We start from the raw sequence: 72,089 nt of genomic DNA, 5'->3' as shown, positions 1-72,089 counted from the left end.
TAAAACCTGGCCTCCTAAAGCACCGTGGCAGCACTGCACCCACACCAACACCATGCCCAATCCCAGCTCTTCCTTGTACCAGATGAACATCCCTCCTTCCTCCCAGTGGAGCGACTCCATGCAGATGCTGCAGTCTCCGGTGTGGTCCACTGCCAGTGACTGCTCACCCTCCACTGGCATCTCCTCTGGTTTTTCCTTCACCCAGCAGCAGCAGCAGCAGCTCAAACCCGCCAGCAAGGGCTTCAAATCGTTCCCCAGCAAACACGAGCACAGGCCCTCCTACCTTCACCAGTACTGAACTGTGACAGAGGCCCTGCCTCCAGTCATTAGGCCACGCCCGCTGAATTGGAATATCTCTGGCTCCGGTTGCACTCCGGCTCAGAGGCATAATTGCGTACAAACACTGGCTCGCCATTTTTGTATGTATATTTTTCCATGTCAGACACGCCCAATTTGGAAAAAGATGTATTTTGAAGTTTTTCGAACTGCCATCTTTTAACTACAAAAAGATGCATGTGTCATCCTTGCCGCTGTTTCTTTGTTGAACCGATGTACCGCCTGCACGGGACGTGCACAACCACCATCCGCCTGCTTCTGCAGCTCAGTGTGTGTGCACGTGTTTGTATGTGTGTAAGCGAGTAAGCGAGGGCAGGGCTTGGAAGGCTCTCACTTTGCCCGTAATAAAATATACTGTCTACATAGCTGTAACTGCCAAATCTCATGCAAGATGACAGAGTACAGCTCCCATCTGCTGTTTTCATACCTTGTAAACGAGCAAAGTTGAAATATAAATATTCTTTTTATTAAGAGGCTTTGAGCAGGCTCAGCATAAATATAGTAAGTTACTGCAGAGGTGTCATTTGAGAGAAATAACACTACTTTAAAAAAAAAAAAAAAAAAGAGCAGAGTTGAAATTATAGCCAGTAACTATGTGCCATGTTGGTATTGATAGCACTTGCAGAACATTATTTCCAACCAAAGCGTTGTTCGGAACGATGACTGGTGCTGTGGGGAAGTTGTGTGACGCGAACGCAGTAAAAGTTCTTCCCGGGTTAGACGGTTGGATGATGGGCAGTTTGTTTTTAAGATCGACACTAACAAACTATTGTTCTGTAATAAAACTATTTTTCTTGTACAATTATGACAGTATTAACCTTATTTTTGTACTTTCGTACATGATACCGTTGACTGTTAGTGGTTTTATTGGCTGTGGCAAAAAAAAAAAAATATAATTTCACCTCCCAATATGTGAAAAGCACATTTTCTTTTCTTCCCTACATCATCTGTCTGTAAAAGGTTACCAAAAATGCCATGCTAAACACTAAAACATTGTGTGAGGAGGCTGTTTTAGTCCATTTCTATGGCAACGGGCTGCATTTAAAAGTCCGGGAATGTTTTTTTTTTTATTATTATTTTTGTGGATGCCAATGTTGCCTGTATTTAAGAAATGACATTTTCAGAAAACTAACATACTTAACATGTTTACAGAGAATTGTTTGCTGTATATACATATAAATATATATCTTTTTATAGTTAATGTGCTTTGCACAATCAAAATATAGGGTTTGTTGCTTTTCATCTGTGTTCTCTCCCTAACTGGTGCAGCTTTTTTTTTTTTTAAAGAGGTGACCTTTGACTGTAACCGGTAGCTTCTCGGCTGTGTCAAATGGTTTATTAGTGGATTCTATAGAAGAAAAATATATAATAAACACATTGCCCTGATAGAAGAAATGAAGGGGGACTGCTTGGCTTATGGTGCTTATTGTTCTTTTGAGCTGGCAACTGACTCTTTCCAAGTGTACCAGCAATGCAAAAAATAAAAAGACTAGCAATTCAAATGGTTCTTTGTAGTTTCTGTAGTTAGTTTCCTGAAGCAGACGAACAGCAACGATCACAAATAGTCTTCAACTACTGATAAAACCTGCAGCAACAACTTTCAAAGTCACAAAATATTTTAATGGATTTTGACTGAAAGATTTCAAAATTAGCCAACAGTGTTCCTGCCACTGCAACTGGAGAAAGTAAAACAAAAAGCATCTAAAAGACTGTAGAACATCCTGAAAAGAACCCTTCATTTATTTTTAAACAAACAGCCGATGAGTGAATAGGGACGGGCCGTCTTGTCCTTTGGTGTCAGTTCACAGCTGCTGAGGAGGCGCCTGCAGAGCTGACCTGCAAATACCAACAAGTTCACCCATCAGCAACATTTACCAAGAGTCCTGCAGATGTTATATGATGACAGTGAAGTCATACGTCACGTTTATCAGAGGCAAGGTGTCTGGACTGGCATCAGCGATGGTCGCCAGATACACAATGTTTCTGTGCAAAATCTGCTGGTACCTAGAAGACAGCCAGAAACAAATCACTGGTTGAAACGTGACATCTACTGCAGAAACGCCTCTGAAACCTCTGACCTTTATGAAATTATATCAGTGTTTCAGTACAATATATAATTTAATGTAAAGAATCAACATGACATAATACAGAACAGATTTTGTTTAGAAATGTTTGCAAACTACATTGACTTGTGGTGGGTAATTCACAATCTAATTTTTAGTTTGAATAATTTGAAAATAATTTAAAGCTTTTGCTTAACCCCCTACAACCCGCCTCATTTTGGCTTGTCAGTATCTCACAAAAAGTGAAATTTCCCAATCCATACAGGCTTAAACATTAAAAATGAGCAAAATTTTCACTGTTGATGGACCTTTAAGATTGTGTGTCTATATAAATTTGTTTTGTCAACAGCCACACCAGGCGGTGTCACGTCTGGATGGGTGATGTCATCTGCACAAACGGTTTGACAACATTTTAAGCTAAGGTGACACTAGGGGTGACCCTGAACCAAGTCACCTGTTTAACGTTTCAGGGGAAAGGCCAAGGTCAAAAGGTCATGAACTTTGACATTTCACAGGAATTATACTACATCTGTATCATCAGCAGACAAGGTAACAGAAATATTAGCATCTGAAAGACTGAGCCATCAATGTAAGATTTAAAAACAAAATTATATTACACACACAGTGGCATAACAAGACTACACAGCAAGTCAGCGGCTACACAATTTCATCACTAAATGATGCTGGGTAAAATATACAGTGGCTTGGAAAAGCATTTGTCCAATTGATACTTCACACATTTTAATTTGTTTATGCCATTTCAAATACAAAAAGTAAATCAGGCTTCTCAATATAAAAATTTCTAAAATGATCTTCCTTAAACTCAAAGTAAAGCTTTACGAACTAATAATTAATTAAAAATACAAAAGCCAAGATGATGGGTTGCATAAGTAATGGGCTCCTTTGGTATAATATCTGTAAATCAGTTTTATTGTCAGTTTCCTTCATACACGTCAGGGGATGGATACATGAACATTTCCAAGTCACTGAATATGTCTTGGACTTTATTTACATCAATTATGAAGAAATACAAACAGTATGGCACTCTATGGTAAATCTGTATGGAGTAGACAGTTCTCAAAAACTGAGTGACTGTGCAAGAAGAAGAGTGAGGAAAGCCACCAAGAAACCCAGACAACCCAGAAGAAGTTATAGGCTTCTGTGACTGGGGAAATTGTGCATAGCGTGTGTTTTGAATTTTGTATCCCCAGTTATGGGCATTTTCACAGTATCGTAGAGCGTTGGGGTTGCACCGAAATTGGCCTTATTTTTCCAGTATCTAAACGTATTAGGTAAAAATGTCATATATGGATAAGTACATGATAGAATGAAGTACCTGTAAATAATAATAAAAAAAAACTATTTGTTTATCTTGAAAATATATCAAACAGTTGAATTTTGGACAGAAATGACTTTCCCATTTGAAAAATTCACAGTTTTCCAAGACAGAATATTCACCACAAAAATATTCACTGGTAAAATACATTAGAATATGTACTTTTACTAAATGATGCAATAGTGGTTATATCCAGGATTTTTTCCGCACAGGGTATAATTGAATCCGCATGAGTAAGTTTCCGTCCAAAATGGCCACTCTGACTTTTCCATCTGTTGCTCTAATAAGAAATACATCTTTGTGAATCAGATACACTTTTAATAAAGTGCATATATGTTTGTCACCTTAGGGCAAAATATATCTGAACTATCTTCTGAAACTAATTGAGAAGCGTGTGAACATCATTCCGTCCAAAAGTGTCCACTCCGAAATACAGGTTTAAGTCCTCGGTATGTTAACACTGTAAATATTTCTGCTAAGGCAAGGAAATAAAAAATATCCACTCACTTCATAATAGGAAAATTATTGGCTGCTAATTTTTAATAAGGCCCACAAGGAATGTGTCTAAAATATTTTGTCCACTCCAAAACCATTTGTTACAAATCTTAAAGTATCCTGTATCATCAATCTTTCCTGATTTTATTGATTTATTTCTCTAATATATCAAGACACTTGATATTATACACTTTTGAACTATTTCTGACAGTCTTGACATTGTTTTAATTTTTTGCAGCCTATTGACTTAATATAATTATCCGAACCCCAACAAAAGATGCACAAATTGCTGGAATACAGTACAAGAGTTATCACTTTGGGCCATGTATTAATATTTTCTTGAAACTATGGATTAATACTTATAATAAAAACATAATTTGTTGTTATTCATACAAAAGAATAACATTTAGCTCTCATATTTGTCCCTTATGGGTAGAAAATTTTGGCACCAGAGGAAAATATTTCACTAAGACTCCAATTTTTAGTGAAAATTTCAGCTTCTACATCAACATTAGTCATCCAGTAAATTATATAAATAATCCAGGTAAGTTTTACTAAGAAACCTGAACTTATTTTAACTTGGAAATATGGCTATTACTGAGAGTGGTAATTTTCTTGTATTTTTTGTCCTTTTGGACATGTATACTTTGAAAGACCAGAACTTGAGAGAAAATAAAGTTACTGCCAAAATTTAAAAAGTTTCTGCAACCATCAAGGTTAGCGATATAAACTAATTACTAAAAACAGCAAATTGAAAACATCAATTTTTGACCTCTTTGGGACTGAATGCTCTACGATATTGTGAAAATGCCCTTATACAGCTTCATGATGAAGTGGAGCAGAGAAGGATTCTCTTTCACCAAAACATCAAATATAGGTTTGCATCCCAGATATACCTTCTGGCAAATTGTAGCTGAACTTTCAGCTCTTCTTTTTAAGAAAACCCTCCTCTGTACCACTTCATCATGAAGCTGTACAACCCCTGGCAATAATTATGGAATCCCCCCCTCGGAGGATGTTCATTCAGTTGTTTAATTTTGTAGAAAAAAAAGCAGATCACAGACATGACACAAAACTAGTCATTTCAAACGGCAACTATCTGGCTTTAAGAAACACTATAAGAAATCAAGAAAAATAATTGTGGCAGTCAGTAATGGTTACTTTTTTAGACCAAGCAGAGGGGAAAAAAATATGGACTCACTCAATTCTGAGGAATAAATTATGGAATCACCCTGTAAATTTTCATCCCCAAAACTAACACCTGCATCAAATCAGATCTGCTTGTTAGTCTGCATCTAAAAAGGAGTCAACATCTGGGAGGAAACTGGAGTCAACGTCTGTGACCGAACTGTAAGAAACCGCCTAAAGGAAATGGGATTTACATACAGAAAAGCTAAACGAAAGCCATCATTAACACCTAAACAGAAAAAAACGAGGTTACAATGGGCTAAGGAAAAGCAATCGTGGACTGTGGATGACTGGATCAAAGTCATATTCAGTGATGAATCTTGAATCTGCATTGGGCAAGGTGATGATGTTGGAACTTTTGTTTGGTGCCGTTCCAATGAGATTTATAAAGATGACTGCCTGAAGAGAACATGTAAATTTCCTCAGTCATTGATATGGGGCTGCATGTCAAGTAAAGGCACTGGGGAGATGGCTGTCATTACATCATCAATAAATGCACAAGTTTACGTTGATATTTTGGACACTGTTCTTATCCCATCAACTGAAAGGACGTTTGGGGATGATGAAATCATTTTTCAAGATAATGCATCTAGCCATAGAGCGAAAACTGTGAAAACATTCCTTGCAAAAAGACACATAGGGTCAATGTCATGGCCTGCAAATAGTCCAGATCTTAATCCAATTGAAAATCTTTGGTGGAAGTTGAAGAAAATGGTCCATGACAAGGCTCCAACCTGCAAAGCTGATCTGGCAACAGCAATCAGAGAAAGTTGGAGCCAGATTGATGAAGAGTACTGTTTGTCACTCATTAAGTCCATGCCTCAGAGACTGCAAGCTGTTATAAAAGCCAGAGGTGGTGCAACAAAATACTAGTGATGTGTTGGCGCGTTCTTTTGTTTTTCATGATTCCATAATTTTTTATAATTGCTTCTGGGTTGTCCAGGTGTCTTGGTGTCTTTCTTCACTCTTCTCCTTCTTGCACAGTCACTCAGTTTTTGAGAACTGTCTACTCCACACAGATTTACCATAGAGTGCCATACTGTTTGTATTTCTTCATAACTGATGCAAATAAAGTCTAAGACATATCCAGTGACTTGGAAGTGTTCATGTATCCATCCCCTGACTTGTCTGAAGAAAACTGGCTATTTACAGCTATTATACCAAAGGGGCCCATTACCTATGCAACTCATCGTCTTGGCTTTTATATTTTTAATTAATTTATATCAAGTTGTAGAGATTTGATGTGACTTTGAGTTTAAGGAAGATAATTTTAGAAAGTTTTATACTGAGAGTGTTCCTCATTTACTCTATAATGTAAACATTTTAAATAGGGCTGCAATTAATGAGCATTTATTGATAAATATATTAGGTATTTGATCCATAAAATATCAGAAAAATGGTGTAAAATATCAATCATTGTTTGCCAAAGCCCAAGATAATGGCCTCAATAAGGTGAGTACTTTATTACTAAACAAGCAACTTAAAAGGTAGGTATGTAGCTGTTTGTTAGTTAGGTACAGTTGCATGTGCAGTTGTAAAGGCCGCATAAATATTGTTTTGCCAACAAGAATAAATGTGGGTAAACATTTCTGTGGTCATTCCAGTACACCAGAGGATCCTCCGATCTTTGCAAGGGAGGATCAGTCATGTATCTCTGAACTTTAATCATGGCATCCAATGTATAATTCCTGTGAGCTCTTGTGTTTTTTCACAAGCTGGAGAAGTTGTCAGCAAAAAAAGAAATCGACTGAGTCCAAAAACAGTGGAAAAACTCTTATTCCTCAATAAAAACCTCTGAATTCCCATCCCCAAATTTCATGACAGTCTGTTACACAAGCACAACCCACTTTCCCTGCATCTATTTTGTGTCCTAAATAACAATCTCTGAAGTCCCATCCCCAAAATTCATGACTGTCTTGAGTTACACAAGCACAGCCCACCTTCCCTGCACATACTTTGTTTCCTAAATCACACCTTCTCTCAATCCCAGATACTAGTCAACATATGTCTACTGAATCAGCTGAACATATTTTGACAGTGTTGTCTAGTATTTCACCAGTAGATGTCACTGAAATTAAACTTTGAATGAATGAACCCATGTTCAATACAATTGGCAAAGCGGTTCAATACTGCTTTATTGCTTCATTTGAGCATCACTAGTGTATTTTCATTCATGTACACTGCCACACTTTAATGGAACAGACTCCCTTTATCAATTAGAATGGTCCCATCTAAGCAAATGTTCAAAAACAAGTTAAAGAACATCTTATTGGTGGTAATCAAGATATAGTATGTGTGTATTTTTAATTTTTTGTGTTTCAGTAATTCTGGTCTAACTTCCAGCTAATGAATTATTATTTAAACTAGCGCACTGCCTGTGGGGATCCACAGGCTCTAGGTTGGGTAGTGTTTATAAAATAGGTAGCTGAGATTTTTCAAAGGTGGTAATAAATAAAACAAAGCTTGTACAATGAGTTGGAATGGCATGCGAGTCCAGAATGTTTTCAGAAACTTAGACCTCAATAATTTTTAAAAGAGGAACTCAACCCGTTTATTTCCTGTTAATTATGTAATTTTTAATATATTAATTTACTGTCTTAATGCATTTATAAATTGTTTAGGCTGTTGTTATCATATACCCACTCTTATTATCATTATTATCATCAGTATTATTATTATATTTTATTTCTACTTCTATTTTGTCATTTGATTTTGAAATGGACCACAATGGAAATAAGCCTTTTCACTTTCTTGTGTTATCCATGTATATTTAACACTGTACCCCGCCTCACGCTCTATGATTGTTGGGACAGGCTCCAGCTCCTCGCAACCCTTAACTGGAGTAAGCGCTTGAAGATGAGTGAGTGGGATTATGTACTTACACTGAACTTACTCAATAAAATCATGCAAGCACGCGTTTAATGTAAAGATGATTTACTGCCCCTTGCTGGATGTCTTGTTAGTCCAGAATGAAGCTAGCAACGTTAGCTAATATCTGTAGTGTCTCCAAAATTATTAGTCCTGTCAACGTTCTGTTTTGGTACCATTCATCCTTGAACCAAAATACATAAGCATATCAAACGGAAAATGTCAGCTGTCCCCAGTCACACGCATTCACAGCTTTTTGTTTTTTTGTTTGTTTGTTGTTGTTGTTTTTTCTGCATTCTGCCGTACAAGCAGGTACTTTTAATGTTTACACACAGAGATGGTGACAGAAGATATCAAAAGCAATACTCTTCGCACTCATGGTAACAACATGACACTTAACTAAACTGGCTAAACCAATTGAACAACAAAAACACAATAAATCAATAATAGTAACAATGTTAAACCATCATAAACAACAATAACAACGTTTAAACCCCCAAACCCTGAACTCCCTTGGTGCATTGCAGCACAATGTCCATTTACTGGTTAGTTAACATTGCTAATTTCTCCAAAATATTTGTCCTATCAACCTTCCGTTTTCATAGCATTCATCCTTGACCCAAAATACATAAGCAGGCCAAACAACAAATGTCAGCTCTTCCCGGTTTCTCCGTGATAAAAGCCAAACACATGCACACAAACAGGATAACTGGTTATTTTTTGTGTTTTAAACCAGTCTGTTAATGGTAAATTAATCTAATGTTAGTCTGCTGCTCATTTTACCGAACTACAATGGAAATAAGTGCTATTTTAGACTGCTTTTTTATGCTAACCTCAAATATTTTATTACATGAAATTTGTTTTATTTGTATATTTTATTGATAAATAAAAATCAAATCACTTCTTAAGATGTCACAATCTTATAGTCATAAAAATTCCTGCCACCCCTGTGGCAGTGACATGAACTCTGAGTGCTCTAGTTTAACATAAACTCTTTTAACAAGATTTTATTACTCGTTATAGCAGAATGTATGATTTAAAAACAAAGTCCAACTTACTGAACGCACTCCACTGCTCTTCCTTTCTGCATGTACTCAGTGATACATCTCACTAATTGGTCATTTTCATCCAGCAGCTGCGACAATTTAACAGCAACAAAAAAAGTTAATGATTTATGTGATCTTATATATGGTCAAGAACAAACAGTTAGCATGTGTGTTAGCCTGGCAAAGTGCTAACGTGACAACTCGGACTACTGTATCGGGAATATGAGCCGTTTATCTGATTGCTCTAAATTAATTAATTGCTCCTAACTCACCCTCTGGATTGTTTCTTGATTAATTTTTGCTTTTCCGCGCAGCCGTTTGGGGACAAAAACAATCGACATTTTGGCTTGTTTTTTGATTAAGCGAGCCAGCAGATTTTATGTGATATATCGCCCTCTTGCGGACTGGAGGGCCCGTCGGGCACCCCTCCAGTTTTCTCAATTACTACTAATAAAGACAAAGTAAAAAAAATGAATTCAAATGAAATTAAATTGATTTATAACACCAAAATGTGGTATTTAGTTTTATTATTATGACCAACCAAAAGTAATCCATGTCTGGGATTATAAGATTAACCCATCAAATCATCTTTTCAAGTCTGCTGCTGCTGAAAATTAAATAAAAATCCCACCTGCCATTTATTTTTCTTCAGTAAAGGTAATGTCTTTTTATTTAATGTTTTACCTCTTCTGTTTGTTCCTGTTTGTCCTGAGTTTAAACGAAGTACAGAATGATTCTTACAATTACCTAAATCATTGCAGTTTTACTCGACTTGTTTTTTTCTCCGCAATTGTGCTACTTTTAAATGGCTAAATCAAGTTTTCAGCAACTGTGTGGATAATTATTTTAACTAAAAACACTAATATACTTACGTCACTGATATTTTCACCACTCTTTGAACATAAGCACTTTTATTAATTTTGGTAATGTCTTAAATGTGAAAACATGGAAATATGTTTGTTTGAGTGGATTGTTTTATTGGGCCCGTTTCTTCTCCAGACAGACGTGCCAACAAAAGCAAACACTATAAAATTAACTTCTGGTAATCACGCTGTAAATCATCTAATGAGCTACAGAAGAAGCGCAGCAGACAGTAACCATATAAAATTTTATGAACCAATTAAGTAATGTTATAGGCTGGGGTAAAAAAAAAAAAAAAATCCTTTAATAATGCTCGAACTTGAGCCGATAACAGAATATTAATATCAGTTTTATGTATTGGATATGAAGTGTCACACTTACATGGTTTCTGGTCCAGTTACACCATTTACCATGTTTGCAGACTGCACACATCCATGCAAGTATTTTGGCACATTTTACCTTCCGCAAAACGACCCACAGGCAGAACAGTGAGTCAGTGGTTAGCACTGTTGCCCCATAGGAAGAAGGTTGTAGGATTGCTTCCCTGCTTGGTTCTATGTATGTTTGTATAGGTTCCCACCAGCTTCCTCCCACTACAAGGGTGATTCTTAGACTACGGGCACTTATGTCCTTTGATCATATTGTATGAAAAACAGAAAAAAAGGGGAAATTTCACACTTTTACAGTTATCTTTACAATGAAAGTGTGTAAGAAATTTGTTCTAGTAGTCTATGATGACTTTTTCACCTTTTTTCAGCATCATTATATGCAAATATTGCCGTTTTGTGCTTGTCCCACACCCAGACTTTTGATCTTCAATGATAAAAATGAATGGTAAAGAAACGTTTTTTCTAATGTTTTAAAATATCTCTGAATAAAATATCAGTCAAATAATCAAAACATAATTGGGATATTCAATGTCATACAACTGTTGTGATTTTTTTAAACAAAACGTAGTTGTCCCACACTATTGCCGTAATTTCCACCACAGCACTGTAATGTCCCTTTAAACAGTTTGTATGAAAGATTGTTTGGGTAGTTTCTATGGAGATAAACAGTAACATCAGAGCACATGTATATAGCGCCAAATCACAACAAACAGTTGCCCCAAGGCGCTTTATATTGTAAGGCAATGGTGTGGTGGAAATTACATTTACAAGGCCAATAGTGCCCGTAGTTAAAGAATCACCCACAAATACATGCAAATTGGTACAGTTAGTACAGTTTTGTTTTATGCTTTTTACTCTTTTAATTCATGTTATTAGTAATTGGAGCAGGCCGCAGCCTCAACTTCACCTAAATTCTGGGTCTTTTAGTGAAGCTTAGGGCTAGCGGCCGGTGATCACCTTAGTATTTCTTCTGTTTTTCTTGTTGATTAATGCTGGCAAATTATACAGTATTTTTTGTCTTTCTGATGCCTGATTCTGTTTTTTCTGTTTAAGGTGCAGCTCCATAGTTGTTTTTGTGTTGGCGACCCTCCTGTCCTGTGCACCAACAGCAATTCTTGTATATTCGTCCGTGAATTGTTCTGTGAATTATTTCTGTAATTTATGTTTGTAGCATGGCCCAAGCAGAGGGGGTCACCCCTTTGAGTCTGGTCTGCTTGAGGTTTCTTCCTCAGAGGGAGTTTTTCCTTACCACTGTTGCTCTGGGGGTTGGTAAGGTTAGACCTTACCTGTGTGAAGCGCCTTGAGGCAACTCTGTTGTGATTTGGTGCTATATAAAGGAAAATAAATTGAAATTAGGCAAACTGGAAACTTGAAATTGACCGTAGGCGAGAGTGGGAATGTGATGGAATGGTGTCCTGGCAGGTTGGGCCCTGTTTCTCGCCCTGTAACTGCTGGGATGGGCTCCCATGCAACCCTTAAATGGAATAAACGGGTATGGAAAAACGAATGAGTGAAAACAACCCATAGAAATTACCTCAGGTAACACTAATCTCATGTCAACACAATCGTGTGTTCGGATTTACCAGGTATCGGAAACCCATGACAAAATGAATATATTTGGTCCCACTCCAATTAAATGTTCATGCAACTTGCTCAATTCTAACAGGTAGGTTTTGCCTTCTTGCTCTCGGCTGAGATGGTCGCATTTTTCTCTTCTCCCTCCCTCCTTATCTTACCTGCTTCTGTGGCGTGTTGTCTGTGAGGCTGCCAGCTTTGCTCTTCTGGAAACAGCAAAAATGGATCTGTTAAAGTGGTCTCTGAACGCAATTGATACTATTTTTTCTACAAGACACTCGGGAGCGGAGGACCCGACCTGTCGTGCCGGGACACGTGATGGGTTACGTGATGGACAGTTGGAGGAAATGGCAGGTCATGTGCCTTTACACGCTGTCTGTGGAGGACGTCGAAGATGTGTATATATTTGGCATGGTGGTGACCGGGTTCCTGCTGTGTGGAGCAGGCATAGCGCTGGTTTACCGGAAAATTAAGAAAGTGGAAGCGGCAATAATTGGCCCGTCCAGGCTGTCCCACGATTGATTCGATTGGAAGGGCAGTGTCAGCTCAGTCGGCGGGTGTTAACCGCGCGTTGGAAACCATCTCTGGTAGGATGGCTACACTGGAAAACCGCATTGATCGTCAGTAATGACCACATCTCCTCTCCTAATTCAGATGTATTGGAAGCCACTCTGTCTCAGACTGTGGAATCTTTCAGGTGTCTGCTAATCTGGATTTTCATTCGGCTTCCCAAAACACAGCTGCACTTCAAGGCCGCTGTGATAAAAACCTCCTGGAGAAGAACAACGCTCATGCCTCACTCCCCCTGGTCTTCTCCCACCCTCAGCTTCTCCAGCTCTGACGTTGACTGTGGACTGTTCAGGGCTGGGCCCTTCTTCCCTCCAGAACGGACGAACAAGGCCGTTGATGGCACCTAAAAGCGGCCTCCGGGTGTTCTGATAACTGGACTCTTACAAATCTCGGTCGTTGTCTCTCGTCCTGTTGTGTGTGATCATGGTGCTGATGGATTTTTCCTGCATTGCTGCTGCATGATTCAATGCAGCAACAATGAAGGTTTTTCTTTCCCAAGTTTTACCTTGTGTGTGTTTTTTATGTGTTCATGTACCGGGCCGGCTTGTGTGTGTCGTCTGTCGTCATGAGGCCAGTCATGGTTTGCTCAGCCCTGCTGTTGACCTAAGGTAGGACATACATCTGGAGCTGCTCCCTGGGCACCTAAAGGCGACTTCTGCTCCTAACTGGCAATTAGGATGGGTTAAATGCAGTAAACACATTTCATTGTGCAGGGAACATGTTCCTTTGTACATATGACAAAATTCTTTTGAATCCTTTGAATCCTAGAGTTAATGAAACGCTGAGTTAGTGTTAAATGTCAGTGTGACAATGTTAATGAATGCTACTTAAATATTTAGTGTAACAATTCTGCAGAGTAAAATAGACACTGCAGAGTTAATCTGATCCCACTCCAAATAGTGTTAAATTAACTATCAGTGTCAGATCAAACTGATCAGCTTTAATTGAGATTAACCAACATGAGGATGGTGTCTATTTAAATCTAGACAGAACTGATTTAGCATTTATTTGGAATGGAACCAAATGTACTGCAGAATTATTTTGTGGTTTTCTAAAAACATTCTCCAGGAGGAGAGTTGACAAGCCTTTATAACAAAATTTTTTTTTTTTGTGGAAACCATATACTGTAGTGCTGGGATTAAAAGACATTCGTCTTTCCAAGACATAATACAAAGGGAACAGGATGAGGATCACTAAAATGGCAATGCGAAGGACATCTGGATAAATAATTAAAAACAAGACACAGATATGATACAACTCTTTATCTCAAGTAAAAACTTCATTTTGCTGATATTCTCAAGAAAACAATATCTGGGTCACAATTCCAGTGAACAGGAGTAACAAACATATGAAAACTTGTCAGTTCTGAGTATCTCTAGAATATCCTTGTTGTTTGTTTGGTGTCTGAAATAAAATTTTGCTGGTCAATGTGTTGGTATAAAAGGAAGCTTCCCGCAGCCATCTGTGCAGGATGCAGCTAAACAGCGCATTCTGAACTGGGATGTACTCATGTTCGCATTGACCGCTGCTGAACAGGTAGGAATTGTAGTGCCATCAGGTAAGCTAGAAGCTAGCCTTTCAGTTAAAGGGAGAGCCGGAAAACAAAGTATTCCTAAAGTACTCATAAATCAAAGCCAAATGCCTCCCTGAAACACTGGTAACCACATTATGTTAAAAAACAAACAAAAAACAACAAAAAAACCAAAGTACATTTACATTAATGCATAACATGCACAAATGTGTCAAACTCAAAGCTAACGCTATTTAAATCATCAATGCATTTACATTTCCAACTTTTAGTAAGTGGCCAAATTAATTTTTCAGTTAAAATATGAGCTTAAAGAGACAAAGCAAAAAAAATAAATAAATAAAATAAAATAAAATTGACAACACAAACAAAATAAGAATGAATGGAACAAAACTTTAGAACTATAATGCTAAGAGCTACCAAACAGCACGGCATTCAGTTATTGATCCAAAAGAGGGGAAAATAAAGACTAAATAAATTTGAGGCTTAAGTTCAACACGAGAATGACCTTATACGGGATGTACTATCAATGTGAAAAAACAAACATGAAAGTACTTTTTATTTAGCAAGCAGACTAAAAACAAACAAACAAACAAACCAAAAACCATTATATAACACTAGAGCTGATGCAGATTATGACCAAAACATTGGTCTCATTAAATTTAAGGAGAAGAAATCGCCAAACGTGCAGCTACAACCATAAAGTATAAACATTATTAATCCAATGTGGGGTAAAACTCATTTTACACTTTTAGAAACAAATATCTGGTGAGATGATGTACAATCATTACAATATTCAACTCAGATTGTTTATTTTAGTTGCCTTTTGTCTCACTGTCAGAATAAATGAAGCACGTACAAAAACACTGAAACATAAAAAAAAAAAAAATTTAAAATAAAAAATACAGACTATCCAGTTGCCATCAGGTCTGAGCAGGAAAACCATCAAGTGGTGCAACAGGCAATGCAGCGAATCGCGGTGCCAAAATCCAACACCATGAACAATATATCAAAAAATAAAGCTACTGGTCACATGACCTGTGACCTGAATGCTCACAGTATCAGTGGGCTTTCTGCAAACAGCTTTCACTATCAAAGTTCAGGAAGAAATGAACTCTACTGAAGCAAAAATACAGAATTACTCCAGAGGAAGGTACAAACACAAGGTCCTGTCTGTCACAAAAAGAAAAACAAAACAAAACAAAAAACTTAAAGCGCAAAGAAGCTGCACTCAGTCAGCTCTGGTGCTGGTGACGAAGACCGCCTGTTCGTTCTATCAAACGTTGAGACTGAAGAATCGATGAAGGGCTACATTTCCTTAACATTCTGCCGCTGATGTTACTATGCAGACACCCTGTTTTCCTTCTGGAAGAGAAAAGACCACAGGTGTTAGAGGACAGCACGCCAATCATGCGTCTTCATCCACACAAGTGACGTCTGAGTGAGTTGAAGGATTTACCCTGTACTCAAAATCAGAGAACTCACGGCCTCCTCGGCCTCCTTTGAAGCCGCCTCTGTAACCAGGTGGGGTGCTCCGGGGAGGTCCGAAGAATCCTCGGCTTGACTGTCGGCCCCGGCCCCCGCGGGGCCCCATGCTGCCACCGTGGCCACGGAAGCCACCTCTTCCTCTGCCGTGCCTCACAGGGATGCCGAACGTCTCTGCGTTCATCCGTCTTTCTTCAGCCCACGTTGGCCTTCGATCTCTGACGTAGACAAATACCAAATAGTAATTACATTTGGAAATACACCAAGAACTCACAAATAGAGAAAATTATGTGGGAAAAAATAAACTAATCAGCACCATCTTGTGTGCAGAGTGAAAAATTGTGAGATGTTTAAACAGCAGTCAGACTGAGGTACCTCATATCATCACAGGACAGGTTATCAAAGAAGGATTTGGTCTTGTCGTAGTAACACGTGTTTATCACGGCGTCCTCGTCCTCAGTGGTCCTGTCGTTGGCCTGGTGATCACTGTCGGCAGCTTCAGCTCCGTTCAAAGGCTTTTCAGTCTTGTCATCTGTTATTTTAGAAAACGCTTTGTAAAACATGTCATAGTACAAGACACAACCGCCAGCAGCCAGTTTGCTCTGTGCGAGCCTGATCCCGTCAGATCCCGGAAGCTAAGCAGTGTGGAGTCTGGTTAGTACTTGGATGGAAGACCTATTGTAGCATGTGTGTTTCTCCAGATTAAACTGAAGTTGTGTCAAGAAGGGCATCCTTTGTATAACTTGTGCCAAATACCAATGTGGATCTGGTGTATCTGCTGTGGCAACCCCAAGACATAACAGCTCACTTGCCACTCGTACATTTAGAAACCTGGCTGAACCAAATACCAGTTTTTTTGTTTCTTTAGAGGTATACAGAATAAAGGCCGTACAATGAAGGTCATAGCACCATAAGCTAATGGATTAGCAAAAGTTAATGTCTTCTGAAAAACAGAAAACATCAACCTGATTTGTTGGAAAGTTGTTTAGAAATATGCCATGTCTGAAACAGTTTTGAGCATGTGTGACAAAGCATGATCAAAGGGTGTATCTCAATTCTACCCCTTACCCCTTCTCCTCAATTCTCTTTTTGGAGCGAGGCGGAGGGGTAGGCAGAGGGCTACAAACCCCTCCAAATGGAGTGAATCTGGATGCACACTCCGTTTGGAGGGGTAGGAGGAGCTTACTGCTGTCTCCAAAGAAACAAACATGGTGCCGAAAGAGACGTACAAATGTCTACTTTCATTACAAATTACGCTGTTTAGAAAGTTATAACTTGCCAAAAAAACTTTACAGGCAGTTGTCTATGACAGCAACGTGTATGCTGCTGGATGCATGTTACGTATATTGTTGTTCTGAAGAATACTGTAACTCTGCTCGTATGCTGAGGCATTATAATACATATACACACAAATACTATGGTAAGACATTTATTTCTCACAACGGAGAAAATCATGATAAAGGATAAGCACGTTAATTTGTATGTTCATAAATCTTTGCATAATATCAATCCCCGATGTTGTATTTCAAGGTCTGTAACGTGTGTGTATTTAGTAAACAAACAGGGAGCCCTGAGCACACTCGGCTCCTAATAAGCTTTCAGGCAGAAAGTGAGGAGAAGTTTCATCAATGGGAATAAGATGGAAAATATGTACACACACATGTATATGTGTAACACATAACCTGACGTCCTAATAGACTGATATTATTTGTCAAGGAAATTTCTAAAGAAAATAGGACTGGATGCAAAAAATGGGAGAATCTGAAAAAGGAAATAAGTTTAACAGAACTAGATGCAGCCCATAACATACATACAGGTGCTGGTCATATAAATAGAATATCATGAAAAAGTTGATTTATTTCAGTAATTCCATTCAAAAAGTGAAACTTGTATAATGTATACATTCATTGCACATAGACTGATATATTTCAAGTGTTTATTTTAATTACTAATCAATCAGTTAATGATTAATCAAACAATATTAATTACTATTAATTATTATTAGTATTATTAACAATAATTACTTACTAATTAATTAATTATTAATACTATTAATTGTTATAAATTACAAATTAATTAAATTAATTAACATGACTGCGATGTGTCGAAGAAATCTGCGACTTCTATTTCAGGCTACTGCAACAAGTTGCATTTCGGTTGTCATGTTAACAAACAGTGAAGACGGCAGTTTGACACGGGCAGTTTTTTTTTCCTCTTAAGGTGGAGGGGTGTCTCAATTCATAGGGTTAGAGGCATACCCCTTCACCTTACCCCTTGTTTTAAAGGGGTAGGGCCAAGGGGAAGGGGTACAAAGAGAATTGAGATTATCTCCACTCCTCAGGTATCCTCTCACTTTCCAAGGTTTTATGAAACAATCTGTTTAGAAACTCCACTGCCATCTCTCCTAAACATTTCCAAGCCTCCACTGGAATGTCATCTGGACCAATTGCCTTTCCACTCTTCATAGTTGCCCCCAATTCATCCTTACTAATTTCTTGCACTTCCTGATTTACTCTCGTCATCCAGCCTTTTCTCTCTCATTTTCTTCATTTATCATCTCCTTAAAATATTCCATCTACCTCAACACACTCTCCTCGCTTGTCAGCACATATGCATCTTTTACCACCCTAACCTGCAGCACATCCTTCCCAGCTCTGTCCATTTGTCTGACCAATCGGTACAAGTCTTTCTCCCTCCTTACTATTCAACTTCTTGTACAGCTTGCAATATGCCTTTTCCTTAGCTTTTGCCACTTCTCTTTTTGCCTTAGGCCACATCTCCTTGTTGTCCTGTCTACTTTCTTCATCTGCCCGACTATCCAAACTTCTCCTTATGCTTTCCTGGACATCTTCGTTCCACCATCTGATCCTTTGTTGAGCTCTCACGCTCTTATTCTTTACCTCTAAAGTCATCCTAAGAACAACCATCCTATGCTGTCTAATGACACTCTCTCCTGCCACCACCTTACAGCCTCCAATTTCTTTTAGCTTGCTTCTCCTATAAAGAACGTAGTCCACCTGTGTGCACCTTCCTCCACTCTTATAGGTCACCCTGTGCTCCTCCCTTTTCTTAAAGTAGGTATTCGCCACAGCCATTTCCATCCTTTTTGCAAAATCAGGTCGTCTGCAAATGATTTAGCACCAGGTTCTCCACAAACATGAGTTGCGTGGGAGGAGAGGGGCGGCCGCATATCCGGCCACGCCCCAGTCCAGTCACGAGCAGCTCTGCTCACCGGGCCCCCCCGTTCAGTCATAATCCCACAGATGGTATCTGTCCTTGATACCACATCTACCCATAATTTCCTCCTCACTTCTGTTCACTTCACCAACATGACCACTGAAGTCTGCTCCTACCACCACTCTTTCATGCTTGGGCACATTCTCCACCACCTCATTTAACTCACTTCAGAAATCTTTTCTCCTTCAACTCGTGACCTACCATGCACTAATGATATTCATCATCAACTAGGGTTGAAACAAGTTGAGTAACTCAAATAATTTGATTACAAAAATGTTTGAGGCAAATTCTGTGCCTCGAAGCTCCTTTTAACGTTGTAGTACATATGCCAGGCCTGTGCGTGGCGCTGAAACTTCCCCAGAAAAAACAGAAGACTAGACCAGTGATTCTCAACCGGGGTGCCGCGGCACCCTAGGGTGCCGTGATCGATCGTCAGGGGTGCCGTGGGCAATTATCAAATATCACCATTATCGGGTGTATGTGCTGTAATAGTGTGGTAGATGGTGTAATGCTCTTTTATTCCAGTAGATGGCAGCAAAGCGCACAGTAGCGCTGAGCCATGTGCCGACAAGGAGGCGTAATCGCCATTTTAATTCCGGGCAAGTTAGTGATTTGTGTGCATAGAAATTCACTTAGTCTCGTCAAGAAACAGGTGGAATATGCCGGAAAGCTGTGCATGTTGGCAAAGTCACAAACGGAGGAACAAGGGAGACAATATTTCCTTCCATAAGTAAGTGGGTTTGGTTATTGTTGTCACTTTGACCGTGATATTTGGATGATAAACAGCTGTATGTCTCCTGCCGTACCTGTGTCGCCCGATGACACGGATCATTAATTTCACTTATGTCTAGTTGATATTTTCCACTGCTAGACCAATGTCTAGTTAAAATTCTTGTCGTTAGTGACTAAAAATTGTTCGACAAGACTGGGGAGTTTTTTTTTTTTTTTTGCACCTTAAAATAATGAGACTAATGACCCGCGCTGTGCTGCCACACACACAGAGATGTGCACACACACACCGCTGACTTCATGAATGAAACTCGGTCAATAAAGGATAATTGTGAAAAAATATAATATATATAAATGTATTGTAATGGTTTTAGAAGCCGCGCTGCGTTGAACACAGCAGCAGCTCAGCCGAGCAGCGTATCTTATCAGCGCAGATCCGTGTAACTTTCAACACTAATATTTGAGAATGTGTGTGTGTCAGAGTAAGTTTAATACTTTCCTGACATAAATTTAATGTAATTTAATTTTACTGGCTCGATATCCAGGACAAAATGGCATTTTAACACGTATTTTGCGAGCATTTTTCTGAGTGTGTTCAGTCGCGAATCTCCATTGAAAATGCATTAACATCCGGGTACTTCGTCAATATTTTGCCCGGTTAGGAGACGTCATGTCGCTGTCCATGAAGCGACGTTTTCGTTTAGTGTGCAGCAATGGGACTGCGCTCTCTAGTTCTTATATACAGCTCCATGACTATAGTATACTATGTTACGTCATATCTGTACCGCACGTGTTGCTAACGTGCTAACGCACCGTGTAGAGACAGTCGAGTTAGTGGTGCGTGACACGTGACACATGACAGTGGTGTGCCGCAGGATTTTGTAAATATAAAAAGGGTGCCGCGGCTCAAAAAGGTTGAAAATCACTGGACTAGACAATGCGCATAAGCCATGTAAGAGCTAATCTGTAGCACCAGAAGCTACAGCTTTTCAACACCCCACACACCCACACACACAGTAAAATAAAATCTTTTAAGAGAAAGAGGGTCCATGCTTATCATCTGAAATAGACTGCGTATTTAAAGCAAAAGTGACTCCAAATATGACTAAATAAAGTACTTTTATTTATTTTCAGTAATGCAAGCTGTTCTCAATACGGTACATGAAAAGCAAGCACTCGCCTTTGCAGACGTACAGTGGGACTCACTGCTGCCACATCAGGGCTCGTAACATCAGATCTTTAAGTTCAGAGTCCGTTGTATGTGAACCCCCCCCCAAAAAATATAAGGATCCTGTGGTCGCAAGCCCAACGCTTTAACCACTAATCAAATCAAATCAGTTTTATTTATATAGCGCCAAATCACAACAAACAGTTGCCCCAAGGCGCTTTATATTGTAAGGCAAGGCCATACAATAATTACGGAAAAACCCCAACGGTCAAAACAACCCCCTGTGAGCAAGCACTTGGTGACAGTGGGAAGGAAAAACTCCCTTTTAACAGGAAGAAACCTCCAGCAGAACCAGGCTCAGGGAGGGGCAGTCTTCTGCTGGGACTGGTTGGGGCTGAGGGAGAGAACCAGGAAAAAGACATGCTGTGGAGGGGAGCAGAGATCAATCACTAATGATTAAATGCAGAGTGGTGCATACAGAGCAAAAAGAGAAAGAAACACTCCGTGCATCATGGGAACCCCCCAGCAGTCCAAGTCTATAGCAACATAACTAAGGGATGGTTCAGGGTCACCTGATCCAGCCCTAACTATAAGCTTTAGCAAAAAGGAAAGTTTTAAGCCTAATCTTAAAAGTAGAGAAGGTGTCTGTCTCCCTGATCTGAATTGGGAGCTGGTTCCACAGGAGAGGAGCCTGAAAGCTGAAGGCTCTGCCTCCCATTCTACTCTTACAAACCCTAGGAACTACAAGTAAGCCTGCAGTCTGAGAGCGAAGCGCTCTATTGGGGTGGTATGGTACTATGAGGTCCCTAAGATGGGACCTGATTATTCAAAACCTTATAAGTAAGAAGAAGAATTTTAAATTCTATTCTAGAATTAACAGGAAGCCAATGAAGAGAGGCCAATATGGGTGAGATATGCTCTCTCCTTCTAGTCCCTGTCAGTACTCTAGCTGCAGAATTTTGAATTAACTGAATGCTTTTCAGGGAACTTTTAGGACAACCTGATAATAATGAATTACAATAGTCCAGCCTAGAGGAAATAAATGCATTAATTAGTTTTTCAGCATCACTCTGAGACAAGACCTTTCTAATTTTAGAGATATTGTGCAAATGCAAAAAAGCAGTCCTACATATTTGTTTAATATGCGCATTGAATGACATATCCTGATCAAAAATGACTCCAAGATTTCTCACAGTATTACTAGAGGTCAGGGTAATGCCATCCAGAGTAAGGATCTGGTTAGACACCATGTTTCTAAGATTTGTGGGGCCAAGTACAATAACTTCAGTTTTATCTGAGTTTAAAAGCAGGAAATTAGAGGTCATCCATGTCTTTATGTCTCTAAGACAATCCTGCAGTTTAGCTAATTGGTGTGTGTCCTCTGGCTTCATGGATAGATAAAGCTGGGTATCATCTGCGTAACAATGAAAATTTAAGCAATGCTGTCTAATAATACTGCCTAAGGGAAACATGTATAAAGTGAATAAAATTGGTCCTAGCATAGAACCTTGTGGAACTCCATAATTAACCTTAGTCTGTGAAGAAGATTCCCCATTTACATGAACAAATTGTAATCTATTAGATAAATATGATTCAAACCACCGCAGTGCAGTGCCTTTAATACCTATGGCATGCTCTAATCTCTGTAATAAAATTTTAATGGTCAACAGTATCAAAAGCAGCACTGAGGTCTAACAGGACAAGCACAGAGATGAGTCCACTGTCTGAGGCCATAAGAAGATCATTTGTAACCTTCACTAATGCTGTTTCTGTACTATGATGAATTCTAAAACCTGACTGAAACTCTTCAAATAGACCATTCCTCTGCAGATGATCAGTTAGCTGTTTTACAACTACCCTTTCAAGAATTTCTGAGAGAAAAGGAAGGTTGGAGATTGGCCTATAATTAGCTAAGATAGCTGGGTCAAGTGATGGCTTTTTAAGTAATGGTTTAATTACTGCCACCTTAAAAGCCTGTGGTACATAGCCAACTAATAAAGATAGATTGATCATATTTAAGATCGAAGCATTAATTAATGGTAGGGCTTCCTTGAGCAGCCTGGTAGGATTGGGGTCTAATAGACATGTTGATGGTTTGGAGGAAGTAACTAATGAAAATAACTCAGAACAATCGGAGAGAAAGAGTCTAACCAAATACCGGCATCACTGAAAGCAGCCAAAGATAACGATATGTCTTTGGGATGGTTATGACTAATTTTTTCTCTAATAGTTAAAATTTTATTAGCAAAGAAAGTCATGAAGTCATTACTAGTTAAAGTTAAAGGAATACTCGGCTCAATAGAGCTCTGACTCTGTCAGCCTGGCTACAGTGCTGAAAAGAAACCTGGGGTTGTTCTTATTTTCTTCAATTAGTGATGAGTAGTAAGATGTCCTAGACCAGGGGTGGCCAAGTTCGGTCCTCGAGAGCCACATTCCTGACACTCTTAGTTGTCTCCCTGCTCTAACATACCTGAATCCAATGAAAGGCTCATTAAAAGTCTGCTAACAAGTCTTTCATTGGATTCAGGTATGTTGGAGCAGGGAGACAACTAAGAGTGTCAGGAATGTGGCTCTCGAGGACCGAACTTGGCCACCCCTGCACTAAACCATTACCTTCCCTCTCCATCCCTTGTTTATTGTTTCACCATTCTAAAGAGACAGTGAGATGGAGGGAGGGAGGGAGAGAGTCATTCATGTACTGTTTTGAGAATGGAGCGCATTTCCGAAAATAAATAAAAGTACTTAATGTAGTCATTTGGAGTCAGTTTGGGTAAATCATCGCACCCCGCCCAAAGGCTAGTTTTTCACAGGCTGTGCTCACGTTCACGTGCAGCCTGACTGATTGAGGATTACACCAACTGCCTGCGCTTATGGTCCGGTGCCAGGGGAGTGCTGAGTTCCTAACACTGGGAAAGATCCAAAACTTGTAAAGATGTGAAAAAATAAATAATTACCCAGGAAAAACAGAAAGGGATACACTAAATTTGACAATCTCCGTGGTGGTGCAGCAACATTGTGCCACTGCTTAGGGAGAGCCCTGGACTATTGATGCTGTTTAAAAACGCAATAGTACTTTTTAATCCGATTACTCGATTATTAGCCAGAATAATCAATAGCATACTTGATTACTAAAATAATTGATAGCTGCAGCCCTATCATCAACCCTTCAATTTCCACCTTCACACTTATCACCCTGTTGGACACTCACTTAACCTCCAACACTCAACATTCAAAGTCCTGGTTCTCATTTCCACCCTTCTAGTTTCCTCTTCTCCCACTGTCTGTGGACACGTTCTTCTCCTCCTCTTCTTCTTCGCTCAGCAATAGTCCAATTTCTGCCAGCACCCTGTTGGGAAATGGCACCGGTGGCAGTCGTTGTTAATCCAGGCCTTGACCGATCCGGTATGGAAATTCGATTTGCCATCTGCATGAATGGGGTGGCTTGTTTTATGCCAGATGCCCTTCCTGACACAACCCTACTCATTTATCTGGGCTTGGGGCCGGCACTCGGAATGTACTGGCTGCACACCTCATGTGGCTGAATTCTGGTGATGAAAACTACTGAATTGTTTGCAGCCACTTCCACAGCTCACACAGATAAGAAAATAAAAAATCTGAGCTATTATAAAAGCTAAAAATAAATTATTAACTAGACTAAATTCAGGAAAGGTTTTAACTTGATCAACTCTGAGGTGATACCTTTCAGTTTGAGCTTGATCTGGAGCTCCTTGTCGATTTCATCTTTGTGAAACTGAGCGTTGGCAGTCTCAAAGTCAAAGTCTTCTTCAAACTTCATGGTGCCTTCCCTGCGCATGTTTAATTTGCCTCGGCTGCGGCTTCCTCTTCCACGGCCACGACGGCCAGAATGAGCACCTGCTGGGAAAGAAGAAAAACAAAAGATGACAATATATATAAACCACCAAGCTCTCACCACTGTGAACATGTTCAAACCTCAGTGAAATATTTTCCAAGTTGCTGACTTTCATTTCAATGTGTTTACAGATTCTGCAGCAGATTGTTCAACTATTGTTTCAAAACGGAGCCAAAGTGGCCAAATCCAGTCAAAACCCTAATCCAAAAGTGTACAAACAAACAATGTCGAACAATTTATACCACTAGATAAAGCACCAGCATCTTGGACCAAAACACCAACTTCCTTGTGGTCACTCCTCCATCACTACTCATCAAGGAGAAGGAATGCCAGTCATTTTGGAGCCCTTCAGGAGTTTGAAGGGCTCCCAATCTGGAAAAAGACAGATTCTAGTCCAAACATGTCACTGCTCAGGGATTTCTTTTACCTTCCGAACGTGGTTTCTTTTGTGTGTGTGTGTATGTGTATATATATATATATATATATATATATATATATATATATATATATATATATATATATACATATATATATGACATATTTAATCACAAATAACTCACCTGTTTGTCTGTTTTTTTTATTTTTTGTCCTTTTTTCATGCATTAAGTGTTCCTTGTAATTCAATTTAATTTAAGGTGGGCATTTAACTAACTTTCTTAAAAAAAGCATGTGAGCTAATGCTTGGACCTGGACCCTCCAACGGGTGAATATGGTACAAACACAATCTGGTATCTTGCCACAATACTGATCTAAGGGCAGGACTCAGAACATCCTTAATACTTTCATTAACACAAGACTTCCACCATACAAAAATTTAGGATAATCTCCTGTAAAAGAACCAATTCCTCGACAGCAACATGTACACAGAATATTTCAAATCCAGATTAAACTAAACACTGTACTGGGTGGGGCTAATTATTTGAATGTACTGCCAAATAAAAAGATGAACTTACTGGCTTGACGTTTGTTGGGGTCTCGGTTTTCAACAGCGCCATGTTCAGTACCCGGCTGTGACACTTTTTTAACCTCCGGAACTGAAAAGAAAAACAAACTTAATCACCAATTACATTAAAGTTTCCCTAAACTCTTTTCAGTGTTTAACTGAAATTTATATTCTTGAATTTTATGATAAAGAGCTGAACCTACATGTAGAATATGAACCTGTTTTTTGCAGAAGCATGTGGTTGAATTTGTGTTTGAGAAGTCTGCCTGTTTGAGGTCATGTTCAATGAAGAAATTAAATGAAAGCTGTCATCGTGTGAGAAAGTTCACTGAGACAGGCTGATTCTCACCCTTTCTCTGCTCCAGAAGGTCTGGAGGTTTCTGGCTTACAGCAGCGGTACTGGTGGATCGAGTCGCTGCTGATGCTGTTTGGTTCCTCTGACCCATAGACGTAGAGAGTGACAGGGCCGCAGACGGAGGAGCCTGTCTTGTTTGTTCCAAGGTGGGGGTCTTTGTTAAAGGCTCCAACTGGGGACTAGTGGGTCCTACTTGCAAAAAAAAAAAGAAAAAAAAAAAAAGAAAAAAAAAAAAAAAGGATTTTAGACATACGTCTGATATGTCTGTTAACTGTTTAAAAGTGTCATAACAGAAGTACTGCAAAACAGTGCATTAAAAAAAGAAGAAATGGGCCACACACAAATTCATTTCAATATCTTATTATTGAAATAATCAGAGGCAGAACATTTCAGCTGATCCTCGCATATATAATAAATATAAAGCAATGTTCGTATGATGATGCTCAGCCGTATGAGCATCATCTTCTTTATAATTCGCAGTTGTTTAATTGGTATCCCCATGCAAATTGTATGTATGGATATATTATACACTTATTGTTATTTACATTAATGATTAAGATCCGATTTTCTTACAATTTGTACATGTTCAATATAGCCTTCTATCAAACAATCAATGAATCATAAACAATATTTACATTTTAGTGGCATCTGCAGGAGGACATGCGTGTGCGTATATATGAGCTTTTGACAAGTGCAGAAGTTAGCTTTGAGTTAGAGGATGTTAGCGTGCACGCTGACGTTTGCGAAATGTCTTGTAAATCACTCCAGAGGTGTTATCAGGTTACAAAAACAGCATTTTTTGTTTTGGAAGTGTTTGTTAGCTTTTACATTAAAATATGAGAAACGTTATTTATACACACAAACGAAATGGAGTTTGCAGCTAGCTAAACCAGCCTGTGATGTCACCATGCCAACATCTACAAAATGTCTTGTAAATCACTTCAGAGGTGTTATCAGGTTCCAAAACAGTGTTTTCAGTTTTAGATGAGTTTACTTCTCGCTAGCTTTTACATAATATATCAGAAACATGTTATATTTACACACAAACAAAACAGAGTTTGCAGCTAGCTAGACCAACCACTGAAGTCACAGTTGCTCTACTCTGAATGGCTGTCACCCCTGCCCCTCAAAAAAGTAATAGAATGAAACAAAATGTGACTTTTTAGCTTCTTAAGGTTAGCTATCTTTGAACTTGTCCAAGGTCTGTCCCAAAAATGTTCCCTGTAAATTTGAAGACTGGCAGTAATAGGAATGGACACAGACAGACGAATGGACAGACGGACACAAAATCTTTGCTCGGGTAACAAGCAACAGCTTATCAGAAAAGTGTTGTATGAGTTTCTCTACTAGTCCTGTTTCACAACATAAACACCACAGGTGTTTAACAGAAAATCAGAAAAAGCAAAACACATGCTGTGTCATGTCACAAACAGCAATAATCAAGGTGTTGATCCATTTCTGCCTGAAAAAAGTGTGATAGCTGTCTGACTGTTTAGGTAACTATTTCAGAAGGTTTTTTTTTAAAAAAAAGGATATGGTACTACTGTAAAAATATAACAAAAATAAAAATATGACCTGGTGGTTGATTGAACTTTCAATCAAACAATGAAAACCACAGAGATCAGGTTTATATCTGTCAATTTATGTATTGTGCTGTAATGCAGGTGTGCACCATTTTGGTGTGGAATCTTGAACAACTTTCAGGCAAACAGGCATAATTTCTCACTGTATTTTATTAATTACCTGCTGCAGATGAGGCAAACGACTGAGTTGCGAGCGGTGTAACACCAAACTGACTGTATGGTGGAACCGAGGCCCGGCTGAATGGTACATAGGACGCTGCAGACTGGAATGATGATGAGGTTGTCGCTTTTGTGGAGCTAAGTGATGACTAAAAGACAAATACACACAGTGAGAAGAATCGCAATAAAAACAGACTGCCAAACACATTACTGGCACAAAAACCAATGCTGGGTAGTGTGTGTATATGCACGGTGCATCGGGAAAGTATTCACAGCGCTTCATTTTTCCACATTACAGCCTTACTCCAAAATGGAGTAAAAAAAATTTTTCCCTCAAAATTCTCCTCACAACACCCCATGACATGAAATTTTTTTTTTTTTTTTTGCAAATTTATTAAAAATAAAAAACTAAGAAATCACATGTACGTAAATAAATAGTCACACCATTTTCTCAATACTTTGATGAGGCACTTCTGGCAGCAATTACAGTCTCAAGTCTTCTTGAATATAGGTGTGCCACAAGCTTGGCACACCTATCTTTGGGCAGTTGTACCCATTCCTCTTTGCAGCACAGCCATTTTCAGATCTCTCCAGAGATGTTCAGTCGGGTGTGGGCCACTCAAGGACATTCACAGACTTGTCCTGAAGCCACTCCTTTGATAATCTGACTGTGTGCTTAGGGTCATTGTCCTGCTGAAAGATGAACCGTTACCCCAGTCTGAGGTCAAGAGCGCTCCGCAGCAGGTTTTCATCCAGGATTAAATGAAATGAAAAAAGTGAAAATGATGTCTCTGTACATTGCTGCATTCATCTTTCCCTCAATCCTGACTAGTCTTCCAGTTCCTGCCACTGCAAACATCCCCACAGCATGATGCTGCCACCACCATGCTTCACTGTGGGAATGGTGTCTGGTTTCCTCCAAACATGATGCCTGGCATTCACGCCAAAGAGTTCAATCTGCCATGTGCCTTTTACTAAGGAGTGGCTTCCGTCTGGCCACTCACCCATACGGACTTGATTGGTGGATTGCTGCAGAGATGGTTGTCCTTCTGGAAGGTTCTCCTCTCTCCACAGAGGAATACTGGAGCTCTGACAGAGTGACCATCGAGTTCTTGGTCACCTCCCTGACTTGGTCGCCTCCCCTGATTGCTCACTTTAGATGGGTGGCCAGCTCTAGGAAGAATCCTAGTGGATCTAAACTTCTTCCATTTACGGATGATGGAGGCCACTGTGCTCATTGGGACCTTCAAAGCAACAGAAATGTTTCTGTACCCTTCCATAGATTTGTGCCTCAAAACAATCCTGTCTCAAAGGTCTACAGACAATTCCTTTGACTTCATGCTTGGTTTGTGCTCTGACATGCACTGTCAACTGTGGGACCTTATATGTAGACAGGTGTGTGCCTTTCCAAATCATGTCCAATAAACTGAAATGACCCCAGGTGGTCTCCAATTAAGCTGTAGGAACATCTCAAGGATGATCAGTGGGAACAGGATGCACCTGAGCTCAATTTTGAGTTTCATGGCAACAGCTGTAAATACAGGGTTCATCCCAGACAATGGAACAATGGCGCCACACCGTCATACTGACACCTAGTGCCGCTATAGTGTAGTGTCATCTCGTGATGTTTTAGCGGTAGACTTGGTGGGAATCTAACGACACTCAAACCCGCTTTGCGGAATATTTCACATAAACAACATCAGCTCTTTATTTTATACTGTTTACATCCAGATGACACAAACCATGACAAAAGAAGCCTTACACAAAGCCAGATCTCAGCATTTTTTGTTGCGCCTTGGCGGGGACCACAGCCCATGCGGGACGCCGCGATCGCTGGGCCGTCTGGGGAGGAGGAACGCCGGCGCTGAGCGTACGAAGGGAGGTGCACAGCTGACTAGATCAATGCTGTCTGCTGCAGGATCGACCAATCAGAGGCTAAGAACGATACTATAGCTTCTGTGACAGTGAACAGGGAGGCTTTTTTGAAGAAAACAGCAGAACGGAATTCGAAATTATTCAAGACACACTTTGAGATTTTGGTAATGGACAGCAGCGTGCACTATTTCCATTCTTCTATGTTTTGAAGGACATGTCACACTGAAATCAGAACACTGCCCAGTGTTTCAGACAGCGTTTCTTAGAGGAAAACATCTCAGCTTGCACTTGAATGCTGCCAACATTAAAAACGGAACCACAGATTAATTACAAAGTTTACATAAGTGTGATGTCATGTTATTTTTTAAGCGATAACTGTTAGTTTTGATGCAGTCACTGTAAAAGCAGCCGCTTTCCACTCTGTAAAAACTTTGTGTGTACAAAATGCGCGAGTGCAGTGCGCGCTGCTCCCTTACAGAACAGTTTCACGTCAAGACAGACACTCAAAGTAAAATAAAAACAAACCCTACCAGCTTCAGTGAGAAGAAGAAAAAAAAAAAAAGAAAAAAAAAAAAAAAAAAACCTGAACAGTCATCCACTTGTGGTCGGCTCCACCAAAGGAGTCCCCACACACACAATCGCCAGCGGGTGTGGCGGAGCTCCTCACAAAGTTCTCTCACGGTTAGATAGAAAGTCCATTATCTCCTGAAAATAACATAATCTGACATTTTCCCAATGTAAAAAAAAATAAAAGAAAAAGAAAATCCATCTGCGTGTCCAGCCTGTACAAAACAGCGTCATGGAGACAAATCCGCATTCATGCTCACAGCGGGGCTAAAATAGTGTCTAGCGACACAAACAGCAGTGACCCACACGTTAGAATCTAAAATCCGAAAGGCTCTGAAAAAATTAAGAGTTTTGGGGTGAAGTGTGTCGCCTCCTGTACTCTGAAAATGTAATTTTCATCTTGTATTATTTTTTCATTTATTCGAATGGCAAATCCATCTGTCTTATCTGAAATGCAAATGTGGCTTTACTGAAGAAAGGGAATTTGGAGCGGCATTTCAGACGATTCACAAGAAATATGATGCTAACTTCTAATGCTAACCCGGCTACATACCCTCTGTTGGGTCAAAAAGTCCAGGAATTGAAAAGTCGGCGAGCAGCACAATGATTCATGGTTCATAAATATGTAGAGTGATGAATGTGGCAAACAAGATTGCAGTGTTCTGTTCGGGTCAGGAGTTTGAGGACACATTTATTCTGTTCACTTTTGACTTTTTTTTTTCATAACCAAAAATAAAACAAAAACCACACACCTGCCACAAGCAACTGCTGAGTTTGAAACAACAAAAAAGTCCTGTAATTTCCGATGGTACCTGAACGCAGCAGTGTTCTGCATGACGTTTACATGGACTGATCAATTTACTGCTCTGATGATATATTCAGTCATCTTTACATTTATATCTATTACCCCTTTTGACAGTTTTGTGTTATAAATCTATATATCTGACTTTCAAATCTCAAATTCAAATCATGCTGAATATGCACAGCTTTTGGATTTGAAAGCAAGTTTAAAAGCATATTACATGTGCTATCAAGCAGTTTGCAACAGTGTGACCTGCAGAACTTTCCACACATGGACACAGAACTTAAGTACCAGGACAAAGACCATCGAGGCTAAGAATCCACGTTATGATGATCACGTGCAGAGCATCTTGTCAGAATTTGACAGGCCCTTCACTGACTTTGCATCCAAAGAGCCTGTTGTCAGTTTTCTATGTTTTCCATTTTGGGAAAATATAGATGTGGACTGTATATCGTTCAAAGTGGCAACACTCTTCAACCTGGATCCTCACACTGAAAAATGACACTGAGCTCAAATCCAGAGCAACACCTGACATAAATGTCCAAATCTGGAATCTAATGCAGAAAGAGAGTGCATGAGTACCTGCTTACGGCTGCACTCAGCTCCTACTGTCCGGACTATGAGACACTAGGTTCCTCCTCTCTGGGCCAGAAGTCTCACTAAGGTAGGGAACAACTTTTCCAACTTGAGGCCAGTACTAGGCCTACTTGTGCTTATTATTTTCCACCATGCACATTTACTTCAATGATGCATTATTATTGTTAGAACCTGCCAGAAAATTGTGTTATTATATTGGCGCACAATATATTGCGGCTACGCTGTAGCGTTCCATATGGCTTGGTAGATCTCGATACATCGTCAACTTTAAAAGTAGATCTCGGTTCAAAAAAGGTTGGGCACCCCTGCTGTACAGCCTCTGTAAATCCAAAACTTCACTTTCGAAAGAAAGCTCAGTTCATTATCCAAAGAAGTAGTGTTCATTTCTTCACTATCTGTCAGCCATCAGGATGTTTCTGCTTTTCCTAAAATGTGCATCACGCGCTAAGAAATGCCGACAAATGCAGAGTAACTAAGATGTTTTCCAGAAATGCACCTGCTGACTCGGGGAGGAAAGCTGGACCTTTTGTTTTTCTATTTTTTGACAGTATAGAGGGTTGTCAAAATCTGAATCACAAGGACAAGGTTCAAACTTATTAATTATGCAGGGGAAAAGTGTAAAAAAAAAAAATCTGGAATCTCCCATATTTTAAATTGTCTTTTTGTACATTATTTTTTCTTTTAAATATGTTTATTGCAAATTTGTCACATACAGTGTGTTAATGAAACACAAACATTTTAGATTAATTTAACTAATCAACAATTCAGCACAGAATCAGCCCAGAAACAGTACTAAAAGATTTTTATTTTTGTCTTAGGGCTTCAGGACACAAGGTCAGATAAGACGCTGAGTGGAAGCGTTGCGCACCGCTTCAGGTGATAGCTGCCAACAGCACCGCTATGCTAAAAATTTCTGGGGAGAACCCTGGAATACTTATGTACTAGGGCTGCCACAACTAGTCGACTAGTCATGACGTCGACTAATGAAACCGTCGACAACTAATTTAGTAGTCGACGAGTCGTTTATTTTATTTCAGTCTTTGTTTTTCTCTCAATTCATAGTTTTAGGCAGTGAGCCGTCCTGCCGTCATTTGGATGTTCAAATTTGGATAAGACGGGCGATTAAAACAGTGGTTCAACGCTGTCTAAAATGCGGTTTACCGGAGGAGCTGTTGGTGTGTGTGCGTGTGCGCGCGGAGTCAACTCGCTGCAGATGGCGAATGGAGGCACGAGACGTTACATTCTGCTGAGAACCATCAGTGCACGTGAGACAGCAAGCGTGGAGCAGAGAGAGGATTTTAACCCGAGTGAACATGTAAAGTAAAAAAAAAAAAATGTGGAACTGCCTTTACCTTTCTCTGCTCTCTCTCTACCAATGTTTTTCTGATGGCAACGACCTGTTCACACCATGTGCGCATCGTATACTGAATTTATGAGATCATGAGATGAAATCAATGGTCAAATATCCTTAAAAAATGAGAATATATAAATGAACTGAGGAAAAATTACGCATTCACGGGTTAAAAAAAACCCTGCTGTGGAGAAGCTGCAGTGATGTTCACAGGCACAGATCACAAAAAGCAGGTGAGAACTCTGAACTTTAACAGCTGTTATTTTCCAAAGGTATTGATTTGTTCAATCTTAAGCTTAATGTAGTGTTCAAGCACAAAACATGACTGATGAGGAGAGAAAAAAAATGACTTCATCACACTAAAATGAACTGGAGTCAGAATAAAAATACAAGCTGCTGATTTTTGTTATTTTTCAAAGTTATTATAAGCTGCAGCTATATGTTTTATTCATTTCAAAGTGAGTTACGTCTTATTTTATTCTGATTTATTCATACAAAAAATATGGGGAGTCAAAGCAGCCTGCATTGTTCTGTTCAGTTTATATCAAAGTTTTCCTGCACGTCTGTGTATTTTTTTCCTTCTTTATAACAGTTTGGTGTTTGCATTTTAAAACACAATAAAATGTTCACACTTTTCTTTATAGCAGTTCTGTAATTTCAGAAATGCAACAGAAACAACCACAAATCAGAAAAAGTTGGGGCTATAAGTAAAATGAAGATAAAAATAAAAATGCTGCACTATTCAGTTTCTCCACTCACAGAATTCAAAAGTTCGTCCAGAGTTGTGTCTTGGTGGTTTCCCTCACTTGTCTCCTTCCAGAATGGACATTTAGTTTTTGAGAACTGCCTACCTGACATAGATTTACTATAAAGTACCACACTGTTTGTATTTCTGAATGATTGATGTAAATGAAGTCTAAGAAACAGTCATTAATTTGGAAATGTTCATGTTTTCATCCCGACGTTTCTCGGGAAATGCTGCAGGCGTTAATTTAGGAAATTATGTATGATCCGACTAGTCGACTAATCGCAAGAATAATCGTTGACTAGTCGACTATCAAAATAGTCGTTTGTGGCAGCCCTATTATGTACATGTGATTTCTTAGTTTTTATTTTTAATAAATTTACAAAAATCTCAAAAACTTTTTTCACATTGTCATTAGGGGCATTCTGTGTAGAATTTTAAGGGGGGGAAAAAAAAATGAATTTCAACCATTTTGGAATAAGGCTGTAACATAACAAAATGAGGAAAAAGTGAAGTGCTGTGAATACTTTCCGGATGCGCTGTATATAGATACATACTATTCGGGTTGGGCAGCTGGACGATTCCGTCGCCCACTGCCAGTGACTAACGGACGTCACAATCCTTCGGACTCAGACTTAATTCTTTCACCAAAACATCAAATCTAGGCTTGCGTCTTAGATGTACCTTCTGGCAAATTAGTTGAACTTTCAGGTCTTCTTTTTAAGAAAATCCTCATTTAAACACTTCACCATGAAGCTGTATAACTGGGAATACAATATAGCCTCATAAAATCAACAACAACAACAACAATAATAATAATAATAATAATAATAATCAGGCAAACAGAGCTCTGGTGTCGGAATAGTATCGGTATCGGCAGATATCCAAATTCAGGTATTGGGCTTGGATTAGAAGTGAAAACGTGTGGATGTCATCACTACCAACCCACCAGAAACAGTTGCTGTTGCAAAGAAGTTTTGGCAAAATAGACATGCCTTTGTCGCATCAATTTTGTCACTTTGATTTTTGGGGTGTCTTTGAATTTAGGCTTTTGTAGGTTGACTATTTTCATTTCCATTGAACGATGTGGCATCCTCTGTTCTTAACACATTCCACAGTCCATATCAAGAAAGATATCCAGCATGATTTTTCCCCCATCGAGATCTGACGTGTTTTCAAAGTTTTTCTTTCTTTTTTTTTTATCTGTGTAAATAAAACATTATTTTCTGTAGAACACTGCAGAGGGTGAATTCTTACTTGAACAATGGCAGGGTCTTGAGGCAGAGAGCTTGTGGCTTTGGGTGGCTCGCACACTGTCAAGTCTTTTATATCACTCCCTCTGAAGATAATGTATTCAAACACATCCTCTCGTGGTGGAAAAGGCCTGTCAGTGGGTCGGTCTTCAGTGCCAAAAGAGCGAACTATTAGAAAAATGAGAAGAATTACTCACATTCAGCGATTTTTTGTTGTTGTTTGTTAAATCCTACAGTAACAGTTATTTTACAACAAATACAGTACTGCACAAAGTGGATAGCACAATATTCATTACTACTGAACAGAGCAGAAACACCTGACAAACAATCGACTAATTTGACACCTGATCAATGATTTAAGTGTTTTATCAAGGAATAAAGACCATACTTGACACTTACGTCACAAGGACACTTCTCTAATCTTTAAGCCACTACTTTCCCCTGGATGTTGGAAAATTGATATTGTGGCATTAATAATTAAAAATTTAATTTAATAACTAAAAGTTGGCAGCTCCATCATGACAATGCACCTGCCCATTCTACTCAGTTGATTCAGAATTTCCTGGCCAAATGCTATGCACAGCACCAGTAATTAAGTAATTGACACCAAACTCAAATATTTTTGGAGACGTTAACATTTTTAGCTAACCAATAAGCAAGGGATGTTATGCTGCAATGCACCATGGGTGTTTGGGGTTTTAAATGTTATTGTAGTTCATGTTAGTTTAACAGTATTGTTAGTGTTACTGACTTACTGTGTTTTTGTAGTTCAATTGGTTTCGTCAGCTTACTTAAGTGTTATGCTGCTGTTACCATGAGTGAGTTAAGTGTCACCATGAGTGAAATGTGTAGTGCATTTAATGTCTTCTGCCATTATCTCTGTTTGTCAAATTAAGAGCACCTGCATACAGCAGAATGCAGAAAAGACAAACCGCTGTGCATGTGTGCGTGCATGCAATTTTAATCATGCACAAACTGGGAAGAGCTGACATTTGCCCTTTGGTATGTATTTTGGGTCAAGGATGAACAGTGCCAAAACCAAAATGTTTTTTTTTTCTCCCAAAATGAGATGTCCTGCCTGATGTGCAGCAGCCCAAGACTGTATGGCTGCAGACCTGCAGACTCCAGCAGCCAGCTGAGCTCAGCTCAGATGTATGGAGTGACATCCATGGTGAAAGGAAATGCTTAGAGAGAGAGGGAAGAAAAAAAAAAAAAAATCAGATTTTTTTTTTTCTATCTATGTCCAGAGATCAAGGATCCACCATGTAGAGTTATTTCTCTCCAGAGATCAGGGATCCAGTAACCAATTTCATATTTATTGTGTTGAATAATGTAATAATAAGAATAATGTGTATAATGTTGTTGGCATAGAAAACCTGTAAAACCCACTTACAGCATACAGAAAATTCACAGGAGAATTCAATAAGGGAATTGATAATGGTATCAATATCGATAAAATGCCATAAGTTGCAATTTACGAATGATCCGACTAGTCAACTAATCTCAAAAATAATCGTTGTCTAGTCAACTATCAAAATAGTTGTTTGTGGCAGCTCTACTGCGAAATTCTCTGAAAAGCCTTTGGAGACGGCTTATGGTAGAGAAATGAACATTCGCTTCATGGGCAACAGGTCTGGTGGACATTCCTGCAGTCAGCATGCCAACGGCACATGCCTTCAAAACTTGCGGCATTGTGCTGTGTGATATAACTGAACATTTCAGAGGGGCCCCTTTTTTAACAATGCTTGACAGCATTGTAAATAATGCTGTCAATACTGCTCTCTGCTGGACAAGCTACGTAATGACAAATTCCAACATTTTTCTGCATTGTTTCATCGGTAAAATAAAACTTTACATCAACCAAATAAAAGGTTCATGAAAGGCTCATAATATTGTTTGACCATTGGCCCATATTGTTTATTTTACTGAATAAACAATGAGGAAAAACACTGTTGGAAATTGTGTTATTACATAGCTTGTCCAACAGACTGCTGGACAAGTTATGCAATTTGGTAAAATAAAAGTTTTTATATTGACAAAAACAACAGGATCGTGAAAGGCTCATATGGGCTGATATTATCGGCCAACCAATATCAGTTGGAATCTAGTTTTCTCCACATAAAACCCTTTGAAATTCCATGAAATGTCAGTCCCGTTTGTTTGTCTGTGCCCCTATTGTTATATCCATAAATGATGACTCCTTCCCAACTACCTGTTTAGTTGTAGATTGCAATAAACGCTACAGTCATGCACACCAGTGACTAGGGATGGGTATTGATAAGATTTTATCGATATCAATGCCATTATCGATTCTGCTTATCGATCCGATTCCTTATCGATTCCCTTATCAATACCTCGTGAATTTTGTACTAAAAGTAGGCTTTACAGGTTTTCTATGTATTTCCTTGAGTCTTAAAGTAAATAAACATGAAATTAGTCACTGTATCCTTGATCTCTGGACATAAATAAACAAAACTGTGTTTCGCTTTGAAGTTATTAATTCAGACTGGATTCTATCGTTCTATCTTGACTTGTCAGAGAGCCGCGCAGCGTCTGGAGCTGTGTGAACAGAACGGAGGACGATTCTCGTTTCTTTCTCGCAACAAGACAGGAGTCCCAGTTAGTAACTTTAATCCGCACAAAAGTGAATCACAACTCATATTCAGGGATGAAAATGGTGAAAAACAAAAAAAGCTGAAACCCAAAATTACCCCCCAACACCACCTGCACGAAAATGTTTCAATTCTAATAGCTCTGAAATGCAATCTGGGACTATTCCAGACAATAAACTGGAGTGAGTGCAGCATCCATTTAGGTGAGAAAAAAAAAATACAACTTTCCTTATTCAGATTCATTCCAGTAGTATTCTGCTGTTACTAGGATGCAGCAGTTTTCTAGTTTGGCAGATAGTTCTGGAGGAAATCACTGAATAAATTAACACATTGAAAATATGGTTTGACCGAAACAAACTGTCATTAAACTTAAACAAGACAGGGATGAAATGGAGGTGTGAGAGTCACTAGGTGTTCACAAGAAACATATATTTCTGTATGTATTTATTTATGTATTTATGTTCATTGTTAGTTGCTATTATATATTTTCTGTTGTGTTTCTATTCAGGTTCTTTTTGTCTCTTTCTCTAAAACTGTATATAATAATCATTAGATTATTAATATATAAGCAAAAATACATTTAAGGAATATTACAATTTGAAAACAAATGCACCCGAATGTGATGACGGCTGCAATTGCTAAATGCTAACTTTTAACATTGAAAATGCCATAGACATGCTAACGCGTTAGCATCGCTCCCGTTTTTAAGTTATAAAATACATCTATCAACTGTTTCAGAAGACCATAACAGGTCGGTTTAACATAGAAAAGGTAAATAATACTCACAGACGTATGCTCTTTAGGGTTTTAGCAAGGGAAAATTAAGCGAAAGAAAGAAATAAACGAAGCAATTGATCGAAGCATTGCTTCAATCTGCGAACCATTGCTTCAATTGGTTCAAGGTTCAAAGCAAAGCCGCGCTGCAGAAAAGTTGATTAAAGACCCACTGCAGGGTCTGTAATCAATGTAGAGAAACGATCATTTTCCTGACAAACACCCGCCAAAACAACAGCCACTTTGAAGAACCGATAACAGAATCGTTAAGCAAAAAGCTTATTGATGTCGGTGTATTGAATCATTTCTTAACGATACCCGAAAGGAACCGGTTCTCGATACCCATCCCTACCAGTGACCTGCATGGACAGCCAGGCTACTTTAGGAGAGGGATATCGCCTGAAGCAGCGCTGTGTTGAATTCTCCTATGATGTGACATCGTACTGACATTTTACCATGTTTGTATTGTTTCATACTGACAATTTGTGATGATTCTCAGTTATTTTTGCAGATCCAGCTGAGGTTGTAATGGCTTCTTGTCATGTCCTTACACACAGTGGCATATCATACTGGCATCGTGACACGTCACATTTTTGTTTTTTTACATTGACAAGTCATGTGGATTCTTGCTGATGCTTTGTCAGTTTTTGCAGAGGTCATGGCAGTGTCTACAGGCAACGCTGTACTGTCCTAACACCGGTGCAGTGTTGTCTTAGCTGGGTCATGATTACATGGTTTGCAGGACAGTTTTCATAGCAAAATGCCAAGGAAATCCTGACAATTACTGAAGAGAGAAAGGCCCTCTAACTACAGCATAGAAGACAATGCAACCTACTTTTGGATTCTCCAATGCATGCTTGATGAACAAAATCTTAATATTTTTTTCTTATCAAATATCCATTCTGTTGGTTTTCTGTCTAGACAGATCTGTCTAGACAGAATTACAACTACCGGTGATTGTGTTGCTGATAATACAATTGACGGAAAGACTGACAGAGCAGCATCTATGCCCCATACCTCCCAAGCTCTGTGTATTGATAACCAATCTGAAGATAATGTAATGTCATGTTCAAAGCACAAACTGATAGGTGGCATGGTGGAGCAGGTTTGTGTTGTACAATGCTGCTGAACAGGTAAGCTATTGTGTTATGGCAAATCTGTTTTGCCATTCCATTGCTGTTCTGTCAAGAGTTTGGGCTTCTAATGCCGACCTATAGCTTTATATAGTGGCTAAATAACTTGATTATTTTAATGGTGAGCCCTGATCATCTCTTCATTACTTGTTTTGGGTGTAATATACGCAAAAACAACCCATTCTGCCAACTAGCTGTTGTTCCAGTTCCATTCGGCCTATAGTTCCGGCGATTAGTAGCTTCCGATGCGCTTTGACTCAGTGTCCGTTGCTAGTTCCTTGTTAGTATAGTTGTACGTTTCCCCATCTGTCATGCGGAAAACCAGGGTTTGATTCTCTGATGGGGAGAACAAGATTTTTGTTTTTTCACTCCCTTCATATTAACCAACTTTTCATGTTTCAGTTATTGTTTCAGATCATCTATCTCTGGAAGATTTGAGTTATCAGAGCATCTAATGCTGAGGTTAGGATATCACGTCGATACCCACAGCCTTTAGTTATTGCTAGTTATTCTGATCTGCTGTTTATTACTTAATCACTAGTCATTTTGTATTTTTGTCTCATCTTATTGCAAATATTATATGGTTGCTATGTGATGTACCCATGTTGGGCCAGAACGGAAACAAGTGGGTTTTTACGCATTTTTGTGTTACCCTGTATAGTTAATGTTGATATTTGTATTACTTATATTTACATTGTTTATACAAATAAAAATCAATGACCAATCAATGAACATATTTCGATTAATTTGCTTTGTTTTTTGGCCAAAAATGAAACATGCAAACAAAATATGTATAATGAGTCTACAAATGCTCACCAACTTCTGAATTCAATCGCGTGAGGCGATAATCATTTTGTTTCTTTTTTCTCCCCACAAGTTTTCAAATTTGAAAAACTGTTTTTCCTGAGAAGTGACTCATAACCAGGGGCGTAGGTTTGCATATGGACCATAGGGACAAGTCACAACCAATATTTTGGGATGGCAAAATAGTCCCTACCAATATTTAGCATTTTTGTTTATATAACAAAATCATTCACTATTTTTTTGCGAACTCGATACTATAATTTTAGTCGTCACGTTTTGTGTTTTCGACGTGCCAGAATGACAGGGTTACCCATGTTGCAATTTCATTGGCTCACGTTCTTCTCACATGGACGTAAACAAAGCGCATCTCGTGGCAGGCAGTGTTTAATTTGTAAAGTGGGAGGTCCCGGAGCGCAGAGGATGGGTGGCTCCGGTGCAGTGTTGCCAGATGTACGATAATTATCGTATTTGTACGATAGTTTTGCCATCTGTACGATGTACGATCTATAATGGGAAAAAACCCAATATGTACGATAATTTCAGTTGGTTGCCCAAACACGCATCTCTCTCTGACACCCAAGAATAATTTTGCAGGCGTTGCACTCAGGCGGCATCAAAGACACACCACACACAGGGCTGCTGCTGGCTTTGGGTTGCCGGGACAGTCATTTGAAAGCCCGCCCCCTCTCATACAAAGTAATGAGTTCCCATCCAATCTCTGCAGGACAGGACAGGAAGATTCCCCAACCAACATCTTTTTTTTTTTTCGAAACTGTATTTCAACAAATGCAATAACAAACGAACAAAACACAAGAGCAAAGAGATATACAAGAAAAATAAAAAAAAGTTCAAGTTCCTTATGGAGGTGTCAACATTTTTTCTGTGTTCAACAAAATCTGCACAAGTGGCCATGGCATCGGATGACGACAGCGACCTCGAGGTTGAATTCGACTCTTTCTAGTCTGGTAATTAACACGTTTGTGTTACTTCACAGTCTGGTAGTGCATTTGCTTGTGCATTTGCGTTCTTTTTGTGCCATAGTTTCCCCATTAATATAATTACTGTTTAAAAATGTGACATAAAATTCTTTGTAAATTAAAAAAAAAACGCTAAAATAGCTACGTTGTATGCGTTTTGTTTGTGTACGATAATTTCTCCCAAAATACGATAATTTGAGGTTTTGGTACGATAGTTTCATATTTCATATCTGGCAACACTGCTCCGGTGCAGAAAAACAAGAAGGGCGGGGGGGAGGGGTTGCGAACAATGCTGTGCGCCACACTTAAAATAAACTGCACACCCACACAAACACGCACACACACCTTCACAAATGACACTAACATCCTGCCTTTTCCTCAAAAAATACTACATTTATGTTTGCTGTCTGTCTATGTACTTTTCTGTCACTTTTGCGCTCTTTTTCATACTTTTCCCTCGTTTCAAAAGTCACCGAACGCACTTTACTGTAATATATGCAACATATAGCACACTGTTGGAAAGCACGGGTTCTTGGCTTGCTGTCAGTGTTGAAATTTTTCAGAGTGAGGGCTTACATGAGAACTTACGGTAATGAGAATCAGCGGCGCACTAGTGTGAAACTTCCGTGTTTTTCCTCTGTGTTATGACATCACAGGCTTACATTTACCGTAATACACCATATATATCATTGGAAATCCCTTTTTTTTTGGCAAATTAGGTTGCCAGATACCTACAACTGCATTATTGATGAAGAGAATAGATTATACATCTTGTTTGCAAAAACTTTTTTTTTTAGTTAGCTCCACAAGTATTTTTTTTTTGTTGTCTTGTTCTCTCAGGTGTAGGCCTATAGAATAGATTCGTGATTTTGGGTGCAATTTTGTTATTTAAGCTATTTGTTTGTTTGCCTACACACTTAATATTGTAAAAGTGTTAAATTATTCAGCATTATGTCGTCATATGTTATGTATTATGCTGTACTTGTGCGTCTAATGGTATGAGTAGGTTAGGGGGTGATGGTGGTGAGCAGGGGGGCCGGGTGGGGTGTGTGGTATTGTCCCTACCAAAGCTGAGACCAAACCTACGCCCTTGCTCGTAACACATTCTTATCATTAGCTTTCTGTTGATCTAATTTGGTCACCACTACTAAAGAAACAAACTTTAAATCTGGTGATTTTGTTTGTAAACAGTTGTTTACCAACAGCCCAAACACAACATCAACAAAGGCCGCCGACACACTGTGCTAACCTAGCCGTCAGAGCTAAAACTAACATTTTGTAACACTTTGTAAGTTATACTGGGGTTAAACCGCGAGCTGGTTTGTTTAACTTACCTTTAGCGAGTGCTACTGTCGAGTTTTCGGTGTCAATTGTGTACAAAATTCCTTCATAGCGAATCTCGGCCTTAGAAATTAGGCTAATTTTGCTACCAATGTACGGCGTCCCTCCACCACTCATCTTCGCAGATAATTTATTAACTTCAGCGGGATCTGTTTTCTGTCCAAAGAGAGTCCAGATGTGTTATTTCTGAGCTGGAGCTTTCAACCTACATTACATGAACTCGAATGTTACGCATATGATCCGTGAACAAATCTAGCTACGACCACGACATGGCCGAGTTCATTTTTGTTTAGCCGCCGCTAAGGATGCTGGGAACAGGGCTTTGTTGCCAGATATTCCTCTAAGAAAAGGGAAATGTGCACCTGGAAAAAGTTTTTGACGTGGACCATCTTGTTAGAAAGTTATAAGCATTATGGAGGATAAATGATTGCATGACCTTAGGATGTTTCAAATCATATTTGTCTGGTACACAGCAAGTGGCGGAAGTAATTGGTTTTGCGTCTCTTGGATGAGGTGTACCACAAAGCTCCATAATGGGACATCTCCTGTTTCCTCTCTACATGACCACATGTCAGCAACTGCCAGAGGTAAGTTGCTGCTTTATGCAGATGATTCTGCACTAATTTTCTGAGGAAAGGATGTGTCAGGAGCTATTTCTGAGCCCTCTGCTGTACATGTGAGAGACTCTTCGATAAAAAATTGGTGCTTGCTTTACATCATTGCATCTAGACATAAACTGAAACAGGATGATGGTGTTGAAGTAAACTGCGGTGGAACTGCATTTGATTCAAGGCTACAAGTTACATATTTAGGCATAATTTTGGATCAAACATTATTTGGTGATGTATTTTCTGATAATGGTGCTTCCAAAAATGAACAAGTTTATGTTTTTCTGTGCATATGCACATACATTAAAAAACAAACAAACAAAAAAGTAAGGTACAATATATATTTGATCCAGAGTCATTTAGTTGGCACCTGCTGTTCTTGGTATAGTGGATTAACTGAGTAATGATGAAGATGCCCCGGAGCTCAAGTTTGTCTCCAGATTCCATAGATTGAACCAGATGAGAGTCTTCAACTCCCCCTGGATGGGACACAGGTTGCTTCTCCAGGCAAAACCAGTACAGCTGTGTTTACTGAGACAATGCAAATTAAGTTTCTTGTCCAAGGACACGGATCGGTAAGCAGGACTTGAACCCAGGTCTATATATTGGATCAGCGGATCAGCAAGCTGATCCGCTGAGCTTTGTGCTCTTCAGCTGAATAAAAGTAAGTCAATTTGACTGCTCCCTGGTTTTTACTCAGGGTTGACACAGCAGATCCAATGTAGAATTGACACACGTTTTATGCCAGATGCCCTTACTGACACAACTCTATATTACGTGGAGAAACCGGCAAATGAGTAGTTTTGAACCAGGAACCTTCCACACTGAACCCAAATGTCAGTGTTTGAGTTTTTGTTTGTTTTTCTGTTTTATTTTTGTCTTTTGATCAGTTGGTTATTTTTGCATTTCTTTGGTTTTTGTTTTGGTCACTTTCTTGCTGTTTTTTTTCTGCTTGGGTTTGTTTGTCTCTACTTCTCTTGTCTTTCTCTTGGTTCTTGGTGATGGGTGTTTCTCTCTTTCTCTGGTCACGCCCTTGTTCTGGTGCTTTCCATGCACACCTGTTCCTGATTTGCTGATTGTCACCTGGGGTTATATAAGCTCACTGGGTGTGTTTGTCCCTTGCCAGTTTGTCCTGCCTTGTGCCTTCATCTGAGTTCTGTTCCTGTGTTCATTGTCCTGTCTGCCTCATTGTGTGTACCTGACCTCCAGCCTGTTGTCTCTACCACGCCGTTTGCCTGATGTTTTTTGCACTGCTGCTTTTTCTGGACTGCTTACTCATTTACCAACCTCCGCTAACCACATCAGTAAAGCCTTCTAAAAACAAAAGCTGTTTGTACGAGCCGTGCATTTGTGTCCTGCAATTCCTGACCATCCAGCCTGATAGCAAGGGCATTAGCCACTTGACCACCACCCCAACTTGCTCTTCAACTGAGTAACCCCCAAATAAAACATATAGTCAAGTCTGTACAAACCTTTTAATCCAGACTTCAAGCTTTCAGTCAAAAGTGTTGTGAAAGTGTCGTGACACAGACCCACAACAGGGGGCGGTAATGAACGGACAATGGATAAGCCAAAAGTAACAATTTAATGTTGTGAATCGCACAACGACGTACAGACAATAACAATATGGTGGACTGTCAATCATACACCAGGTGATGTGTGGGCAGGCTCAACGATAGAAGACGCCTGGCAAGAGAAGAGCCGGATCCCCACACAGCTTCCACCACCAACGGAGCTGAAGAACACCGGAGCCGCCAAGCCCTGCGCCCCAGGTGGCCGCTGTCTTCAGCAGTCAGACCCGGTACTGCTGGCAGAAAGCAGAGACAGTCCTGATGAGTGTGAGTTCGCACACTCAGTAATCCCACAGTCAGTGTTTAGTTAGGAGGGAGAACCTCCACCTCCAATCACACACTCGTGCAGCTCCTGTCTAACCACTTATCTGATTGGAGTGTGAAGCGAAGCCGTCGCTGATCACACCAAACGCCAATCCCACAGATAAGGCAGACATCACAGGATAACGGCTGCAAAAGAAGTTCAGATTATTACTCAACGTTTTGAGTCAGCAGAGAAAGTTACCTGAATGGTAGCTGATTTCTCGGCGGGGAGGTGGAGTTGCAGTCCGGCCTTTATGGTGGTGGTGATGAGTAGTGGATGAGTGACAGCTGGTACGGATGATGAGTGACAGCTGTCACTCCTGGTCGCTCCGACGCCCTCTTGTGCTTGAAGCCCGCACTTCAAGCAGGGCGCCATCTTGTGGTGGTGGGCCAGCAGTACCTCCTCTTCAGCGGCCCACACAACAGGACCCCCTCCTCAACGGGCACCTCCTGGCGCCCGACCAGGCTTGTCCGGGTGCCACCGGTAGAAGTCGTCCAGGAGGGCCGGGTCCAGGATGAAGCTCCTCTTCACCCAGGAGCGTTCTTCGGGTCCATACCCCTCCCAGTCCACCAAATACTGGAACCCCCGGCCCTTCCGACGGACATCCAGGAGCCGGCGCACGGTCCAAGCCGGCTCCCCGTCGATGATCTGGGCAGGAGGCGGCGCCGGTCCGGGGGTACAGATGGGTGAAACGTGGTGAGGTTTGATGTGTGACACATGGAAAACCGGGTGGATCAGCTTCAGCTTCACTGCGGCTGGACTGAGGATCTTGAGTATGGGGAAAGGTCCAATGTATCTGTCCTTCAACTTTTGGGATTCCACTTGCAGGGGAATGTCCTTTGTGGAAAGCCAAACCTCCTGCCCAGGCTGATACGCAGGGGCCGGGGCACGCCGGCGGTCTGCATGGTTCTTGGCCCTCGTCCGGGCTTTGAGCAGGGCAGAGTGGGCGGTACGCCACACCCGACGGCACCTTCTGAGATGGGCCTGGACCGAGGGCACCCCGACCTCTCCCTCCACTAGCGGGAACAATGGGGGCTGGTACCCCAAACACACTTCAAATGGGGAGAGGCCGGTGGCAGATGAGATTTGGCTGTTATGAGCGTACTCGATCCAGGCCAGATGGTCACTCCAGGCCGTCGGGTGCGCGGAGGTCACGCAACGGAGGGCCTGCTCCAGTTCCTGGTTAGTCTGCTCTGCCTGCCCGTTTGTCTGGGGGTGGTACCCAGACGAGAGACTGACGGTGGCCCCCAGTTCCCTACAGAAACTCCGCCAGACCTGGGAGGAGAACTGAGGACCACGATCCGAGACAATGTCTGATGGAATCCCATGCAGACGCACGACGTGGTGGACCAGGAGGTCTGCAGTCTCCTGGGCTGTCGGGAGCTTCGGGAGGGCCACGAAGTGGGCCGCCTTGGAGAACCGGTCCACTATCGTGAAGATGGTGGTGTTTCCCTGGGACGGCGGGAGGCCCGTGACAAAGTCCAGGCCGATATGAGACCAGGGGCGACGAGGCACAGGCAGAGGCTGGAGGAGGCCTTGGGCCTTGTGGTGGTCGGCTTTGCCCCTGGCACAGGTGGTGCAGGCCTGGACATACTCCCGGACGTCGGCTTCCATAGACGCCCACCAGAAGCGCTGCCGGACCACTGCCACGGTCCTTCGCACCCCTGGGTGACAGGAGAGCTGGGAACCATGACAGAAGTCAAGGACCGCAGCCCTGGCCTCTGGTGGGACGTACAGTTTGTTCTTCGGACCGGTCCCCGGGTCCGGGCTCCGTGTCAGGGCCTCCCAGATGGTCTTCTCCACATCCCAGGTAAGGGCGGCCACGACAGTGGACTCGGGGATGATGGTTTCAGGGGGGTCTGACAGCTCGGTCTTGACCTCCTCTTCGTGCACCCGGGACAGGGTGTCAGATCGTTGGTTCTTTGTCCCGGGGCGGTAGGTGATCCGGAAGTCAAAACGCCCGAAGAACAGTGACCAGCGGGCTTGCCTGGGGTTCAGATGCTTCGCGGTCCGGATGTACTCCAGGTTCCGATGGTCCGTGAAAACCGTAAATGGTACCGATGCTCCCTCCAACAGGTGTCTCCACTCCTCAAGAGCCTCCTTCACCGCAAGAAGTTCCCGATTGCCGATGTCATAGTTCCGTTCAGCTGGGGTCAACCTGCGGGAAAAGTAGGCACATGGATGGAGAACCTTGTCGGACTCCCCGCTCTGGGACAGCACGGCTCCTATCCCTGAGTCAGAGGCATCCACTTCAACAACAAACTGGCGCTTGGGATCGGGCTGCACCAGAACCGGTGCAGTCGAGAACCGGCGTTTCAACTCCCTAAACGCGGCTTCGCACCGATCCGACCAGCTGAAGGGGACTTTTGTGGAGGTCAGGGCTGTCAGGGGGCTAACTACCTGACTGCAGCCCTTGATGAACCTCCGGTACAAATTTGCAAAACCGAGGAACTGTTGTAGTTTCCTACGGTTCGTTGGTTGGGGCCAATCTCTCACCGCCACAACCTTGGCCGGATCAGGGGCGACGGAGTTGGAGGAGATGATGAACCCCAAGAAGGACAAACAAGTGCGGTGGAACTCACACTTCTCTCCCTTCACAAACAGGCGGTTCTCCAACAACCACTGTAGGACCTGACGTACATGCTTGACATGGGTCTCAGGATCCGGAGAAAAGATGAGTATATCGTCTAGATATACGAAGACAAACCGGTGCAGGAAGTCCCGCAAGACGTCATTAACCAATGCTTGGAACGTCGCGGGTGCATTGGTGAGGCCGAACGGCATGACCAGGTACTCAAAGTGACCTAACGGGGTGTTAAATGCCGTCTTCCACTCGTCTCCCTTCCGGATCCGAACCAGGTGATACGCATTCCTAAGATCCAATTTCGTGAAAATTTGGGCTCCATGCAGGGGCGTGAACACTGAATCCAACAGAGGTAACGGGTATCGGTTGCGAACCGTGATCTCGTTCAGCCCTCTGTAATCAATGCATGGACGGAGCCCGCCGTCATTCTTGCCCACAAAAAAGAAACCAGCACCCATCGGGGAGGTGGAATTCCGGATCAACCCGGCAGCTAACGAGTCCCGGATGTAGGTCTCCATTGATTCGCGTTCCGGACGTGAGAGGTTGTACAGCCTGCTGGACGGGTACTCAGCGCCCGGTATCAAATTAATGGCACAATCGTACGGACGGTGCGGGGGCAGCGTGAGTGCCAGATCCTTGCTGAAGACGTCAGCAAGGTCGTGGTACTCGGCCGGCACCACCGTCAGATTGGGGGGGACTGAAACCTCCTCCTTAGCAGTCACACCGGGTGGAACCGAGGATCCTAAACACTCCGGGTGGCAGGTTTTGCTCCACTGAACCACAACCCCAGACAGCCAATCAATCCGGGGATTGTGTTTTAACACCCATGGAAAACCCAAAATCACTCGGGTGGTAGAAGGTGTTACATAAAACACAATCTCCTCCCTGTGATTCCCAGACACCACCAATGTCACTGGCTGTGTCTGGTGTGTGATTAGTGGAAGAAGGGTGCCATCTAGCGCCCGCACCGACAATGGTGACGGTAAGGCCACTAGAGGGAGCCCAACCTCCTTTGCCCATCTGCTATCCAGCAGATTCCCCTCTGACCCCGTGTCCACCAGTGCTGGGGCGTGAAGGGTTAGATCCCCACTCAGGATTGTGACTGGGATTCGTGCAGATCATCGGGGTTTCCCCACGTGGGTGTTGTGACCCACCCTTAGCCCAGTCTCTAAGGACGAGTGCTGTTGTTTTGACCGTTTGGGGCATTCTCTCTGTATGTGCTCGGTAGAGCTGCAGAGAAAACACTCTCCCCGGATCAGCCTCCTTTGTCTTTGAACTGATCATTTTTTGGCCCTGCTCGTTTCCATAGCAACGTCATCAGGGGGAGCTGTTGTCATGTGGAGAGCCCTGGCAGTGGAGCGTGGGGAAGTCGGCTTCCTTTCGGACCCGGGAGGAAGAGGGACGGCTTGTGCCTGGCCACGCGCCCTGTCTCGTTCCCGTCGGTGTTCCGTTAATCGGTTGTCTAACCGTATAACCAGGTCGATAAGCCCATCTAAATCCAGCGGCTCGTCCTTCGCCACCAGGTGCTCCTTAAGGACCAGAGACAGTCCATTTACAAAGGCGGCGTGGAGCGCAACAGCATTCCAGCCGGCTCGCGCTGCCGCGATGCGGAAGTCGACTGCATACTTCGCTGCGCTCCGACGCCCCTGCCGTATCGACAGCAGCACACTTGAAGCGGTCTTGCCTCTATGAGGGTGGTCGAACACCTGTCGGAACTCCCTCACAAACTCAGTATAAACCGTTAGGAGCCGTGAATTCTGCTCCCAAAGCGCCGTAGCCCAGGCGCGTGCCTCTCCTCAAAGCAAATTTATAACGTAAGCCACCCGGCTAGCGTCTGACGCGTACATGACGGGACGCTGTGAAAAGACGAGCGAGCACTGCATTAAGAAGTCCGCACACAGCCTCCGTACGGCTCCGGAGGGCTTATGTATGCTTCAGGGGACGGTGGGGGGGTTCGTTGAACGACCAGCGGAATGTCTGTTTCTGGCACACGGTCAGCAGGAGGAGGTGCTGCAGCAGCGCCCTGAGCACGCGCTTCCACCTGGGCGGTGAGACCCTCCATCCTACGATTGAGAACACTGCTCTGCTCGGTAACTAAGTCCAACCGAGCGGTAAAGGCGGTTAAGATGTGCTGCAGCTCACCCAACACGCCTCCTGCTGGCGCCTGTGCACCTCGCTCTTCCATTGGCTGTTCAAGCGATGGTTGACACCCCTCGGGATCCATGACGCCGGCCGAGAAATCCTGTTGTGAAAGTGTCGTGACACGGACCCACAACAGGGGGCGGTAATGAACGGGCAATGGATAAGCCAAAAGTAACAATTTAATGTTGTGAATCGCACAACGACGTACAGACAATAGCAATATGGTGGACTGTCAATCATACACCAGGTGATGTGTGGGCAGGCTCGACGATAGAAGACGCCTGGCAAGAGAAGAGCCGGATCCCCACACAGCTTCCACCACCAACGGAGCTGAAGAACACCGGAGCTGCCAAGCCCTGCGCCCCAGGTGGCCGCTGTCTTCAGCAGTCAGACCCGGTACTGCTGGCAGAAAGCAGAGACAGTCCTGATGAGTGTGAGTTCGCACACTCAGTAATCCCACAGTCAGTGTTTAGTTAGGAGGGAGAACCTCCACCTCCAATCACACACTCGTGCAGCTCCTGTCTAACCACTTATCTGATTGGAGTGTGAAGCGAAGCCGTCGCTGATCACACCAAACGCCAATCCCACAGATAAGGCAGACACCACAGGATAACGGCTGCAAAAGAAGTTCAGATTATTACTCAACGTTTTGAGTCAGCAGAGAAAGTTACCTGAATGGTAGCTGATTTCTCGGCGGGGAGGTGGAGTTGCAGTCCGGCCTTTATGGTGGTGGTGATGAGTAGTGGATGAGTGACAGCTGGTACGGATGACGAGTGACAGCTGTCACTCCTGGTCGCTCCGACGCCCTCTCGTGCTTGAAGCCCGCACTTCAAGCAGGGCGCCATCTTGTGGTGGTGGGCCAGCAGTACCTCCTCTTCAGCGGCCCACACAACAAAAAGACCTTCCCCATACAGAATAATACAAATGAATATACAGTTGTATGCAAAAGTTTGGGCACCCCTGATAATTTTCATGATTTTCCTTTATAAATCATTGGTTGTCTGGATCAGAAATTTCAGTTAAATATATCATATAGCAGACAAACACTGATATTTGAGAAGTGAAATGAAGTTTCTAGTATTTACAAAAAGTGTGCAATAATTATTTAAACAAAATTAGGCAGGTGGCATCTTTGTCATTTTATTGATTGGAATACATTTAGTACTAATTATTGGAACACAAAATTGATGTGGTAAGCTCATTGCCCCTTGACCTCCTTACACAGGTGAATCCAATCATGAGAAAGGGTATGTAAGGTGGCCATTTGCAAATGTTTCCCCTCTTTGCATCTCCTCTAATGAGTGGCAACATGGAAGCCTCTAAAAACTCTTAAATGGCCTGAAAACAAAGATTGTTCAATATCATGGTTTAGGGGAAGGATACAAAAAGCTATCTCAGAGATTTCAGCTGTCAGTTTCCACTGTGAGGAACACAGTTAGGAAATGGAAGACAGCAGACACAGTACTAATTAAGACCCGAAGTGGCAGGCCAAGAAAAATCTCAGATAAGCTGAAGCGAAGGATGGTGAGAACTAGGGATGGGTATTGATAAGATTTTATCGATATCGATGCCATTCTCGATTCTGCTTATAGATCAGATTCCTTATCGATTCCCTTATCAATACCTCTTGTGAATTTTCTGTGTACTAAAAGTAGGCTTTACACGTTTTCTATGTCAACGACATTTTAAATTGGTCACTGGATCCTTGATCTCTGGACATAAAATAAAATAAACAAAATTTGTAGTTTTTGTCAAAAGCATTTCCTTTGAGACATTTTGGCATGAATGTTACTCCATAGCTCAGCCAGCTTCTGCACGTCAGCGCAGGACGTCTCGTGTTGAGAGGACAAAAACATTTTGATCAAATCAAATCAATTTTATTTATATAGTGTCAAATCACAACAAACAGTTGCCCCAAGGCACTTTTTATTGTAAGGCAAAAGCCATACAATAATTACAGAAAAACCCCAATGGTCAAAACTGCAGTTTGTATTACGTTTGGAAAGAGGTGTCGATTGATTTAAACGGCATTTTGCTTTGAAGTTATTAATTCTGACTGGACTCTATCATTCTAACTTGACTTGGCAGAAAGCCGTGGAACTGTGTGAATGGAACAGAGGACGATTCTTGTTTCTTTCTCGCAACAAGACAGGAATCCCAGTTAGTGATTTTAATCCGCACAAAAGTGACTCATGATTGACATTCTCAGGGATGAAAGTGGCGAAAAACAAAAGAAGCTGAAACGCAAAATTACCCCCAACATCACCTGCATGAAAATTTTTGAATTCTAGAAGCTCTGAAATGTAATCTGGGACTATTCCAGACAATAAATTACAGTGAGTGCAGCATCCATTTTGGTGAGAAAATAACCAACTCTCCTAGCTATAGGAAGCGTTTAGAGGCTGTTATTTCTGCAAAAGGAGGATCTACTAAATATTTTTATTTTTTTTCTGTTGGGGTGCCAAAATTTACGCACCTACCTAATTTTGTTTAAAGAATTATTGCACACTTTCTGTAAATCCTATAATCTTCATTTCACTTCTCAAATATCACTGTGTTTGTCTGCTATAGCCTATATGATATATTTAACTGAAATTGCTGATCCAAACAACCAATGATTTATAAAGGAAATGTTGTGTGGGCCGCTGAAGAGGAGGTACTGCTGGCCCACCACCACCAGAGGGCGCCCTGCCTGGAGTGCGGGCTCCAGGCACCAGAGGGCGCCGCCGCCTCACGTGAGCAGCTACGGTGACAGCTGTCACCCATCACCTGAGACAGCTGACGGCAATCATCTGTGGGGTATATCAGCAGGACGGCACCTCCACCTCATTGCCGAGATATCGTTTCTACCTACGAGGTAACGTATCAAAGCTGACGGAGTGTATCCTTTTGGATTAGTGTATAGCTTGTGGAGTACTGTTCCAACGAGAGGTGGAGGTAACTTCCCTGCTGTTCGGAGTCTTGGGTGCAAACGCGCCCCCATCTAACTGTTCTTTGTTCCTCGCCAGCAGTACCAGGTCCGACACGCGGAGGCAGTGGCCACCTGGGAGTTCGGGACTTGGCGGCTCCAGTATTTCCGGGGTCCTGTGGCGGAGGAAGCCGTGTGGTTCGGGTCTTACCTTGGAGAGGCGTCTCCTATCTTCGAGCCTGCCCACACGACACTTTTGTGAATTGACTGTTGTCCATTTCGTGATTGGTTGTATTCGTTGTGCACGTTCACAACAGTAAAGCCTTGTTATTTGACTTTCTCCATTGTCCGTTCATTTGCGCCCCCTGTTGTGGGTCCGTGTACTGACACTTTCCCAACAGGAAAATCATGGAAAATATTCAGGGGTGCTCCAACTTTTGCATACAACTCTATTCGTAGTCATAGTGTAATGGGTTAAACACCAACATCTGATTAATGATAACACATATCACCTCTGTCAGCTGCATCAGCTGTAGCTGTGTAGCTAAGCACCACAGGAAATGTAGTTCTAATTTCAGAGGTCAACCTTTCAAAGAACAAAACACTAGCAATACACTCATGAAACATTAATCCATATGATAACTATATATAAAAATTTCAGAGTATTAGGCAAAATGGTCAGGAATTGCTGGACACAAATGCATGGCTCAAACAAACAGCTCTGGTTTTTAGAAGGCTTTACTGAAGTGGATTGCAGAAGTCGGTACACGAGTAGGCAGTCAAAGAAAAGCAGCAGTACAAAAATCATCAGGCAAAAAGGTGTGGTCGTTGCAACAGACTGGAATGAAGTGCTGGAATGAAGGCACAAAGCACAACAAACTGGCAAGGAACTAACACACCCAGTGAGCTTATATAACCCCAGATGATAATCAGCAAATCAGAAACAGGTGTGCATGGGAAGCAACAGAACAAGGGCATGGCCAGAGAGAGGGAAACACCCATCACCAACAACCAAGAGAAAGACAAGAGAAGCAAAGACAGACAGACCCAAGCAGAAAAACCCAGCAAGACAATAAATAGGCAAAAACCAATGAAATGTGAAAAATAACAAACAGATCAAAAGAAAGAAATAAAAACAGATAACCAAACAAAACTCAAACCCTGACACAGAGAAGTGATAGGAGGTGAAAGGTTGTTAAAAAGAACAGGCCACAGAATAGTTTTCATCTAACAGAACTTTAGTTTTCACAAATTGTTCACTTAATTTTTTGCAGCTAGACTACCTTACTTCACCTATAATAACAATATTAAATCTCATGATTAATAATACTACAACCATAAGAAAAAAAAGAAATGTGCATGCAGAATGACGAGTCCAGCAATAAAAATGTATTGAACATATAACAATGTTACAAATACAATGAACAGCACAGCAGGATGGCATGGAGACAAAATCAAACAGGAGAGCTTGAGATTGTTTTGGCATTTACAGAGGAGCGAGGCAGGGTATATCTGGAGCAGGATGCTGAGGAGGGAACACTGGGCGGTTTGTGGATGTGTTAAGAGAAATGCAGAGAACGGGGTGAAGTGGAGATGGATGACCTGCATGTCCATGAATTTTTGTTCTGTCAAGCATATTAAAACCGAAGCATCTGTATTCTAGGAATTAAAACAAACTAAGTGAATAATGCACGACTCATGAATCCGGTAAAGTTAGGAAGATATTCACTGATTCGAAGTTCACAGCTGAATAGATCTTAAGAGAAACGTTGTAGAAAAACAAACACAAATTTCTAACCTCAGGAAGGTAGACAACGAGCTACAACTGTATTTTTATCCATATGAGCCGCCCTCTGAGCTGAAAGAAATAACGCTGATCTGAACAGGCAGGCGGCAGAGAAACGGAAGCTTAGGGGCCGTCTACAAAGTGCAAACATGAAAAAAAGACACCAGAAAATTACTGAATAAATCATTGTATAATAAGGAGGGATATCACCAAATCACTGCACACATCAGTGGCGTTCCTCTTATTATACTACAGAGCTCAGTTTGGGAAAATGTCATTGTGAAAAACATTGGAGAATTTTTTTATTTTTGAAATTTTCAACAGCATCAATGTTATAAGGTAAGATGTAATCAAAGTCACTGCACACAACAGTGGGGTCCTGCTGGTTATACTACAGCACTCAGTTTGGAAAAAAAAAGGCAATTAAAAAAATTATGTACTTTATTTATAACTTTCATTTTACACTTTTTAATTTTCCCCCACCCACAAAGCACTCCCACCCCAAAACAAGACAAATAAACTGAAGAGAGAGAGGGGGTGGGGTGGTGGATTTTTTTTTGTTTCATTTTTAAATAGCATCAATGTCCAAAGGTGTGGTATCACCAAATTCACTGCACACAACAGTGGTGTCCTGCTGATTATACTACAGCAATCACTTTAGAAAAAAGTTATTATAAAATTTTGGAAAATTTTTCATTGTTTAAATTTTCAATAGCATCAAAGCCATAAGGTGTAGTGACACAAAATTTACTGCACACAACAGTGATGTCCTACTGATTATACTACAGAACTCAGTTTGGAAAAAAGTAATTTTAAAAACATTTGGAGAATTTTTCATTGATTAAATTTTCAATAGCATCAAAGTAATAAGGCGTAATGACACAAAATTTACCGCACACAACAGTGGGCTGCTGCTGGTTATACTACAGCACTTACTTTGGAAAAAAGTAATTAAAAAAATTTGAGAATTTTTTATTGTTTAAATTTTCAACAGCATCAAAGTCATAAGGTGTGGTGTCACCAAATTTACTGCACACAACAGTGGGGTCCTGCTGATTATACTGCACAGCATTCACTTTGGAAAAAAGTAATTTTAAAAAATTTGGACAGTTTTTATTGCTTAATTTTCAATATTATCAATAAGGTGTAGTGACATCAAATTCACTGCACATAACAGTGATGTCCTGTTGATTATACTACAGAACTCAGTTTCGAAAAATGTAATTTAAAAAAAAATTGGAGATTTTTTTATTAAGTGCCAACGTATTATCAGCAGGACCCCACTGTTGTGTGCAGTAAATTTGGTGACACCACACCTTATGACTTTGATGCTATTCGAAATTTAAACAATAAAAAATTCTCCAAAATTTTTTAAAATTACTTTTTTCCAAACTGAGTTCTGTAGTATAATCAGCAGGACACCACTGTTGTGTGCAGTAAATTTGTGTCACTACACCTTATGGCATTGTTGCTGTTGAAAGTTTAAACAATGAAAAATTTTCCAAATTTTTTTAAACTTACTTTTTTCCAAACTGAGTTCTGTAGTATAATCAGCAGCACATCACTGATACAGTGAGGAAAATAAGTATTTGAACCCTCTGCAATTTTGCAAGTTCTCCCACTTAGAAATCATGGAGGGGTCTGAAATTTTCATCTTAGGTGCATGTCCACTGTGAGAGACATAATCTAAAATGATTTTTAAATAATTTATTTGTATGTTACTGCTGCAAATAAGTATTTGAACCCCTACCAACCAGCAAGAATTCTGGCTCACACGGACTGTTAATTTTTCTTTAAGAAGCCCTCTTCTTATTCTGCACTCTTTCCTTGTATTAATTGCACCTGTTTGAACTTGTTACCTGTATAAAAGACACCTGTTCACACACTCAATCAATCACACTCCAACCTGTCCACCATAGCCAAGACCAAAGAGCTGTCTAAGGACACCAGGGACAAATCTGTAGACCTGCACAAGGCTGGGATGGACTACAGGACAACAGGCAAGCAGCTTGGTAGAAGACAACAACTGTTATGATTATTTATTAGAAAGTGGAAGAAACACAAGATGACTGTCAATCTCCCTCAGTCTGGGATTCCATGCAAGATCTCACTTTGTGGTGTAAGGATGATTCTGAGAAAGCTCAGAACTACACAGGAGGACCTGGTCAATGACCTGAAGAGAGCTGGGACCACCGTCACAAAGATTACATTAGTAACACATGATGCTGTCATGGTTTAAAATCCTGCAGGGCAGAAAGGTCCCCCTGCTCAAGCCAGCACATGTCCAGGCCCATTTGAAGTTCACCAGTGAGCATCTGGATGATCCAGAGGAGGCATGGGAGAAGGTCATGTGGTCAGATGAGACCAGAATAGAGCTTTTTGGAATCAACTCCACTTACCATGTTTAGAGGATGAGAACAACCCCAAGAAATCCCAACTGTGAAGCATGGGGGTGGAAACATCATACTCTGGGGGTGCTCTTCTGCAAAGGGGACAGGACAACTGCACCATATTGAAGGGAGGATGGATGGGGTCATGTATTGCGAGATTCTGGAAAACAACCTCCTTCCCTCAGTAAGAGCATTGAAGATGGGTCATGGCTGGGTCTTCCAGCATGACAATGACCCCAAACACACAGCCAGGGCAACTAAGGAGGGGCTCTGTAAGAAGCATTTCAAGGTCCTGGAGTGACCTGGCCAGTCTCCAGACCTGAACTCAATAGAAAATCTTTGGAGGGAGCTGAAACTCCAAACCTGAAAGATCTAGAGAAGATCTCTATGGAGGAATGGGCCAAAATCCCTGCTGCAGTGTGTGCAAACCTGGTGAAAAACTACAGGAAACATTTGACCTCTGTAACTGCAAACAAAGGCTACTGTACCAAATATTAACATTGATTTTCACAGGTGTTGAAATACTTATTTGCAGCAGTAACATACAAATAAATTATTAAAAAAAATCATACATTGTGATTTCCATTTTTTTTTTTTTTAGATTTTGTCTCTCACAGTGAACATGCACCTAAGATGAAAATTTCAGACCCCTCCATGATTTCTGAGTGGGAAAACTTGCAAAATCGCAGGGTGTTCAAATACTTATTTTCCTCACTGTATGTGCAGCAAATTTTGTGTCATTACACCTTATCCTTATGACATTAATACTATTGAAAATTAAACAATAACAAATTCTCCCATTTTTTTTAATTACTTTTTTCCAAACTGAGTTCTGTAGTATAATCAACAGGACATCACTGATATGTGGAGCAAATTTTGTGTCGCTACACCTTATGACATTGATGCTATTGAAAATTAAACAATAAAAAAATTCTCCAAAATTTTTTTAAAATTACTTTTTTCCAAACTTAGTGCTGCAGTATGACCAGCAGGGGACCACTGATGTGTGCAGTGTATTTGATGTCACCACACCTTATAACATTGATGCTATTGAAAATTTAAACAATGAAAAATTCTCCAAAGTTTTTTAAAATTACTTTTTCCAAAGTGAGTGCTGTAGTATAATCAGCAGGACACTGCTGTTGTGAATTTGGTGACACCACACTTTATGACACTGATGCTATTGAAAAATTAAACAAACCAACCCCCCACCCCTTCAGTTTGCTTGTCTTGTTTTAGGGTGGGAGGGCTTTATGGGTGGGGGGAGCAGAAGGATATATGTGTGTGTTGTGTTCTGTTTCTTGTAAAATGAAGTTATAAATAAAGTACATACATTTTTTTGTAAATTACCTTTTTCCTAACCAAATGCTGTACAACCTGCAGGACCCCACTGTTGTGTGCAGTGACTTTGATTACATCTTATCTTATAACACTGATGCTATTGAAAATTTAAAAATAAAAAATTCTCCAAGTTTTTCACAATGACATTTTCCCAAACTGAGCTCTGTGGTATAATAAGAAGAACGCTACTGATGTGTGCAGTGAATTTGGTGATATCACTCCTTATTACAATGACTTAATAATTTTCTGGCGTCTTTTTTTCGTGTTTGCGCTTTGTAGACGGTCCCTAAGCTTCCGTTTTTCTGCCGCCTGCCTGTTCAGATTGTTATACCTTCCTGAGTGTTGTTTGCTTTCTACAACATTTCTCTTAAGATCTATTGAGCCGTGACCTTCGAATCTGTGAATATCTTTCTAACTTTACCGAAGTCGAATAATGACTCCCAATTTTGATTTATACCGGACAGTTAAACAGTTTATACAGCAACGCCCAAACCGCTGATAATAAGCGAATCTGGCAACGCAGCAATGTGTTTCTTGTTCTTTTTGTCCTACTGACGATAAACGTGATTATAAAAAAAAATAAAATCAAAACATGCTAAACCTAAAATTAATAGGACACTGCAAATACACCTAAGTTCACCTTGTTTATTTAGAAAGAACTAATTAGGATACTTAGCAGGTTTACATTATATCGCGAGATTGCCACTTGCGGGAAAATAACAACAACAACAACAACAACGCCATCATTTTGTGGTCAAAAATGTGCACCATATAATCATTTAGTACAATAAATAACATAACTGACAATATTCTACACAACAATGATACAACAACGTAATTACACAAAATAAAACCAGATAAAACCACAGTTACCTCTGAAGGGCACAAACTAATGCGATTTAATGTTTAAGGAAAAAAAAAGACAAAATAATAAGAGAGAGGGCGATTATAGTCTTATAAAGTGCAATGGCTAAATAAGAAGCAATTTGTATTTAAATAACGATTTACCGGATTTTTTCATATGCATTCACTTGAGAAGAATAATGTTTTCCCATGTTTTTCTGAATTTCTGAGTTTGTTATTCTGTCAATTCTGAAAAACATAAATAAAAACAGAAACAAAAACAGAACAAAACAGAAATTCCAAAAAGCTGAAACAACAAAAACAAAGAAACACAGAATTTCAGTAGATTTTTGTTTGAATTTATGTTTTCCTGAATTAATAAGAACACAAACTCAAAACAGAAATTCAGAAAAACGTTCTGAAATTGTGATTTTGTTTATTCTGTCTATAAATTGTATTTTTATTTCCGTTTTGTGTTTTTAGTTTGTTTTTCTGAATTTCTTGTTTTTTTTTCCTCAAGCCATTTTATTTACACACACACACACACACACACATATATATATATATATATATATATATATATATATATATATATATATATATATATATATATATATATATATATATATATATATATATATATATAATCTACAATCTCCTACCATTCCATCAGAGACAGTTCGGTTGATTTGGTTTATATGTTAACAACGTCTGTTTACTTTTTTAACTAAAAAATAAAATACAAGGATCTCCCTCTGTGGTCCCCCTCCCTCTTTCCTGTAATGACGTCAGATTCATTCCCACAATGCATAGTAACACGCAGGCGCACTGTAAAAAATATAAGACAACTATCAGTGATCAGAGATGGCGGGCGCCTCCGACCCACTGGAAGATATGCTCTTTTCAGAGGTGGACGAGAAAGCTGTGAGCGATCTGGTGGGCTCGTTGGAGTCACAGCTGGCCGGCCAAAGCGACGCCTCCGGGAAAGCGGAGGAGAACGGAGGCGCTGGCTCGGTGGCCCCGGCTAACCATCACTTAGGAAAAACGCTACCAGCTCCGGTGGGCTCTACAACCCCAGAACAACAACAACAAGGACGGCGGAATAAAGCCGAGACGCGACCGGAGGTTAACTCCAAAGAGCCGGACAGAAGTGTCACACCTCCGTCCTTCTGCGAGCCTTCCAGCGCCTCGGCTGCCTGCGCGAACGCCGCCAGCAGCGTCTCACATGGAGCATCCGTCACCGCGCTGGCTGCATCTGCCGGGGCAACTTTGGCACCGACGACAACCAGCATCAGCACCGCGGCCGGCCGGGGGTCCAAGGTAAGCCCGTCCACCGAAGCCAACCCGCCGAGGAAGCGCATCAGCGCGCCGCGGAGGAGCGCCTCAGCCCGTATAAAGAGTTTTAACGGCGGCACTGTGACGACCAGGCGGAACAGTACCACGGCTTTGGCGGTGGCGGCCGAAAACGACAGCACCGTGGACCCCGGGACTCCCAATTTGACCCGAGCGGACAGCAGCTCCATCAATACTTCGACTTTCACCTTATCCAACGCCAGCCTGCCTGCCGGTCAGTCGGCTATCGCTCTGGATCGGGGGACTCCCACCATCGCCCTGCACAGACTCCCCAGTTACATAGTGGCGAGTATCGCCCAGAACGGAAACGGAACCAGTGTGTCGGCGTTAGCCCAACAGGAGGCTCGGACATCACCCAACTCCTCCTCAGTTCTACAGGGGAACCTCAGCAAAACTATCACAGAGACCGACGAGTCCAAACCCGACAACTGTCAGGCTGAAACTGTAACGCCAAGCCAGCCTGGCGGTGTCAATTCTGTCATCAGTACTGTGTCTTCTTCTTCTGCTACTACTACTACTACTGCTACTACTACTTCTGCTGTTACACCACCACCAATAACAACACCACCACCAATAACAACAACACCACCACCAATAACAACAACACCACCACCAATAACAACAACACCACCACCAATAACTACACCACCACCAATAACAACACCACCACCACCAACAACAACACCACCACCACCAACTACACCACCAACAACAACACCACCACCAACATCATCATCAGCATCAACAACATGCCAACCTCCGAGCTCCGCCACAGCTGCCGTGACAGTGGTGGCGCCAACATCCACATGTGGAACTACTCAGACAACATCGGTGACTACCACTATAAACATGATCAGATCCACAGCTGCCTCTCCGACGCCCGCTGTGGCTACGTCCGCACAGTCTCAACCCCGTCCCGGACTTGCAGCACCTCAGAGAATTGTAACGCCTCAACTTATTGTCAGACCGCCCCAGCAGCAGACGACCATTCAGCTGCCCCCTGGGTTTACCATCCCCCCTGGTAAGGTTTGCACAAGTGCTAGCTAACTAGACTTGACTTGTGTAACTGACCCTTCAGGCATAAACTACAGCGATGTTTCCTCAGAAGCTGCTGTTGCAGCCAAAAAAATCCAGAGGAAGCCAAGTCAGTGCTCTCAAACTAGCGACCCCGGGGCTGGATAATCCCTGTGAATGTCATTTATGCCATTAAACATCCCACCTGATAGTTTTCCTTCTCCATAAAACTAGAAAAGGTGTGTGCTTATATACAAGCCAGTATGGTAAACCATCTTCCCTGTCAAATCATCAGGTGCATCTATCAATTAGTAAAAAAAGCATTAGTCTTGTGATTTCCAGACCTGTAAACGGATACATCTTTGGCATATCTGTTCGATGCTTTGACTATCCTGCTAGCAGCCCAAACCTACAAAACTGGGTGCAAACAAATCTGCAGTTTTGTGTTTTTCTGCTACAGGCATCAGCAAGTGAAACATGAAATGCTGCTACTGGCATAAATTTTCTCAATGTTGGGTCAGTCCAAGTCTCAAAGCATGTGGTGGTGCAGCATGTTGCAGCATTCACCACAACATGCAACTGCCCACAAGTCCTGGTTGACAACCACTCGGGAACACTACTAGTTCATCCTTTATCTCAAAAGTGGTCATCTATCTGTTGTAGCCAGGTGATGTATTTGTGTCCCTGTGGTCTTTTCCAGTTTCTGGGGCCCTTAACACTGAGGCTGTTTGCACAGGATTGCGCTCAGGGAAATGCACCATATGGCCAATTGTTGTAATTGACATTGCTTTATAGTATAAGTAGTTCACCTCATCTGAGTGTCCTTAAGTAATCGGTCATTAGACACAGTCATTCCATCTGTATTCAAGAATCCTCCGGTTAGACCTACCAGAGACATCCAGTCCTGATGTTAGATCACTGGTTAGGGTTCAGGTCTGACAAATGTGCAGCGAGACCACAGACACCACAACTCTAAAGACTTTGACCTTCTTTCTGAAGTAAAGATTGGCATTGCCATTTACTTTCAGTGTAATGTCAAAGCACAGTAATGGCTGCACAGTAAGTGGAGAGTAAAGTGCTTTATTGTGAAAGACATTGGTCTCCCTAGCATTAACAGGTTACGGGGACTAAGCTAATATTAAAGTAAAAAAAAAATCAACAATATGACCATTTTCTAAATGGTGTAAGAAAAATAAATGTGTTGCATAATTTTCTAACTTCTGCCCAACTTTTTTCACATGGAGAAATGGTGATCTAAGTATTCCAGTGACCAGGTTGTCATGGATTCGAGTTCCCTCACCACCTGGTAGATACGGTGCATCAAGATGCTGATGAAACGGCATGATTATTGCACAGATGTGCCTTAAACTGTTCAAAATAAAAGGCCACTCTTAAATGTGTAGTTGATCATGGAAAAAGGTGTTAACTGAACTATGGTGTGGTGAATAGGTGACATGTTTGGTGAGTATGGAGGACATGGAAGAACTAGGATGTTTCGGGTTGCAGCAATTATGTGCAGATCCTTGCAGCATGGGGCCATGCATTATTGTGCTGCAGCATGAGACGATGGTATAGGGTGAATGGCATGACAGTGGGCCTCAGGATCTCATCACAATAGTGGTGCATTCAAATGGCCATCAATATAATGCATCATCTACCTAGTATAGTGCAAATCAGGATTCATCTGTAAAGAGAACACTTCTCCAAAGCGTCAAACACCATCAAAGTTGAGGATTTACCCAATCATCTCGGTTATGACCATGAACTGCAGTCAGGTCAGGTCAGGTCAAGAACCTGGTGAGGATCATGAGCACTGGGATGAGTTTCCGTGAGATGGTTTCTTATAGTTTGTGCAGAATTTTTTCAGTTGTGCAACTCAACTGTTGCATCATCTGGCTGATGTTCTGATGGCAGATGTTCTGGCCTCAGAACATCTCTCAGGTAAAGAAGCTGGATGCAGGGGTCCTTGGGGGAGGTGATCGTCTAGTGGTTAAGTGTTGGGCTTGAGACCAGAGGATCCTTGGTTCAAATCCCAGCCTGACCAGAAAATCACTAAGGGCCCTTGGGCAAGGTCCTTAATTCCCTAGTTGCTCCCAGTGTGTAGTGAGTACGTTCTATGGCAGCACCTTCACATCAGGGTGAATGTTAGGCATTATTTGTAAAGCGCTTTGAGCATCTGATGCAGATGGAAAAGCGCTATATAAATGCAGTCCATTTACTAGTTGAGTGGTTATGCCTGGTCTGTGGTTGTGAGAGCAGTTGGATTTGTAGCCATATTCTCGGAAACAACGTTACAGGCAGCTTATGGTAGTGAAATGAATTTTTGGGTCAAAGGCAACAGCTCTGATGCACATTCCTGCAGTCGGCATGCCTGATGAATGCTCCCTCAAAGCTTATTATGTCGGCTACTGTTTTGTGATAAAACTGCACATTGCAGAGAGTCATATTATTGTCATCAGTTCAGGGCACACCTTTGCAATAATCATGCTGATTAATCAGCATCTTGATAATGTGCTGCACCTGTCAGCTGGATGGATTTCCTTTGATTTTAACAAATCTTTGAGCAAAATTTGACAGAAACAAGTGAGGATATGAGAATCAACAACCAGTTTCAACTGAAAAACTTCTAATTTTTTCTGGGCATCAGAATTTTACATCTCAGATGTTCATAATGTTGCAACATTTTTATTTTATTTTTTTTGTTTGACAGTTGCAGAAACTCATGCCTCAAGACACCAGATGTGACATCATGACCCTAAACTTTGCATCTGGCAACAAGAAAAATGGCTGCATTGATGCTGAAAATCTGTCAATCTATATTTTTCCACATAGAAAATTGATTAGGAATCGATAACGATCACACAGATAATCAGGATCAATAATGGCAGAAAAATGGCATGGTATAAAATATCATGAGTTCCTATCCCCAGAAATAAGTCTTTTGATTGCATAGAAGAAATGTTAGCACTTTTACTTTAATCCATGATATTCTACTTTTGTTGATAACATATCAAACTTTGAAGCCTCTTTCACACCGGGCCAATGTAGAGTTGTGTAATGCGGTGTACCGACTACGCCGAGCTTATGCTGTGTTTACACATAGGCAGGATGCGTGACAAATGTCATTTTTCTGTCATTCGTAGCACACTCCTGATATTCTTAACATGACTTCATGCATCTGAATAGGTTTCTTAAAGCTGCGTTTACACATAGGCAAGACGCGTTGTGAATGTCATATTTCCATCATTCTTGGCACATTCCTGACATTCTTAACGTGACTTAATGCATCTGAATAGGTTTCTTAATAGTGCGTGTTGGTGCATGATATTCATGATTTTCATGGAGCATGTTTTGGCTGTCAAAAAAAATCTCCCACGAATGTCACGCACCACCCTCATTTCTCCTCATGTCGTGGAGGTCACAACTGAGCGTGTTGATCCATCTTGATGAGTGGTGATCCTTAGTAGAACGTGACAGTGTTCTTCTCTGATGTGCGCACAATTAAATCCTGCTGCACTGCATTCAGTTTCATTGCTGCAGTATGCTGAAGAAGGACAGTCACGCCAAGTTGGCTAAAAGTATCGTTCCAGTGCTCCTCAGCACGCTCCTGCAGGTGGAACACCTGCTGCTGTGCCTGATGTTTAGGAAAACGAGTGAGACGAGAGCCGCGTGGAGCTACACATCTGGCTCTCAGTCTCCTCCTCCTCCTTTCTGCACCATTCCATGGCGCAGAGCCCAACTAAGCATGCAGTCAAGAAGTTCTTCTGCTGTGGCTTTTGAGGAGCAAACTGGAGCAATCTGAATTGTTCAGCAACTGGCGGTTGGATGAATATGGGGGTGGGTGGAGACAATCCGCCTCATTCACAACATGACTAGGGATGGGTATCAAGAACTGGTTCCTTTCGGGTATTGTTAAGAAATGATTCAACCCACCAACATCAATAAGCTTTTTGATTAACGATTCCCTTATCGGTCCTTCGGAGTGGCTGTTGTTTTGGGGGGTGTTTGTCAGGAAAATGATAATTTCTCTACATTGATTACAGACCTGCAGCGGTGTCTGTAATCAACTTTTCTGCAGTGCAGCTTTGCTTTGAACCTTGAACCAATCAAAGCAGTGATTTGCAGATCAAAGCAGTGCTTCGATCTACTGATTCGTGGATTTATGGTTTTATTTCGCTTTATCCTAACTTTTCCCCACTAAAACCCTGAAGAGCATATGTCTGTGAGTAATATTTTTATGTTAAACTGACCTGTTATGGTCTTCTGAAACAGTTGATAGATGTACGAGGTCTATTAGATAATAAACCGACCGTTTTATTTTTTTTTTAACTATATGGATTTGAATGACGTGCGATTACACCAATCATGCTTGAACCCTCGTGTGCATGCGTGAGTTTTTTCACGCGTCGGTGACGTCATTTCCCTATGGGCAGGCCTTGAGTGAGATGTGGTCCCGCCCTCTCGGCTGAATTCCTTTGTTTCACACGCTGCTCGAGACGGCGCGCGTTGCTTTATTAACATTTTTTCAGGACCTGTGAGGAATATCCGAGTGGACACTAATCGAGAAATTAAGCTGGTTTTTGGTGAAAAGTTTAACGGCTGATGAGAGATTATGGGGTGTTTCTGTCGGTGTAAGGACTTCTCACGCAGCGGGACGTCGTGCAGCGCTTCCAGGCGCCATTGTCGGCCTGTTTCGACCTAAAAACATCCTAATTTAAGGCTTAATTCACCCAGGACGTCGTGAGAGAACAGAGAAGATTCAGAAGAGGCCGGCATGAGGCCTTTATGCGGACATTCCACTGTTTAAGGACATTTTGTAATGAAAGACGTGCGCGCAAATTTGCCGAGTCATTTCCGTGACGACTCGGCAAATCTGTGTGCGCCGCGACAGGAAAAACACCTCCGTGTTGAAAACCATTTGTAAAATTCAGGCGGCTTTTGATGGCTTTCAACAAGTGAGTAACTGAGAAATTGTTTAACAGCTTGGGCATGTTCCAACTTGTCCGTTAAGGTTTCCAACGGAGGTGTTTTTCCTGTTGCGACCCCCCGCGGTCGGGTCCAGCCCGACATGCGACTCTGCCCGCACGTTCTTTCATTACAAAATGTCCGTTAACAATGGAATTTACGAATAAACTCCTCATGCCGACTTCTTCTGAAAGTTCTCTGACGACTTACTGGGTCAACAGAGCCTGAAATGTGGAAGTTTTCAACTTGAAACGGCAAGACGCTGCCGCCTCGAAGCGCAGATCGCCATCAGGCACCATGGGCCATCCTTACGGCGACACTACCAGACCAAAATCTCTCATCAGCCGTTAAAATTTTTACCGAAAAACAGCTGAATTTATCGAATGGTGTCCATTCAGTTGTGCCTTACAGTTTTGAAAAAATTTTGATCAAACAAAGCAGCAGTCTCTGAGCCATTTCTAAACAATGGAAAAAATCGACGAGAGGGTGGGCCACTCCTCACTCAAAGACTGCCCACAGGCGAATGATGTAACCGACAGGCGTAAAAAAACTCTCGCATGCCCACGAGGGTTCAAGCATGTCTGATGTAATCACACGTGATTCAAATCCATATGGTTTTTGAAAAAAATAATAAGGTCGGATACTTTTCTAATAGACCTCGTATTTTATAACTTAAAAACGGGACCGATGCTAACGCGTTAGCATGTCTGTGGCATTTTCAATGTTAAAGTTAGCATTAAGCTGTTTGCATCAGCACGTTTGTGTTGATTTGTTTTCGGTATAATTAATGGATCAGTGTTCATTGTCGTAAAAGAGTCAAATTGTAATTTTTTTAAATTTATTTTTATTCATATATTAATAATAATAGCAACAACAATAATAGTCTACATAATAGACAATAATAGTCAATAATAATAGACTAATAATGTTACAATACAATTTTAGAGAAAGAGACAAAAAGAACCTAATGAAACAAAACACAACAGAAAAGATAAAACCATCTAACAATGAAAATAAATAAATACATATAGAAACAAATAACTGTTTCCTGTGAACACCTAGTGACTCTTACACCTCCACTTCATCCCTGTTTAAGTTTAATGACAATTTGTTTCAGTCAAACCATATTTTCAATGTGTTAATTTCTTCAGTGATTTCCTCCAGAACTATCTGCCAAACTAGAAAACTGCTGCATCCTAGTTAAGAGCAGAATACTACTGGAATGAATTTAAATAAGGAGAGTTGGGTTTTTTTCTCACCTAAATGGATGCTGCACTCACTGCAGTTTACAACCCCTGGCAAAAATTATGGAATCACCGGCCTCGGAGGATGTTCATTCAGTTGTTTAATTTTGTAGAAAAAAGCAGATCACAGACATGACACAAAACTAAAGTCATTTCAAATGGCAACTTTCTGGCTTTAAGAAACACTATAAGAAATCAGGAAAAAATTGTGGCAGTCAGTAACGGTTACTTTTTTAGACCAAGCAGAGGGAAAAAATATGGAATCACTCAATTCTGAGGAAAAAATTATGGAATCATGAAAAACAAAAGAACGCTCCAACACGTCACTAGTATTTTGTTGCATCACCTCTGGCTTTTATAACAGCTTGCAGTCTCTGAGGCATGGACTTAATGAGTGACAAATAGTACTCTTCATCAATCTGGCTCCAACTTTCTCTGATTGCTGTTGCCAGATCAGCTTTGCAGGTTGGAGCCTTGTCATGGACCATTTTCTTCAACTTCCACCAAAGATTTTCAATTGGCTTAAGATCCGGACTATTTGCAGGCCATGACATTGACCCTATGTGTCTTTTTGCAAGGAATGTTTTCACAATTTTTGCTCTATGGCAAGATGCATTATCATCTTGAAAAATGATTTCATCATCCCCAAACATCCTTTCAATTGATGGGATAAGAAAAGTGTCCAAAATATCAACGTAAACTTGTGCATTTATTGATGTAATGACAGCCATCCCCATATCATCAATGACTGTGGAAATTTACATGTTCTCTTCAGGCAGTCATCTTTATAAATCTCATTGGAACGGCACCAAACAAAAGTTCCAGCATCATCACCTTGCCCAATGCAGATTCGAGATTCATCACTGAATATGACTTTCATCCAGTCATCCACAGTCCACGAATGCTTTTCCTTAGCCCATTGTAACCTTGTTTTTTTCTGTTTAGGTGTTAATGATGGCTTTCGTTTAGCTTTTCTGTATGTAACTCCCATTTCCTTTAGGCGGTTTCTTACAGTTCGGTCACAGATGTTGACTCCAGTTTCCTCCCATTCGTTCCGCATTTGTTTTGTTGTGCATTTTCGATTTTTGAGACATATTGCTTTAAGTTTTCTGTCTTGACGCTTTGATGTCTTCCTTGGTCTACCAGTATGTTTGCCTTTAACAACCTTCCCATGTTGTTTGTATTTGGTCCAGAGTTTAGACACAGCTGACTGTGAACAACCAACATCTTTTGCAACATTGCGTGATGATTTACCCTCTTTTAAGAGTTTGATAATCCTCTCCTTTGTTTCAATCGACATCTCTCGTGTTGGAGCCATGATTCATGTCAGTCCACTTGGTGCAACAGCTCTCCAAGGTGTGATCACTCCTTTTTAGATGCAGACTAATGAGCAGATCCGATTTGATGCAGGTGTTAGTTTTGGGGATGAAAATTTACAGGGTGATTCCATAATTTATTCCTCAGAATTGAGTGAGTCCATATTTTTCCCCTCTGCTTGTTCTAAAAAAGTAACCGTTACTGACTGCCACAATTATTTTTCCTGATTTCTTACAGTGTTTCTTAAAGCCAGAAAGTTGTCATTTGAAATGACTTTAGTTTTGTGTCATGTCTGTGATCTGCTTTTTTTTCTACAAAATGAAACAACTGAATGAACATCCTCTGAGGCCGGTGATTCCATAATTATTGCCAGGGGTTGTATTGTCTTGAATAATCCCAGATTGTATTTCAGAGCTTCTGGAATTCAAATATTTCCGTACAGGTGGTGTTGGGGGGTAATTTTGGGTTTCACCTTTTTTTGTTTTTCACCACTTTCATCCCTGAATATGTCAATCGTGAGTCACTCCTCCGTTCTGTTCACACAGCTTCAAATGCTGTGCGGCTCTCTGCCGAGTCAAGTTAGAACAATAGAGTCCAGTCGGAATTAATAAATTTAAAGTGAAACGCTGTTTAAATCAATTGACAACTCTTTCCAAATGTTGTAATACAAACAAACTGCAATCAATCAAAATGTTTTTTCCTCCCAAAATGAGACGTCTTGCGCTGACGTGCAGCAGCTGGCTGAGCTCAGCCCAGAGTTACGGAGAGACATTCATGCCAAAATGTTTGAAAGGAAATGCTTTTGACAAAAACTACAGATTTTATTTATTTTTATTTATGTCCAGAGATCAAGGATCCAGTGACCAATTTAAAATGTTGTTGACAGAAAACCTGTAAAGCCTACTTTTAGTACACAGAAAATTCACAAGGGGTATCGATAAGGGAATCGATAAGGAATCGGATCAAAAAGCAGAATTGATAATGGCATCGATATCGATAAAATCTTATCAATACTATCCCTAAACGTGACAGAACGTAATGATGCGCTGTTACATGCGATAGTGCACAACAGCGCAGAACATTATTCATTATTCTTGAACATTATTCATTATTCTTGTGCACAATTAAACCCTGCTGCACCGCATTCAGTTTCGTTGCTATAGTATGCTGAAGAAGGACAGTGACGCCCAGTCGGCTAAGTCTCGTTCCAGTGCTCTTCAGTGTGCTCCTGCAAGTGTTCCACCTGCTGTTGTGCCTGATGTTCGGGAGAATGCGTGTGAGCCAGAGGAGAACGACGTGCAGCCAGACATCTGGCTCTCTCTGTCTCCTCCTCCTCCTTCTTTCTGCGCAGCTCCATGGCACAGAACCCAACTAAGCATGCAATCACAAAGTTCTTCTGCTGTAGATTCATCTGGATGTTGAGCAATATGGAGTGATGTGAACGGTTCAGCAGCTGATGGTAGCATGAATATGGGGGGGTGTGGAGACAATTCACCTGATTCACAACATTCCTGACAGATTCCTGACAGAACGTAATGAGGCGCTGTTACGCGTAATACCCCACAACAGTGCGGAACATTATTATTGACCCCGCGTAATGGTTCATGATAATTCGTCAGTGATACAACCCCAATTCCAATGAAGTTGGGACGTTGTGTGAAATGTAAATAAAAACAGAATACAATGATTTGCAATCCTTTTCAACCTATATTCAATTGAATACACCACAAAGACAAGATATTTAATGTTCAAACTGATAAACTTTATTGTTTTTGTGCAAATATTAACTCATTTTGAAGTGGATGCCTGCAACATGTTCCAAAAAAGCTGGGACAGTGGTATGTTTACCACTGTGTTACATCACCGTTCCTTCTAACAATACTCAATAAGCATTTGGGAGTGTCATGATTGGATTTAAAAAGAGCATCCTCAAAAGGTTCAGCCGTTCAGAAGCAAAAATGGGGTGAGGATCACCACTTTGTGAACAGCTGCTTGAAAAAAAATAGTCCAACAGTTTAAGAACAATGTTTCTCAACGTTCAATTGCAAGGAATTTAGGGATTCCATCATCTACAGTCCATAATATAATCAGAAGATTCAGAGAATCTGGACAACTTTCTACATGTAAGCGGCAAGGCCGAAAACCAACACTGAATGCCCGTGACCTTCAATCCCTCAGGCGGCACTGCATTAAAAACCAATATCATTTTCTAAAGGATCTTACCGTGTGGACTCAGGAACACTTTAGAAAACCATTGTCAGTTAACACAGTTCGTCACTACATCTAAAAGGGCAAGTTAAAACTCTACCGTGCAAAGCGAAAGCCATACATCAACAACATCCAGAAACGCCACCGCCTTCTCTGGGCCCGAGGTCATTTGAAATGGACAGACGCAAAGTGGAAAAGTGTGCTGTGGTCTGATGAGTCCACAATTCAAATAGTTTTTGGAAATCATGGATGTCGTGTCCTCTGCACAAAAGAGGAAAAAGATCATCCAGATTGTTACCAGCACAAAGTTCAAAAGCCAGCATCTGTGATGCTATGGGGGTGTATTAGTGCCCCTGGCATGAGAAACTTACACATCTGTGATGGCACCATCAATGCTGAAAGGTACATCCAGATTTTGGTGCAACACATGCTGCCATCCAAGCAATGTCTTTTTCTGGGACGTCCCTGCTTATTTCAGCAAGGCAATGCCAAGACACATTCTGCACGTGTTAGATTAGCGTGGCTTCATAGCAAAAGAGTGCAGGTACTAGACTGACCTGCCTGCAGTCCAGACCTGTCGCCCATTGAAAATGTCTGGCGCATTATGAACCGCAAAATACGACAACGGACACCCAGGACTGTTGAACAACTGAAGTCATACATCAAGCAAGAATGGGAAAGAATTCCACCTACAAAGCTTCAACAATTAGTGTCCTCAGTTCCCAAACACGTATTGAGTGTTGTTAGAAGGAAAGGTGATGTAACACAGTGGTAAACATACCACTGTCCCAGCTTTTTTGAAACATGTTGCAGGCATCCATTTCAAAACGAGCAAATATTTGCACAAAAACAATAAAGTTTATCAGTTTGAACATTACATATCTTGTCTTTGTGG

The 72,089-nt window shown here is 41.2% G+C and overlaps 4 protein-coding genes across 7 annotated transcripts in view; 2 read left to right on the top strand and 2 right to left on the bottom strand.

Annotated features, from left to right (window-relative positions):
• The window catches only part of LOC117524103 (uncharacterized protein KIAA0355-like), a 127,607-nt gene extending 125,909 nt beyond the window's left edge, over window positions 1–1,698 (top strand). For both annotated transcript variants that reach the window (XM_034185837.1, XM_034185843.1), the window contains exon 14: window positions 1–1,698. This exon is cut by the window's left edge and continues 11 nt beyond it. In XM_034185837.1, coding sequence (XP_034041728.1) covers window positions 1–298 — 298 coding nt within the window. In that variant the 3' untranslated portion in view covers window positions 299–1,698.
• Window positions 1,699–1,930: 232 nt separating this feature from the next.
• ss18l2 (ss18, like 2) lies at window positions 1,931–9,736 on the bottom strand. 2 transcript variants are annotated; one of them, XM_034185924.1, is made up of 4 exons: window positions 9,605–9,736; window positions 9,345–9,421; window positions 2,254–2,340; window positions 1,931–2,172 (listed from the first exon to the last, which is right to left on the bottom strand). In XM_034185924.1, exons 1-4 carry the CDS (start codon window positions 9,671–9,673, stop codon window positions 2,139–2,141), a joined length of 267 nt encoding a protein of 88 aa, XP_034041815.1. In that variant the 5' UTR covers window positions 9,674–9,736; the 3' UTR covers window positions 1,931–2,138. The 2 variants fall into 2 exon arrangements, with proteins under 2 accessions (XP_034041815.1, XP_034041808.1); XM_034185917.1 differs by having other exon boundaries at window positions 2,259–2,340.
• A 4,238-nt stretch (window positions 9,737–13,974) lies between these two features.
• On the bottom strand, window positions 13,975–42,935 carry lsm14ab (LSM14A mRNA processing body assembly factor b). Of its 2 annotated transcripts, none has more exons than XM_034185862.1 (9): window positions 42,610–42,935; window positions 34,980–35,143; window positions 27,787–27,934; window positions 26,038–26,235; window positions 25,699–25,779; window positions 24,574–24,750; window positions 16,116–16,272; window positions 15,715–15,958; window positions 13,975–15,620 (listed from the first exon to the last, which is right to left on the bottom strand). In XM_034185862.1, the coding sequence occupies exons 1-9, from the start codon at window positions 42,731–42,733 to the stop codon at window positions 15,597–15,599; spliced, it is 1,317 nt and encodes a 438-aa protein (XP_034041753.1). In that variant the 5' UTR covers window positions 42,734–42,935; the 3' UTR covers window positions 13,975–15,596. The 2 variants fall into 2 exon arrangements, with proteins under 2 accessions (XP_034041753.1, XP_034041761.1); XM_034185870.1 differs by having other exon boundaries at window positions 15,591–15,620; window positions 26,038–26,232.
• A 16,997-nt stretch (window positions 42,936–59,932) lies between these two features.
• The window catches only part of LOC117524179 (transcription initiation factor TFIID subunit 4-like), a 278,303-nt gene continuing 266,146 nt past the window's right edge, over window positions 59,933–72,089 (top strand). Inside the window, exons 1-2 of the mRNA XM_034185935.1 lie at window positions 59,933–60,937; window positions 61,076–61,467. Coding sequence (XP_034041826.1) covers window positions 59,958–60,937; window positions 61,076–61,467 — 1,372 coding nt within the window. The 5' untranslated portion in view covers window positions 59,933–59,957. The remainder of the gene's footprint in view (window positions 60,938–61,075; window positions 61,468–72,089) is intronic.

Source organism: Thalassophryne amazonica, chromosome 2 (assembly GCF_902500255.1).
Source record: "Thalassophryne amazonica chromosome 2, fThaAma1.1, whole genome shotgun sequence".
NCBI lineage: Eukaryota > Metazoa > Chordata > Actinopteri > Batrachoidiformes > Batrachoididae > Thalassophryne > Thalassophryne amazonica.
Note: the sequence above shows the minus strand (reverse complement) of the source record. Positions and strands in the feature narration are given on the sequence as shown.

What these genes read in the sequence shown, in the direction of transcription:
- lsm14ab (XM_034185862.1), bottom strand. Translation starts at nt 42,733, where the DNA reads ATGAGTGGTGGAGGGACGCCGTACATTGGTAGCAAAATTAGCCTAATT. An exon ending in CCCCAACAAACGTCAAGCCA is followed by an intron (nt 24,751 to 25,698) that starts GTAAGTTCATCT and finishes CTTCTTTCCCAG; the next exon opens with CAGGTGCTCATTCTGGCCGT. An exon ending in GATCAAGCTCAAACTGAAAG is followed by an intron (nt 16,273 to 24,573) that starts GTATCACCTCAG and finishes CTAAAATAACAG; the next exon opens with ATGACAAGACTGAAAAGCCT.
- ss18l2 (XM_034185924.1), bottom strand. Translation starts at nt 9,673, where the DNA reads ATGTCGATTGTTTTTGTCCCCAAACGGCTGCGCGGAAAAGCAAAAATT. An exon ending in AGAGCAGTGGAGTGCGTTCA is followed by an intron (nt 2,341 to 9,344) that starts GTAAGTTGGACT and finishes GCTGTCTTCTAG; the next exon opens with GTACCAGCAGATTTTGCACA. An exon ending in TTGCCTCTGATAAACGTGAC is followed by an intron (nt 2,173 to 2,253) that starts GTATGACTTCAC and finishes TGGTATTTGCAG; the next exon opens with GTCAGCTCTGCAGGCGCCTC.